Source organism: Triturus cristatus, chromosome 6 (assembly GCF_964204655.1).
Source record: "Triturus cristatus chromosome 6, aTriCri1.1, whole genome shotgun sequence".
Lineage (NCBI taxonomy): Eukaryota > Metazoa > Chordata > Amphibia > Caudata > Salamandridae > Triturus > Triturus cristatus.
In genome coordinates this window covers 239,726,065-239,798,153 of record NC_140589.1, presented here as the reverse complement: position 1 = coordinate 239,798,153, position 72,089 = coordinate 239,726,065, and positions in this window count along the sequence as shown.

The following is a 72,089-nucleotide window of genomic DNA, read 5'->3' as shown; positions in this document are numbered from 1 at the left end:
CCGCCCCTATCGGCCAGGATGACGTCAAGGACAAGACGATTTTGAAGCACAACAATCTGCATAGCAGACTGCTCTTCTGTTAAATTGCCTAAGGCGGAAATAGTTTCGTTCACTACTGCTTCAAGGGTTCTGGTTAATCTACGTATCAGCTTACTATTAGTGACTGTACCTATATAGGGAAAGAAACCTTTATTGAAATCTGTGTATTTCTCCCATGCTGTTTCAGTGTAATCGACAATTGGGAGATCTCTCTGCTGTCTATTGTGTACTAAATGGGTATTTCTGTGATAATCAGGAGGAGCTAGGAAAACAGGTGGCAGAAGGAATGCTATGTAACAAGTACCATCCCAATCTAAAGGTAGACATATATATGCGGTCTGACCACATATGAAGTAGGAATGATGGGAAGCTCTAAATGTAGACTTGCCTTGATCACTGAATTTTATTACAGTGGTGCATTTACTATGACCCATGTGTATGGAACCATTCTTTCTTATACATAATTCCCCTTTTACTGGGAATACTGACATGGCGGGCAAGATTGGTGTAGCTTCAGATTCAACGTTCAGGATCATAAGGTTAAGTGTAAAGTTACCTAATCCATATACTTCATTTTCTAGATCAGTTCCTGTTCTTTTGGGAAGTCCCTCCTTGTTAGGGTAACAGACTTTAAGCAAAACTAGGTTCAGGTTTCCCCATACCCAGTTGTCTTGATAAACTGCGGAATTTGAATCTAGGGTATTAATCAAACTAAACCATGCTCCACAGGAGCCATTGTGTGTGAACGGATATGGAAAGAGGGGCAAAACTCCCTTATAGTTCTGATAGGGAGGGAGTCGGCCACATATCCAACAATTTGTGGCATTGCTGGTTTGATGGGAATGATGTAGCATACTAATGAATGTGTTGTTGCGCAGCGCAAATCTATAGGACAACTCATGCGGAGGAAATTCACTAAAAGAATGTTCTGCAGTTATATTATAAGCACGTTTAAGAATAGGGTAATACATGTGCAATAGTATGCTAAAAATAATGATCAGAAGACTTAGAAAAAACAAAATTAATAATGTTACTGTACAGTGACTACGAAGTGATTTACAATACGCATGCTTTTTCAGCTGCATTTGCTTATTTCTTTCTCTATTCCGGTCTAGAGGATACATGTCAGAGACAAATTCAACCGATTCACCTTGGAGAGGACTTAAACAATCAAATTGTCTGACTTACTAGACCTCAACTTTAGTTTATAACTTTCTGAGTTCGATTGCTCAACCAAGGGGAGCTTTGAGTCTGTCTTTGAGGGAATACAGGGTTGTGTATCTACACTGGGTGGTAGTCCATAAAATTTCTTGATATGACTCGAGTGCAACCACCCTTTTCTTCCCTCGATTTTCACGGCTGTCCTTGTGGTGAGTAGAACCAACTTCGGTGACTTCCACCTAGGATCCAGTTGGGTCTTCCGGTCAAAATTCCTGTCCAGCACCAGGTCACCAGGAACCACGTCATGGGGCTTCACCTCAGTATTGTCGGGAAAAGCTGCGGATACCTGTGAACGACAAGATTGTAGTGCAGACATCAAGGAAGCCAGGTAATCTGTCAGCATATTACAGTCAACGTCAGTGATTTTGCGAGGTATAGGCGTCCCCCACATATTTGGTGGTCTACCGAAGATCACCTCATACGGGGATAGCCCTGTTCGAGAATGTGCTACCATTCTCATGTAAAAGAGCACAACTGGTAAGGCTACTATCCAATCGACTCCTTTTTCTCTACATATTTTGGACAATCTAATTTTCAAAGTTTGATTATGGCGTTCTACGAGACCTGCTGCCTCGGGATGTCGGACACAGTGAAATTTCCATTGATAGCCTAATAGAAGGGAAACGTGTTTCATTAGTTCGGATGAGAACGGCTGGCCGTTATCTGAGTAGACAACACGTGGTAAACCGTACCGTGGGAAGAATTCTCGAACTAACTGTTTGGCAGTAGTCGGGGCAGTGTAATCTGAAACCGGGTATGCTTCTGTCCAACGGGAAAGAGCACAGACAACTACGAGAACATATTTGAATCCTCGACATCGTTCCATCTGGATATAATCCATCTGGAGGACTTCAAAAGCATGATCGGGAGTTTGAAATCCACCCTGCTCTATGGGGATGCTTTTACCTGGATTAAACTGACAACATATCATACAGGTACGAACTTTTTGTTTAGCTGCGGCTCGCAAGTGTTTGTTGAACCAAATGTGTTGAATGCTGTCTAGCATAGCTTTTTCTCCTAGGTGCGCTGGACTATGTATGGTGTTAATGATGACTTGGACCATTGAGTCGGGAAGAAACCATATAGATTTTTCCTTCGTCATCCATCCTTGATCTGTTTGGATCCCTCCTAATTCAGTCCATTTCTTTATTTCTTCTGGTGTAGCATGTGTCTGTATGTCAATTACATCAAGGGCGGGATCCTTAACTGTCATGCAATGTGTTGGTGTCGGAACTATTGTCTTTGTCACGTCAGTTGTGAGAGTCTGATTCTGAGCAGTCTGTTTAGCTGTTCTGTCAGCTAGGTCATTACCCTGAGAAATGATATCGGTAACTTTTGTATGGGCTTTGCATTTCATAATCGATATTGCAGTAGGTAGATGAATCGCGTCTAATAGGGTTTGAATGAGGGGTCCGTGCTGGATGTGGGCACCGTGAGAAGTTAAATAACCTCTCTCTCGCCACAGTACGCCGAAGTCATGGACGACTCCGAATGCATAACGTGAATCTGTGTATATATTGACTTTCTTATTTTTGGCTTGAATACAGGCTTGTGTCAGAGCGATGAGCTCTGCTGCTTGAGCTGACAAAGTGTTAATACGATTTGTTTCAATGACTTCAGTGTCTGTTGTGACTGCGTAAGCGGCCACTAGCTCTCCTGTACTTGCTCTCATGCATGACCCATCTACATACAATGTCAAGTCTGGATCTGACAAAGGGATATCTGTCAAGTCTTGTCTGGGTTTCGTCGTGATAGTAATGACTTCGACACAATCATGTGCCAATGGATCTGTTCCGCTCACTGGTAACAGTGTGGCAGGATTTAACGTATTGCAACGTCTGATTTCTATATGTGGCTGAAACAATGTTAATTCGTAACCGGTGAGTCTCGCTATAGTCAAGTGTTGTGTTTGTGTGCGATTCAAAAGAACCTCTACTGCGTGTGGTACTTGTACTGTCAATTGATGTCCTAACACTATGGCATCGCTTTGTCTGATTGCTAAAGCTGTTGCTGCCACCGATTTCAGGCACGCAGGAAGAGCCTGAGCTACTGGATCTAATGTACTAGAGAAATAAGCACATGGTTTGTGTGATCCTGCTTGTTCCTGAGTGAGTACTGACAAAGCAGTACCTTCGCGTTCTGTAACGAAGAGTGTAAACTGTTTACTGTAACATGGTGTTGCTAGGACAGGTGCTTGGCATAAAGCTTTCTTTAAACTTTCAAAGGCGTGTGTATGTTCTTGAGTCCAAGGGAGGACAGTCGATGTGGCTGCCTCCTGTGTTGTCAACTGGATGAGTGGTTTTGCTAGAAATGCATATTGAGGGATCCACTGCCTACAGTATGAAGTGAGGCCTATAAAAGCCCGCACTTCCTTTTGTGTCTTGGGTGGTGGCATATTAGCAATTAACTGGATGCGGTCGGGTGTAAGCTGCCTTCCCTCCTTGGACAGCGAGTGCCCAAGGTAAACAACTCGCTGGACACAGAATTGCAGCTTAGAAGGGGACACCTTGTGCCCCTTGTCGGCCAGAAATTTTAAAACCGTCAGTGACGCTGTTTCACATTCAGGTTCGCTTCGGGCGGTGATCAGCAGATCATCGACATATTGAAGCAAGGCAGTGTTAACTGGCATGTGGATACTGTCAAGTTCTCGTTTCAGTGCTTGGCTATAGATGCTGGGGCTTTCTGTAAATCCTTGAGGTGCGCGTGTGAATTTAAAACTTCGTCCATTTAAACTGAATCCGAACAAATATTGACCTTCCGGATCGATTGGGACACTAAAGAAAGCATTCTTGAGATCAATTACAGTGAAAAACGTTGCTTCTGAGTCAATAGCTGTTAGTAATGAAGAGATATCTGGGACCACAGGGTATTGTGGTACAATACATTTATTTAATTCGCGCAGATCAATAACTAATCGATACACTGGTGGAGCTTTTGGATCCGTTCTTTTAAGAATCGGAATTATCGGAGAATTACATATATTGGAGTCAGTTTCGACAACCACTCCTTGTGCAATGAGCTCGTCAATGATTTGCAGTAAAGCCACAACAGCATCGGGTGGTAACTTGTATTGTCGCATTCGTGGTAGTACTATTCCTGTTTTCAGTGTAACTCGATATGGTGTAATGTTCATGCAACCAACATCAGTGGGGCCTTGTGCCCATAAATGTGTAGGTAGATTCTGCGGTCGGTGATCCATGTCTCTGGACACGTAGTGACCTTTAAAGTCACGTAGAAATAGTCGTACTCCTTCCGGAGAACAACATATTATAGCTCCTAGAGCTTTCAATGTTTTTATGCCTAACAAGTTTTCTGGACATGATTTAGTAAGCAATAGATCTGTAGTACGTGTCAATGGACCGACTGTAAGTGGAAGAGGTTGTGTTACGTCATTAATTATAGGTTTTCCTGAGAATCCAAGGGAAATATTCTGTGAGCCTGAGAGGGGTGCCCCTGGAACTTCACTACGTCTTATAGTTGTTCTGCTTGCCCCTGTATCAAGTAAAAACTTTCTGTCTTCCCCTAATAGTTCACTATGTACATAAGGTCCCTCTTGGTCTACAGGAACCTCAATAAGGGGTAAGCCAACTTCCCTCTCTAGGCTATCTCATGAGTATCGCTGATAATCGGGATAATCTGCTTGTGCATACTGATACATCTGTTGTGTCGTCGCTTGTGTTGCAGCAATAGGCTGCGCTTGTGGTGGTGCTACGATCTGTTGTGGAGCTGCCTGTTGCGGAGCTAGCTGTTGCGGAGCTAACCTAGGTTGTGCATTTCTCCCGGATTTATCCCAGGCCGGTCTTGATTTCTGATTACACAATTTATGAGGAAACGTAACAGTTGTCCCTGTACCTCCGCTTTCTGGTACTCCATGGCTCTGCTAATACTTTCAGGACCTCGCCCTGACTGGACAAAGTGATATATATTTTCTAAATGTGTAGTCATTCCTGGTAGCTTCGTTAAATATATTGCAGCTCGTCGAATACGTAATGATGACAGCAGCATTTCGTCCCGTTTACCGGGCACAGGATCATATCTACAATCTACTAGAAGTTCCTTAAGCATGTCGGGGTTTGCTAGTTTGGGCGTACGTTGGTGTGCTAATTCTCTAAGGGAAAATTTATTTCCCCTGGGTGGCGTAGAAAAAATGTCTGTCGTACCTCCTGTAGCACCGTCTGGGGTGCTGGACGTGAAAGGATTTGTTGAAGGTGAGACAGAAATTGTAGATGCGGGAAAAACTGTAGAGACGGACGGGCCTGTTGGAACTTGTGTAGGAGTTTGTAGTTGCGGGGGTACAGACGTATGCTCTTGGTGTAGAACACCATCGGCAAGCGATGTGGGTGGTATGGCATTAGCATACTCGGGAGCTGCGTCATCTAAATAGGAGGAAAGAAAAACGTCCTTTGCTGTTTTGGGATGTGATTTGGGATGTGCTTTTATCGGAAACAATGGAGGTGGCAAGTCTTTTGGTATTTCCTGAGTAGCCTTAGGTAACCCTTCGGCCAGAAGTGGATACATACCATTCATAAGGGCGTTTCTTTGTCTATCTACTTGTTCTGAGTTTACTCGAGTACCTTCCTCAAGTAATAGATTTTCTCGAGTTTTATTTGAATTCTCTCTACCTTTCTCTTCCTGTCTGTGTGCTTTTTCTGTACGTCTGTATGATTCTTTACGCCATAATTCAATGGCATCTTTCTGTGACTGTCTGGCTTTCTTTTTCCATAATTCTTCTTCTACTCTCATGATGCAATTTGCATCCCAGGTCCCCGCTGCGGGCCATCTCTGACTCTCTGGTAATTCTTTGGTGTAGTCCACCCATAAATCAAGAAATAATACGGCATCTAGACCATGCTTATGATACATAAAGTATCCTGGAGTGTCCCTAGGTGGAATGGGAACAGCTTCTTCGAGTACACCTTTTCTAGTTTTAATCTGTCTTAGTTTCGAAAAGAGCGGCATTTTTAGATCTTGTTTCTAGAACACACTTTATACGAGAAAACACAATAATGAACAGTCATTCACACCACAATATATAGAACGTATTTAAAACATTTAACGCTTAACCGTTTTACGAACAATGATAACTAATAGAAAACTAGTTACTGACCTTATACTGACACTAGATAATACTTATTTATATGCGAAACATACTATATATACTGCTAAACAGTACAGATACACTGCTAAAACAGTGCAGACCGGATTTGTGTACCCAAACCCGTCTTGACCGGCACAGACTATGTGCACGTAAAATGCCTCCCCGGTAATGGTACTCACCGGGTAGCTCGGAACGGAAGGCCTCGGGACGGAACTGAAACTGGACCGGACTGGACTCGACTCGACTGGACTCGGAACTTCGGAACCTGGCGGGACTCTGTATACCTCGGATCTTGCTCTCTCAGCTAGGCTCTGGTCGGGATACTTCGCACTTCTCACCGCCTCGTCTGGGTGTTGATCGCAGCCTCAGTCGTCCCCGCTTGGCCGGAGGGAGATACAGGAAATCCTGCAGGTACGCGTTTTTTGTCCGTTCAGCTGTGGCAGGAGACCGGGCCTGCAACGCACCGCCAGCGCGTGAGATGAGAAAGTGTCCCTGTTCGGGCGCCAATTTATGTGGTAAATATTTCGTTACCGGTACTATTTTTTATGCGGTAAAATCTATCAAGAATAACTCAGTAAATATAAGAGGCAGAATCCGTGGTATTAGAGGTTTAAAAATGCTTTATTCCTATAAAAAGGAAGACAATTCGAATTGTGGGCCTTCTATTCCATCACCACGAAAGTTCAGGAAGGAAGGGAGCATATATTATTGACAGGTAATCATTTTTATAGAAAAGGCATTACAGTGAAACAGATGCAGTAGGCGTAACAGCTGATAACAGGTGCATACGTAGCTAATAGAGGGCGTAATTCAAGAAACGTCATTAAACATGATGTCACAAGTGGGTGGATCCATAAAAGAATCCTGCAATGTCAGCAGAAATGTTTGGCAGAGATGCGCACGCAGCCGCATGACGTGTGATTGACGTGCAACTAGAGGGTGAAGGGGACTTGACATTTAGCTCTACATGTGGAGACAGAAGTCTGGGGTTATGTCAACCTAATCCCATATCATATCTAATATCCTATGTTTAAAGAACTGTGTTATCCAAAAAAGAGAGGTCTCTTAGGATAGAATCTTATTCTATACTGACTATACTGACTGTTAGTGCGTGTACAAGCGTCTAAGTGTCTACACTAGATGCGAGGGGGTAGGAATATTCCATGGTAACGGGGCTATGAATTACTTGCATGAGGACAGCGAGGCCTGGCCCCTTTGCACGGTAGCTGGAGGAGTGTTTACCTAAACTACTAGACAGGAATGCATCGGATGAGGAGCGAAGGAGATAATCTCGAAGGTGAAATACAGTTTTTGGCAGGCGACAGGCTGGATCAGGCACCGTTAGCCGCGCAAGGAGTAAGACAAAGTTCATGGTCACAGATGCAGGCTCAGACTGGAGCTTTCAGAGGCAGAAGGCAGGAAAAGGCTTGATGACAGAATTCGGGCCTACTCGCCTGAATCTGTGAAATGTGGAAAGTGAACCACATAAAGTCGGTGGCCTTTCATACTTAGGAATGGAATATCTGACCCATTCATGGCGGATCTGAAAGAGGACATGTTGACGGTGGACGCACATATGTTTGCGTCTTCAGAACTGGAACAGGAGGGAACATACATGTACTTATAGCATGCACATGGAGCCGTTGGGGTCTACGATAGGGGACATAACTGATCACAAAATTCATATTTGCTCAGCACAGTACTGATCCTGAAAAGTAATTCTAACTGTACTTACCAGTAACTTGAATTTCCTTCCATAGGCTAACATTGATTTGTTTCACTTGGAAATTCTTCTTTTTTGGAACTTTAAAATATTCCTCTAAAATCAGCCGAACTACGAATTCCGATTTACTCACCTGTTATCAGGAGAGACATCAGTGCTGCATCTTTGAGACCAGTACTGATCCTGAAAAGTAATTCTAACCGTACTTACCAGTAACTTGAATTTCCTTCCATAGGATATCATTGCCTGCTTTTTGCTGAAAAAGTTTCTGTCGATTTTTGAAACTTATAAATATTCCTCTAAAATCAGTCGAACTACGAATTCCAATTTACTCACCTGTTATCAGGAGAGACCTCAGTGCTGCATCTTTGAGCCCAGTACTGATTGTGAAAAGTAATTCTAACCGTACTTACCAGTAATTTGAATTTCCTTCCATAGGCTAACATTGACTGGCTTCACTTGGAAATGTGGAGTTTTGGAAATTTAAAATATTCACCTAAAATCATCCGAACAACGAATTCCGATTTACTCACCTGTTATCAGGAGAGAACCCAGTGTTGCATCTTTTAGCCCAGCACTGACCCTGAAAAGTAATTGTACCCGTACTTACCAGTAACTTGTATTTCCTTCTATAGGAATCCATTGTCTGGTTTTCACCAGAAAAGTTTCTAAGTGTCGATTTTCACAAACTACAAATATTCCTTAAAAATCGCCTGTATGACTTAAACACATTCTTTCAACTGTTTACAGGAGATGCACCAGTGCTGGATACAGGATCCACCACTGAGTAAGAAAAAGTAACGATAACACTACTTACCTGCTAATTGAATTTCCTCCCATAGGATAACATTGGTGATTCTATGTGAAAAAGTTTCAAAGTGTCAACTTTTTAAAATACAATAATATTCCTTAAAAATCACTGCTGTAACCAAAACACTTTTACTCAACTGTTTACTGGAGATGTCCCAGGACTGAATCTAGGATCCAGTCCTGTGGTTAGAAAAGTAATCCATAAAGTAACTAATTGCATCTAACTAGAAATTCCCATTGAGCTCAATGTTGCATTGTTTTTGAAATTGTGTTGCCTATTGCAACAAACTGTAACTATTGCATTCAAAAAGTCTATTGCCTATTAGAAAAGTATTTAACTAAAGTAATTCATTCTGAGAAAGTATATTTTGTAATGTAATGTATAATGTAATTATAATGTCATTTAAAAAATAAAGTATCTAAAAATAAATAGTTTAAAAAATGGAGTAAATCAGTATCAAAAAAATAAGTATAACAATTAATACATTTAAAAATTGTCATTTACAAAACCTATGAAATTCACTGAAAAAACCATAGGTTTCAGTTACGTTAAAGTTAGAAATTAGCATTTAAAAACCATTGAAATTCACTAAAAAGATATAGGTTTCAGGCACGTTATTGTTAGGAATTAGCATTTAAAAAACCTTAGAAATTCACAGAAAAAACCATAGGTTTCAGGGGTGTTATAGTTAGCTGGACATTTCACTCTTACAAAACCATTGAAATTCCACCGTTATAGTTAGTTCAGCTAACTATAACTCGCGCACCCGCAATGCACTGATGATGACGAGACATATATTAATCACTCATGACATGGTCAGTGACATCACTCATGACATCACTGATGACCTCTTAAATGACATCACTGATGACATCACTGATGACATCATCCTTGTGATAGAGTGGTAGACCTCCTCTAACCCTAATATAACCTTTGATACACACATTCAAATATAGAAACTAAAATTTTCAAAAAAATGGACATACCAATACCAGTTACAACAACCTATTCAGTAATTCCAAGATATACATACACAACCACTCATTCACCAACAGTCCTATATAGTCACTCATACATGTACTAACTCTTCATATGTACTCATACACCTATACATCCTGTTACAAACCACCACTCATTCATAGAGTTACTCACACACATTGTCACTCATGCTAATAAAGAATCAAACATCCATTTACTTACATATACAGTTATACACACACCACTACCCTTCTACAGAAACGTACACATACTTACTCTCTTAAACAATCACTTATAGAAACACATAATTATTTATACAGGAACTCTTCCAAACTGTCACTCTCACTCTCACATATGCTCGCTTATATACACCAATACTCACATATACTAGTTTAAAACATATGTTGTTACTCATAAAGACACTATTGAGACAGTCATTCACTCACTAACACACCCATACACACACTCATCCACCCATACAGTCCTGCCCACATGCTGTCTTCAACACATACAAACAGTGAGCCACTCCTTCATGCATCTATGCGCTAAGTAATACCCCCACCGAACAATACAGACACTCAGACACTCATACTGATACTCAAAAAACCAACTAATAACCTATGTAGACACTCATGTAGCTACTCACCAACCCATGCTGCCACTTATACACAAAGTGAGAGACTGATACTGATATTTACATATTTAAACATTACTCGCTAACCCATGTATTCACTAAAATACACTTAATCAGTCAGTTATACAAACAATTTAACAAAAAAAAACATCCATTTAGACACTTATATACCCATTTATTCTTCCATCGACCTTCAGATATACATATATAAAAAATATTTAATTTTCAGAAAGACACATTCACTGGATGATGTCATCAGTGATGTCACCAGTGATGTAATTTGAGATGTCATCAGCGATGTCATGAGTTATGTCACTGACCATGTCATGAGTGATGTAATATGTGACGTCATCAGCAGTGCATTGCGGGCGTGTGAGTTATAGTTAGCTGAACTAACTATAACGGTGGAATTTCAATGGTTTTGTGCGAGTGAAATGTCCAGCTAACTATAACACCCCTGAAACCTATGGGTTTTTCTGTGAATATATATATATATATAATTGCTCCACTGCACCATAAAGAAAACGGATCACTCGCTGGCAGGTGCTGCTTGCACGGTGGTGCTCCGTGTGAAATATTCGGCTCGCAAAGTCCCTTACTCCCATCCGGAGAAAGAAGGCAGCAGCACTCGCGGTTTCGGTTTTTAGGGCCAGTTTATTCCTTTGCGCTTCACAGACGCGTTTCGGGGTTTCCCTTCGTCAGTGTGTAAACGATATGCAGAGCGCGGCGCCATTTTTTATATACAAATTTAAATATTTCCGGAAATTACGAGCAAGGAAGGACCAGCACACCACTATGTATTTCTTGGGCGCCATCTTTGAATGTGCAGGACGCAACGTTAAACATACGCTATTACATGCAATCGATACATGTCAATGTCATTCGTGTTGTTTAACAGATATTATGTCGCATAAATATACATCCTTATTATTGCCATCCTGGACATCATTATTAGAAAATCTCGCCGTAGATCGGCTTGTGTGCGGTTTCACTGAACCGCCCTTTGTCCCTCATCTTGCTCATTATTATAGCCGTATATCGGCACGGAAAAACCCATCTATATACATTTCATTTAAGAATTTTTTACAGATTTACAATACCACATTCCATGTTAGAATTCAATCTTGTTCTTATTTTTGGGCTAAGTTCCCAAATGCACTATTAACTCCTCTCCACTGTTCATGCCATTAGGATTTTTTGTTTGCAAATCAATGATGTACCTCGACTCCAGTCTTCTCAACCTAAGCACTCTATCCCCTCCTCTGATGTGGGGTGGTACATGGTCTAACCCAAAGAATTGGAGTAGGTTCCTATCACTGTTGTGTTTTATGGCAAAGTGCCTCGCCACTGGGTAACTCATGTCTCTGTTAGTAATTGCACGCATGTGCTCTAAGATCCTTATTTTTACATTATGTATGGTGCTGCCGATGTATCTTAACTTACAGGGACACGTCAAACAATAAACCACATGAGTGGTATGGCATGTTATGAATTTGTTAATTGTTTTGCGTGTTCTCATTCCCCTGACTTCATAGTTTAGTACCCTTCTGCTAAATGCACAGGCTTTGCATTTACCGCAAGGGTAAAATCCCTTCAACTCACTCAGTGTACCCTGTCTTGTTATGGGCTTATCTAGATGACTATGGACCAGTTTGTCTCTAAGTGACCTGGCTTTCTTAAAGGTCATCAGTGGCATCGGTGGAATGTCCTTACCAATAATGGTGTCTGTTTTCAGGACATGCCAGTTTTTTCGAAAGATATTTCTTATAGAATCAACATTTTCAAAGTAGGTTGTGATAAGGCGAAATTTGCCCTCCTCTTTCTTTGTTCCATTCTTGTTGTCCCTTAATAGTTTTTCCCTGGGTATCTGACTTACTCTCTTCAATATGTTCTCTAGTAGTGTTAGATCATAACCTCTGGCTACAAATCTCTTAAGGCTTTCCTTAGCTGTGACTAAAAAGTCACATTCCCTTGAACAATTACGTTTCAGATGTAAAAATTCCCCATATGGGATGCTGTTTTTTAATTTTATTGGATGGCTACTCGTAGCATGCAATGTACTATTGCCTGCTGTCGGCTTCCGATACAGGGCAGTTGTTATTTTCTCGTCTTGTATTTTCACTTCCAGATCGAGATAGTTCACTGCCACTGAACTTATCTCGCCTGTGAAGTGCAAATTGAGATCGTTCTGATTTAGATGGTTAATGTATTCTTTGGTACTATTAACCGACCCCCTCCAAACTAGGAAGAGGTCGTCAATGTATCTATGCCAGGTTATGATGTTCCTTGTCCATGCGGCATTTGGGGGTGACCAGGCCACCTGCTCCTCCCACCAGCCCACAAATAAATTTGCGTAGCTGGGGGCGAAGCAGGTGCCCATCGCAGTCCCCGAAACCTGCCTGTAGAGTTCCCCCTGAAATAGGAATATGTTGGTAGATAAACAAAATCTTAGACACTCAATCAGCATGTTATTATGTTCCACCATTTTTAGTGGCCTCTTATTCAAAAAATATTCCACCGCCCTTAATCCATGTTCATGGTCTATGCAAGTGTACAGACTTGTGATGTCCAAGACTATGAGAACAAAAGATGACTCCCACTGTAAGTTCTCAATACTTCATATCTTCATATCTTCATATCTCTTTCTTGTTGTTGCAAGAAGGAACTTATCGAAAGCCCAGGAAGAAGCTCTTAATAATTTACAGAAGGATCCAACCATAATCTACAAACCCTCCGACAAAGGAGGAAACATTGTCTTGATGCCAAGAGAGCAATACGTAGGAGAAGCCCTACGTCAATTAACAAATAAACATGATTACGAACTAACAACAAGAAAGGGATATGAAGATAGTGTTAATGAATATCATACACTAATTAAAAAATGGCAAGACAAGTCTATGTTGACAATGGAGGAATTTCTTTTCTTAAGAACTTTGAACCCCAATATCCCTACCTATTACCATCTACCTAAGATACATAAGGACACAACAAATCCACCGGGCAGACCGATAGTGTCATCATTGGGGAGCCTGATGGAAAATTTGTCAGTTTTTGTGGATCATTTTCTATTTCAAGCTGTAATACAGTTATCCTCGTACATTAGAGACACGAAGGACTTCATTTCTCGTATTGAGAACTTACAGTGGGAGTCATCTTTTGTTCTCATAGTCTTGGACATCACAAGTCTGTACACTTGCATAGACCATGAACACGGATTAAGGGCGGTGGAATATTTTTTGAATAAGATGCCACTAAAAATGGTGGAACATAATAACATGCTGATTGAGTGTCTAAGATTTTGTTTATCTACCAACATATTCCTATTTCAGGGGGAACTCTACAGGCAGGTTTCGGGGACTGCGATGGGCACCTGCTTCGCCCCCAGCTACGCAAATTTATTTGTGGGCTGGTGGGAGGAGCAGGTAGCCTGGTCACCCCCAAATGCCGCATGGACAAGGAACATCATAACCTGTCATAGATACATTGACGACCTCTTCCTAGTTTGGAGGGGGTCGGTTAATAGTGCCAAAGAATACATTAACCATCTAAATCAGAACGATCTCAATTTGCACTTCACAGGCGAGATAAGTTCAGTGGCAGTGAACTATCTCGATCTGGAAGTGAAAATACAAGACGAGAAAATAACAACTGCCCTGTATCGGAAGCCGACAGCAGGCAATAGTACATTGCATGCTACGAGTAGCCATCCAATAAAATTAAAAAACAGCATCCCATATGGGGAATTTTTACATCTGAAACGTAATTGTTCAAGGGAATGTGACTTTTTAGTCACAGCTAAGGAAAGCCTTAAGAGATTTGTAGCCAGAGGTTATGATCTAACACTACTAGAGAACACATTGAAGAGAGTAAGTAAGATACCCAGGGAATAACTATTAAGGGACAACAAGAATGGAACAAAGAAAGAGGAGGGCAAATTTCGCCTTATCACAACCTACTCTGAAGATGTTGATTCTATAAGAAATATCTTTCGAAAAAACTGGCATGTCCTGAAAACAGACACCATTATTGGTAAGGACATTCCACCGATGCCACTGATGTCCTTTAAGAAAGCCAGGTCACTTAGAGACAAACTGGTCCATAGTCATCTAGATAATCCCATAACAAGACAGGGTACACTGAGTGAGTTGAAGGGATTTTACCCTTGCGGTAAATGCAAAGCCTGTGCATTTAGCAGAAGGGTACTAAACTATGAAGTCAGGGGAATGAGAACACGCAAAACAATTAACAAATTCATAACATGCCATACCACTCATGTGGTTTATTGTTTGATGTGTCCCTGTAAGTTAAGATACATCGGCAGCACCATACATAATGTAAAAATAAGGATCTTAGAGCACATGCGTGCAATTACTAACAGAGACATGAGTTACCCAGTGGCGAGGCACTTTGCCATAAAACACAACAGTGATAGGAACCTACTCCAATTTTTTGGGTTAGACCATGTACCACCCCACATCAGAGGAGGGGATAGAGTGCTTAGGTTGAGAAGACTGGAGTCGAGGAACATCATTGATTTGCAAACAAAAAATCCTAATGGCATGAACAGTGCAGAGGAGTTAATAGTGCATTTGGGAACTTAGCCCAAAAATAAGAACAAGATTGAATTCTAACATGGAATGTGGTATTGTAAATCTGTAAAAAATTCTTAAATGAAATGTATATAGATGGGTTTTTCCGTGCCGATATACGGCTATAATAATGAGCAAGATGAGGGACAAAGGGCGGTTCAGTGAAACCGCAGACAAGCCGATCTACGGCGAGATTTTCTAATAATGATGTCCAGGATGGCAATAATAAGGATGTATATTTATGCGACATAATATCTGTTAAACAACACGAATGACATTGATATGTATCGATTGAATGTAATAGCGTATGTTTAACGTTGCGTCCTGCACATTCAAAGATGGCGCCCAAGAAATACATAGTGGTGTGCTGGTCCTTCCTTGCTCGTAATTTCCGGAAATATGTAAATTTGTATATAAAAAATGGCGCCGCGCTCTGCATATCGTTTACACACTGACGAAGGGAAACCCCGAAACGCGTCTGTGAAGCGCAAAGGAATAAACTGGCCCTAAAAACCGAAACCGCGAGTACTGCTGCCTTCTTTCTCCGGATGGGAGTAAGGGACTTTGCGAGCCGAATATATATATATATACGACCATAGAAAACCCCGCTGTGTCCTCTGATCTTTTCTCGAATGGAGGAGGTTTGGTGGCATATGAGGCACGCTGCCCGTGGTGTGCAACAGAGGACCCTTCTGCTTTGTGTCGTGACTACATGGGCAACTGACTTTGATAATTTTCCGAGGGATCGGATGTCCGCGACCCGCCACCCGGATGCTGAATCGAGTTGCTGCTGTCGGAATGAGGTCCAAGACTTCTTGGAGAGGCACAGGCATTGTCCTTATGTCTCCAGCATTGGCTCGACTTGATGGGTTGGTTGGAGGTAGGGGGCCTAAGGTCGTTTATTCCCTGCAAGTCTGCTGAGCCTACCCTGCTGCATCGTAATACCTACCAGTTTGCTGCATTCTGGGAATTGCGGTTTTGACTTTGGACTGTAACAACGCCCTGCAGGCAAACGTGATGCAGGTGTGCCCTTCACTATTTTGGTAGGGAGGAGTCTATGTAAATACACCTATCAGGAGTCTCAGCACGGAACTGTGGCATTTGAAGAAGGCGCACAGCCGAAACCGGTCATGCCGTCCAGTCTTTATTAAACGACCATAGAAAACCCCGCTGTGTCCTCTGATCTTTTCTCGAATGGAGGAGGTTTGGTGGCATATGAGGCACGCTGCCCGTGGTGTGCAACAGAGGACCCTTCCGCTTTGGGTCGTGACTACATGGGCAACTGACTTTGATAATTTTCCGAAGGATCGGATGTCCGCGACCCGCCACCCGGATGCTGAATCGAGTTGCTGATGTCGGAATGAGGTCCAAGACTTCTTGGAGAGGCACAGGCATTGTCCTTATGTCTCCAGCATTGGCTCGACTTGATGGGTTGGTTGGAGGTAGGGGGCCTAAGGTCGTTTATTCCCTGCAAGTCTGCTGAGCCTACCCTGCTGCATCGTAATACCTACCAGTTTGCTGCATTCTGGGAATTGCAGTTTTGACATTGGACTGTAACAACGCCCTGCAGGCAAACGTGATGCAGGTGTGCCCTTCACTATTTTGGTAGGGAGGAGTCTATGTAAATACACCTATCAGGAGTCGCAGCACAGAACTGTGGCATTTGAAGAAGGCGCACAGCCGAAACCGGTCATGCCGTCCAGTCTTTATTAAACGACCATAGAAAACCCCGCTGTGTCCTCTGATCTTTTCTCGAATGGAAGAGGTTTGGTGGCATATGAGGCACGCTGCCCGTGGTGTGCAACAGAGCACCCTTCCGCTTTGGGTCGTGACTACATGGGCAACTGACTTTGATAATTTTCCGAGGGATTGGATGTCTGCGACCCGCCACCCGGATGCTGAATCGAGTTGCTGCTGTCGGAATGAGGTCCAAGACTTCATGGAGAGGCACAGGCATTGTCCTTATGTCTCCAGCATTGGCTCGACTTGATGGGTTGGTTGGAGGTAGGGGGCCTAAGGTCGTTTATTCCCTGCAAGTCTGCTGAGCCTACCCTGCTGCATCGTAATACCTACCAGTTTGCTGCATTCTGGGAATTGCAGTTTTGACATTGGACTGTAACAACGCCCTGCAGGCAAACGTGATGCAGGTGTGCCCTTCACTATTTTGGTAGGGAGGAGTCTATGTAAATACACCTATCAGGAGTCTCAGCACGGAACTGTGGCATTTGAAGAAGGCGCACAGCCGAAACCGGTCATGCCGTCCAGTCTTTATTAAACGACCATAGAAAACCCCGCTGTGTCCTCTGATCTTTTCTCGAATGGAGGAGGTTTGGTGGCATATATATATATATTTATATATATATATATATATATATATATATATATATATATATATCCTCAGATTCCGTAGAACAGCTTCGAGCAGATACGGACACGGACCAGGTACTTCGTGCAAATATTTTATTCAGTGCAGTATGTCGCCATAACGTTTCGGCTCGTCCGAGCCTTGATCACATGACAATGTGACTAGGTTAGACCACAGTTTTTAAAGTGACAGTGCTAATTGGTAAGGGTTCAAAGTTCAAGCATTTTGGCGGTTTACGGGTAATGGACATAAAAGAAATACATAGTCAAGGTGACATAATGTAAACAGTGCACACATAAATATTACACAATATGGATTTAAAAACGGAAATAAATAGCATACAATGATTGCAAAGACAATTGTTTAAAAATTAAATAGTTATACATAAATAATTAAAAGACAATTGTACAAATCGGCAAATTGTGCAAATTATGTTACACGTGACCATAACAACGACTGTTTGTTTAATGTCACGTATAAATCCATTGATAGCTAAGATAGGTATTAATTGGTTAAATCCAAATATACATTATGTCTATTCCGTTCGCTTGTGAATTAAATTGACAGTTATTATCGTGTCAAAAATACACATCAATCACATATCAATCATCCTGTAATGTGTAAAACGATAGTAAGTTGCACTGAGCAATGTCGGCCATAGTATATTAATCGGTATGTCCTCTCCCAACCACTTTAGGTATTGTAGTACCGTAGTTATGCCGCCTTCCCACTTGGTTTTTGACTTGGTTTATAGCTAAACAGAGCCCTTATTTTATATTGAAAAAGTGTGTGAGGATATCTTGAGAACTAAGTCTCATGGGTGGAAAGGGGTACTAACTTATCCAGCAATACTGAGACAGTTAAAGATCAATCTTAAGTCTAAAGAGGAAGGTATTGGAAATCTAAAATCAAGGATGTACAGTGTATATATATGTATATACACAACAGCACAACGAAATCAGTAGTCTCACAGTAGGTATCTAGGCTTATAGTCATGCAGGATGTTGTGATAAGAGTGTTATAAACATGTAAGAATACATTCATAGATAAGCCAAGATCATTCAAATATCAGGTTCAAGCCATTCGTTATAGTTGGTGGCATGTAGCAGAAGTCAGAGGAAAGGACAGATGTGTAAATTTAAATATAAAATTAGAGAAACTACCTGTAAAAAATATATTGGGAAAGATTTCTGTTCTCCTTAAATATACTTAATTAAAATTTATTGTATAAAAATTAAAACAATAAATATTTAAGAAAGTTAAAAGATCCCCAAGGGAATCTACTATCAAAAATTGAAAAAACCATCTCTGAATTATAATAAACATGTATGTAAATCCTCTGTGATGTTAAGGCCTCCTGGGTGCTTAGTGTCAAGTTGTAAAATGTATTTGGTTTCCAATTTACGTAACTTAGACTCACGGTCACCCCCTCTCCTACTGGCATTGACCGCATCTATGACATAATACTTGAGACTCTGATTGTCGCTATTGTGGTATTCTTTAAAATGTCTGGCGACAGGGTATGTTTTGTCCTGATTGGCTATTGCCCGGAGGTGTTGCAAAATGCGTTTGTGTACTGCATGTTTCGTACTGCCCACATATTGTAGCCCACATGGACATAGTAAAACGTATATCGCAAATTCAGTCTTGCAAGTAAGTATCTTGGTAATTTGGTGCTTTTTGTCACTGAAAGCATCACTGTACTCCTTAGTATTAATACCATGGGTACAGGATTTGCACGTTTTACATTTGAAAAAACCATGATTGGTTTGTAACCATGTGGTTTTTTCGATGGTCTCCGGGTTGGTATCAACTAGTCTGTCTTTCATCGATGGGGCCTTACTGAAAGTAAGCGATGCTTTGCGTGGTAGACTAGGGCCAATTACCGGATCACTCAGGACAATAGGCCAGTTGCCATTGATGATTTTATAAAGCTCGCTGTGCTGTTTGCTGTATCCAGTAATTATTCTGAATGAATTGTCAGGGGGTTCAGTTGGTGCTAAAATAGCTAATTCAGTGGTTTCATTAGAGAGATCAGTTTGTTTGTATGCATTGAGTAATTCCTGTCTGTTTACTTTCATGGATCTACTTATTGATGAATCTATAATTCTTTCAGAGTAGCCCCGTTCTATGAATCTGTTCTTGCTGGCCTGTTGTGCAACTCTTAACTCATATTCATTGCTGCATACCCTTCTAATCCGCAGCATTTCCCCATAGGGGATACTAGCTATGAGGTGTGCTGGGTGAGCACTACCTGCGTGAAGGATTGTATTCCCTGCTGTACTTTTCCTGAATAATCTCGATTCAATCTTGTTATTGGCTATATAGATCTCTGTATCCAGAAAGGTGACAGATGATTGGCTCATGCTCGCTGTGAAATTTAAATTGAGTTCATTGTTGTTAATCTCAGTTACAAAGGCCTCCGCCTGATCTTTGGTACCTCGCCACACAACAAATAAATCATCAATAAAGCGTAACCAAGTAATCACATTGTCCTCAAAGGCTCTCTTGTGTTTCACCTTGAGGACCAGTTCCTCCCAAGCTCCCATGTGTAAACAGGCATAGCTTGGAGAGAAACTGGCCCCCATAGCTACACCTTGCAGTTGTCTGTATAGCAGGTTATTGTACATAAAGATGTTATTTTGTAGGCAGTGACTAAGCATTTGGATCAACATCTCACTGTGGTCTTTAAATTGTGCCGATCTCCTTGATAGATAATACTGGACTGCTGCTAAGCCATCAGTGTGCCTAATACTCGTATATAGAGAAACCACATCGAGTGCAATCATCCAATACCCCTCCACCCAGGTAATCTGCTGGATCTTCAATAGGAAGTCACCTGTGTCCTGTACAAATGAGGCCAATGATTTGACATAAACCTGCAAAAAATAGTCTATATATACCGATGATTTCTCCATTGGTCCACCTCTGGCGGAAATAATGGGTCTGCCAGGGGGCTTTTCCTTGTTCTTATGAATTTTAGGGATGAAATACAACATAGGAATTGTTGGAAGTATGTTGTATAAAAATTTGAATTCATCATCTGATAGTAAACGTTTGCTTTTCCATTTCACAAGCTTTTGATGGTATTCATTGAAAGTGATTTTCATAGTTGCTTGGTTGATACGTTCGTAACAAAGTCTATCATTAAGCTGCAGGTAAGCTTCTTTGTCATAATCACTTCTTGTCATTAGGACAATATTACCTCCCTTGTCACTGTTTCTGATGATGATTCCTTTATCTTTGCTTAATTTAGATACCAGTGCCTCGTATTGTTGATTATGTCTATCATATTTGAATTTTTGATTACAAGTTCGTTTTTGTAATTTCTTCAGCTGTGCTGTCACATTTTCATGAAAGATATCAATTGTATCACGAGGCATCAACGGGTTAAAAGTTGACGGTGGTCTGAATGTAGTGAATGGACTTTGGTTGCTTGGTGTATTAGGATTGGCTTGGTCAGTAACTCGTAAAGGGGGACATCGGTCAGCTCCCTCTAAAGTCCATAGCTCAAGTAGATCGTTAGTAAGTGATGAACCACTTGGCTCCACTTCTTCCGTTATATTGAGATCAAGGGATGTAGGATTTTTGTTTGTTTTCATTTGATGGAACTTGCGTAGTTTGAGCTTTCTCACCGCTCTATATGCATCCAGTCTTGTGGCTGTGTAATCAAAGTTTCTATAGGGTGCATAGGATAGGCCAAGTTTGAGAATATTTTCCTCATTAGCTGAAAGTTGGAGATCGGTAAGGTTGACGATGGTAGAATTGCTGCTTATTGTTGGTTCTTTGATGCCCATTGGCCCCTTCCCCTCCTTTTGTTCAGATAGGGAGCGCCTCTTCCTCGCCCTGTACCTCTTGCGCCGTTTGTAGTTTGCATACTGTCGCTGTAATTTCTTTGGGTCCTGGGTCGAAGAGACTGCATTCGCTCGTGGCATAAAAAACCTATTTCATCCCCTGGTGAGGGTTTGGCAGCTTGATCTACTGATCCTGTATCACGGAGTTCAGATTCCGATCCGCTGCTTATTGCTGAACTAAGATCTGATGTCGTCGTGTCCAGCTGCTCTTTGTTTCTAATGGGTGCTCTGTTCTTACTATGAGCCTTTGTTGTTGGTCCTCTTAATGCATCGTATTTTTTAGAAAAAGTGAAAATTTGGCCCAATTCATAGTCATTACGATCTCGTTGGAACTTGAAAGCCTTACGTTCCATTATTTTAGTTTCCTCCTTCTTGAGCCTTGCCGTCATCTCATTAGTTAATTTAGCTTTCTCATCAGTTTCCTCATTCTTTTCCAATTCCTCATAGATTTCATCAATTTCTTTAAGGAGTTGTGCTCTGTCAATATCAGCATACTTGATTAAAATTAAAACAAGGCGTCTTGATGCTTCAAGATTGCTTTCTGCCCATTCCCGCATCAACTCAGGGTTGGGATTCTCATAGCTTGGGGCAGTAAGTATTCTCAATCCTCTCGGAATGCGATTGACATCAATATAGCCCTGGAGAGATTTGGATTCCCACCATTTGCTCTGTTCATTTTTAAGTTTTTTCTCAAGTATTTTAAATTTATCCTTCAAAGAATTGCTGGTGTTCGTCAGTACTCCCTGATTTCCACGCATACTGTTAGGTAGCGGGAGGCTGTCAGAAAACATATTAGTTGCAGCCGCCTCCCGGTCTTTCACATTGTCAGCAGACATACTTGAAATGCACTTGTTTACAATAGGGGGCTTTCCCAAACGATACTTTGATTTATATCAAGTTTGTTTTAAGCCCGCACTCAAAAATCTCTCATCCCCTGAGTACCTGACTCGTATGCTCGCCTTGCCGTCAGGAATCTCCTTGGCTCGTATCGTGTCCTCCGACACAGGTACCGCCGGGGCAAAATCCTCTCGTAGCTTCAATGGCGTCTAGCGTGCAGGTTCAGGGGGGTCAAACGCTGTATTCCTTCCGGAATGTAGGATCTCCTGGAAAACCGGAAGAGTGTTTCGCCGTCAGCGTTGTCCAATACTCTGAGAGGGTCTCGTGTAATGGCCGCGCGAATCCTTCGGCCAAATATATCCCCAGATTCCGTAGAACAGCTTCGAGCAGATACGGACACGGACCAGGTACTTCGTGCAAATATTTTATTCAGTGCAGTATGTCGCCATAACGTTTCGGCTCGTCCGAGCCTTGATCACATGACAATGTGACTAGGTTAGACCACAGTTTTTAAAGTGACAGTGCTAAATGGTAAGGGTTCAAAGTTCAAGCATTTTGGCGGTTTACGGGTAATGGACATAAAAGAAATACATAGTCAAGGTGACATAATGTAAACAGTGCACACATAAATATTACACAATATGGATTTAAAAACGGAAATAAATAGCATACAATGATTGCAAAGACAATTGTTTAAAAATTAAATAGTTATACATAAATAATTAAAAGACAATTGTACAAATCGGCAAATTGTGCAAATTATGTTACACGTGACCATAACAACGACTGTTTGTTTAATGTCACGTATAAATCCATTGATAGCTAAGATAGGTATTAATATATATATATATATATATATATATATATATATATATATATATATATGTTTCCAAAAGTTTGTTGTGAGTTCACCGCTCTCCTCCCTCGCGACGCCGGTGCCAGCAACGGTCACAACTCCGCCTCAAATGTTTTACACCAGGATACAATCCGAGTATTCTCCGAAATAAATCCAGCGGCACACCAAGGACAACACAATACGCCTTTATTGTGTCACAAAAACAGAACTGTTTTTGTGACACAATAAAGGCGTATTGTGTTGTCCTTGGTGTGCCGCTGGATTTATTTCGGAGAATACTCGGATTGTATCCTGGTGTAAAACATATATATATATATTCACTGAAAAACCATAGGTTTCACACATGTTATAGTTAGCGGAAATTTTACTGATAAAAAACCAGTGAAATTCCCCCGTTATAGTTAGTGCAGGCAACTATAACTCACGCGACCGCAATCCTCTGCTGATGCTAATACTGTATTTAGACACTTATATGCCCATGTCTTCTTCCATACATTTTTAGCTATACATATATTACAAATATTTTTTTTTCATAAAGACACATATGTCATCAGCAGAAGATTGCGGTCGCGTGAGTTATAGTTGCCTGCACTAACTATAACGGGGGAATTTCACTGGTTTTTTATCAGTAAAATTTCCGCTAACTATAAGATGTGTGAAACCTATGGTTTTTTCAGTGAATTTGCAAGGTTTTTTAAATGCTAATTCCTAACTATAACGTGTGTGAAACCTATGGTTTTTTCAGTGAATTTGTACGGTTTTTTAAATGCTAAGTTACTTCGAGGCGTGCGCGCCCACTTAACGCAGTTCGTTCCATGCACGGTTTTTATCAACTTTAATAAGCCCTGTACATTTGGTGGCCTTCGGCCACCAAAAGCACAGGGGGTGGGGTAAGTGTGGATAGTGTTTTTTTTATTTTTATTTTTTGACCGTACGCTTACGGTAAGCGTACGGTAAGCGTACCCCGCGAAATTGCCGAAAAAAAAATAAAACCGTTTTTGCTCTTGGGGGATGTTTGTGGACTCCCTCAACATGACTATGTGGGAGGGAGTTGTCAAAACAGCCCCGTAACATGTTTTTGGCCATCATGTTTGATAAACAACACTCAGTGCGAGAGACAAAATGGCGGCCGCCGCTTCCTGGTTTCGGCCGATTCGAATGTTTACTAAGATCTAAGAGCCAATCAGAATCGCGCTCGCGCACGCCACCGTACGCTTACCGTAAGCGTACGGTAAGCGTACCGTAAGCGGGCTCAGATATATATATTGATTTAAAGGCTATTTTCTCAGAATCTACTGAACAGATTTACACCAAACCTACAAAAGGCACTTCCTTGACCTAGGGACTACCTCTCTGCCAAATTTTGAGTAATTCTGTTCAGCCGTTCGGGCTGTAGCTCGTTCTAAAGGTCCTATGGAAAAATGCATGGGAAAAACGCATTTTGGGACCCCCCTTTTATCTCAGCCCCCGCTTGACGGATCCCCCCGAGATTTTCAGGGTAGGAGCGGAGCGTAGCGCCCCACCTATTTTGAGAAATTCGCGAGGATTCGTCGACCGGCGCCAAAGTTATTCAAAATAGAATGTTGAGGTTTTCCTATGGAAACGTGGTCCTAACTATAACTACCTACTGGCGACCGCCAGTAGGTAATATATATATATATATATATACATATATACATATATATATATATATATATATATATATATATATATATATATATATATATATATATATTCACTGAAAAAACCATGGGTTTCACACACGTTATAGTTAGGAATTAGCATTTAAAAAACCTTAGAAATTCAATGAAAAAACCAAAGGTTTCACACATGTTATAAGTAGCTGGACATTTCACTCGTAAAAAACCAATGAAATTTCCCCGTTATAGTTAGTTCAGCTAACTATAACTCGCGCGCCCGCAATGCACTGCTGATGACGTCACATATTACATCACTCATGATATGGTCACTGACATCACTCATGACATCACTGATGACATCTCAAATGACATCACTGATGATATCACTGATGCCATAATCCTTGTGATATAGTGGCAGACCTCCTCTCACCCTAATATAACCTTTGATACACACATACAAAAATAGAAACTAAAATTTTCAAAAAAATGGACATACCAATATCAGTTACAACAACCTATTCAGTAATTCTTAGAACCACATACACATCCACTCATTCACCAACAGTCCTATACAGTCATTCATACATGCACTCACTCTTCATATGTACTCATATACCTATACATCCTGTGACACAATGCCACTCATCCATAGAGTTACTCACACATAGTCACTCATGCTAATAAAGAAACAAACATACATTTATTAGCTTATACAGTTATACACACACCACCACACTTACTTCTACGGAAACTTACACATAGTTAGTCTAAAAAACAAACACTTATAGAAACACATACTTATTCATACAGGAACTCTTTCAATCTCTCACTGTCACATATACTCACTTATATACACCAATATTCACATATACTAGTTTAATAGATATGTAGTTACTCATAAAGACACTATTGAGACAGTCATTCACTCACTAACACACCCATACACACACTCATCCACCCATACAGTCCTGCACACATGTTGTCTTCAACACATACAAAGAGTGAATCACTCATTCATGCACCAATGCACTACATAATACCCCCCACCGAACCATACAGACACTCAGACTGATACTTAAAAAAATAACTATTTACCTATATAGATACCCATGAAGCTACTCACCAACCCATGCAGCCACTTATACACAAAGTGAGAGACTGATACAGATATTTTCATATTTAAACATTACTCAGTAAGTCATGTATTCACTATAATACCCTTAATCAGTCAGTTACACAATTTTTTTTTCAAAAAAGCATCCATTTAAACAATTATATACCCATTTATTCTTCCAATAACCTTGAGATATACATAAATATAAAACATATCTAATTTTCAGAAAAACACACATTCACTGGATGATGGCATCACTGATGTCATCAGTGATGTCATGAGTGATGTCAGTGACCATGTCATGAGTGATGTAATATGTGACGTCATCAGCAGTGCATTGCGGGCGCGCGAGTTATAGTTAGCTGAACTAACTATAACGGGGAAATTTCATTGGTTTTTTACGAGTGAAATGTCCAGCTAACTATCACATGTGTGAAACCTTTGGTTTTTTCATTGAATTTCTAAGGTTTTTTAAATGCTAATTCCTAACTATAACGTGTGTGAAACCCATGGTTTTTTCAGTCAATTTGCAAGGTTTTTTAAATGCTAATTCTTATATTTACCTTTTTTTTTTTTTCAATTTTTTTTACATATTTTTATTTTAATTTTCTATCCTTTTTTAAAGACTATGGTTACATTTTAAAAATTCTACAATATATTTTTTATTTTTTCCATTTTTTTAAACTAAACAGGTAAGATTTATTAGTATAACATGGTGTTTTTTTTTTAACGTGCGCGTACGGTAAGCGCACGTCTTGCTTTCATAACGTTAGATTTCTACGCTGTTTGTGTTCATTTACGCAATTTGCGTAGACGTACGTCACGCGCGCGCAGCGCGTAACGCGTACGCTGCACGCGCATGTTACGCGGAAGTGAAGGGGCGTGCCTGTTTTGCGCATGCGCGCGTGCGCGTGTCTTTTTTACGCGCATGCGTACTTTTGCCGTAAGCGCTCCGTAAGCGCACCGTAAGCGTAACGTACGCGCACGTTGGGTCATGTGATCAAGAAACAAGACTTTTGATTGGTTTTTACTACTTTCAGTTCTAGAACTCTCCTACACCACACCCATTCCCCTCATTTCTGCTTGTGATCCCTTAGGAGAAGGAGCTGGGTTATCTTTGTGATACGATGGCAGAACAGCAGAGCTCTTCTGAGAGTGAGGCTAGCAGCACTACCTTGAGGCAGAGAAGGAGGAAACAAAAGAGCTCTTTCATATGGGAGTATTTTTCTTTTCCAGAGGACAAGAAAAAGGTAAATGCACCCTTAGTGACTTGTAAGCTTTGTGGCCGTGTACTTTCAAGAGGGAATCCCAACAAGAAGTATTCCTTCGGGAATCACACCATGTTGAGACACCTTCAAGATGTACACGGTAGGACATTTGCTCGACATACTGAAGGTAACCCTTCAGTAAGTCAACCAAGCACATCCACAGCAGCTCAGCCTGGTCCATCATCTGCAGTGCCGAGTCCATCTTCGGCAGGTCAGCTGAGCCCTTCATCTGTGGGGGGAGCATCTCCTTTTTCTCGTCCTCTGGAAATCAACCATCGGTTTTCGAGGGTTTTAGTTCGTTGCGCCACTTGTCATGATCTAATTGCTCATAGGGAGACCAGTGTTGCCCTAGTGAACAATTTAATAGATCAGCACATTTGTCGTAGAGACTAATATTCCCACTCTTTCTTTCCTCTGTCCCTGCATGAACACAACGGCTCTTTTAAGAGCCAACCTTACCTTTTAACTTTTTTTTATATATTTTTTAAAACTTTTTTTTATTTTTTTTTACCGTACGCGTACGGTACGCGTAATTTTTTTTTTTTTTTTTTAAAACACTAAAAATCAATTATCACATTACAAGGTCCTTGAGAGACTACAATGATAAACTGAAAATGTGATTGTGGAGAAGTGGAAAAAAGGGAACATGAAATTGTTGACTTACCATACCCACTCAAAAAATTATTTATTAATTAAAATTAAATTTTTATTGCTTTAAAAATGGTTCAAGTTTTCGAAAATTTTCTATCTCAATCTGAAAAAAAAGAAAAAAGTATTAATATTTAATAAAACATTTTATAATACAGTACACATATTTACATATTTTCCCCAAAAATGTTTTTGCCTTTTTTTTGCTGTTTTCAGAATATATTGCATTTCACTATAAATTGTGAAAGCAATTGCATTCATCATTTAACAGCGGGCAAAAAAAAAATAACAATCTCAAAGATTGTTTTAAAAAAGCCCAGAATCTCTTTTAACTTAAACATAACATTATATAAATGCATAATATTCTTAAAAAATATCATCTAATATCAATACTGATTTCTTTAAAATACCGTCTGACATTTTTGTTTCAGAAGTATAATCCCAAAAATATTATATCTCAAATAACTCCACAATACATCTGGTTCCATTTCCTTTAGGCCAAATAGTAATTTTAAAATTCTTTTTTGATTAAATTTCCAATGGTAATCCAATAAAATTCTAAAGTTTAAATTGTACAGATCTCACCGATTCTCTGTAACATTTTGGTTTCCGAAAGATTAAATAATAATTAAATAAGTCCACAATACAATTGTTTACTTTTCCTCATGGCCAAATAGTAATTTTAAAAATCTTTTTTGAATAAATTTCCAATGGCAATCCAATAACATTCCAAAATTTAAATTGTGCAGATGTTACCGATTTTGTCTAAATTTTTGGTTTTCCAATGTTTCATTAAAATTTTAAAAAGTCCACATTACAATTGGTTACCTTTCCATTAGGCCAAATGATAATTTGAAAAATCATTTTTTTTGAAAATTCCAATGGTAATCCAATAAAATGGTAAAATTGTTTTGTACATATCTTGCCAAGTCTCTCTAAAATTTAGGTTTCAGGAAGATTAGATAGTAATTTGCTAAATCAAAAGGCAAACGTTGCTTGAAAATCAATTGGGAATCATTACACAGTGTCCAGCCTTTTTCACATTTAAGATAAACTGTGTAATGTCCAGAAGTAACAGTAGGTCCTTCATGGAAAATTATTGCAACTGTTACAAAAGTTTTTCCTGAAATTGATAATTGCTGTCCTGTAAACTTCTTTATTAAAGTATCTAATTTTGAACCATCAGCTTTACATCGTTGCATCATTAAAATTACATATTGTCCGTATTCCTTTAAAATTAACGTTGAAAACATTTCAGATTTACACTCACTGCATTCCATGCTATGATTAGCATCTTTAACTAATTTAGCAAAAGTGACTGTTTTACTTTCTGGCAATGTTAAATAAATAAACCTTTCAGAATCAACATTAGAGCCACATATATTGTAACAGTTTTCACAACTATGTTCCCATTTATAAGAGAGACCAAACAAATTATCAATGGCAACCCCTTCTTCTTCCAGTACCTGAAGAAAAAACATCAAGAATTCCTGTGCGTCTTGCTGTACATTTTGAGAAAACTGTGTTCGTCCTGAACATACATCTAAAAGTTTTCTAATTTCAGTAGCACTTTCTATTTGAGTTTTATCATTACTCAGCTTTTGAAAAAGGAGACTCAACTCAGAACAGAATCTTTTTCCCTGATTTACTATTATCTGCTCTTGCACACTTTCCAGATAAAAAGCAACATTCAGCACTACATTAGCGTAGCAGTTGACACCAGAGCTATTTTCAAAATGACATCCTACAACCTGTTCTTCATTTTCCTTTTTCTTTTTGCTTGCAATTACATCACTCCTCTTTTTTTTCCTCCTCTCTACATCTTCATTACAGATATTCTCATTTCTCCTTTTACGAGAAACTACACGTTTCTCCAACACAGGATACTGACCTAAATGAGGAGCATAGCTTCTTCTTAATCTATTATACTCCTTTACACAATTTGTATCAGCACTAACTTTTGAGTCATCAAAGTCTATCATGAATAAACCAGATAATGTTTTCACTCGTGACAAAGCTACATAAGCCATACCTTCTTTGAACACAGTTGAACCAATGTTCACAAAAGCACAATCTACAGTCAATCCTTGAGACTTGTGAATAGTTACAGCATATGCTAGAGAAAACGGAAACTGCTTCCTACGTACATATAAGTCTTTCACAAGCATGAAACGAACTGAACAACGACAAATATCTTTAACTTCTTCTATCTGATCAAATTTTATTTTTAAACATTCAATTCCATCTTTTTTCTGATAATTAATAAAACCCACAACTCTTCCCATAGCTCCATTAACTAAACCCTTTTCAACATCCAAATTTCTCCTTAAAAATACTCTACAGTTCATGCAAACATATAGATTTTTTTCTAATCCAGCTGTTTTGGAAATGTTCTTCTCTAGTGAATCCAATTTATTTTTCAGTGTGCCTGTTAATGTGATAGTAATTCTTCCATCTTCAATTTTGTCCACTGCTTCCAATTTCCTGATATCTTCCTTTTCCAATTTTAAAAGCTCCTCATTGAATATTGAGCATTCACGTAGAGTTGGCATTAAGCAGATGACACTTTTCTTTTCTGCAATGTTCTTGTATTTATTTATTTATTTATTTTGAGATTTATAGAGCGCCTGGTGACCCGAGGGCATCCCCGCGCTATAAGAATGTAAAATCCAGGACAGGCGGAAACCAGGAACTATATTGTATATCTTCTCTGCAACTATTTCTTCTTTTGGAAATAAATAATGTAGCAGCCGACTCTGTAATGCTTTTTTGCCAACTTCTGTGAGTAGTCCAATCCTGATATCTTTCAGAATACTTCCATATTCTTCATCGTTTGCTTGCCTCATATTAGTAGTAAGTTCCTTGTACTCAAAGAAGGACCAAATATTTGCATTACCAATGCTTCCCAATGACTTCTTTGTGTCTTCATGTGTCACAGTATTAAACACTGGTTGTCCTTTAACTGGAGTAAGCTGTAGAAGATCCCCAAATACAATGACATGTTTTCCACCAAATAACACGTCATAGTCTGTCCTTAGAATTTGCTGCATTCTTAAATGCACAAAGGCAAGCATTAAGTTTGATACCATGCTCACCTCGTCAATAATGAGAACTTGCATCTTCTTCAATACTCTTGAAACTTCCAAGCATGCTTCTCCAGTTAGCTTGTTGTATTGTATTTTGTTCTCATGCTCCACTGGTAACATTAGCAAACGATGTAAGGTGATTCCTTTTATGTTATATGCTGCTAACCCAGTTGGAGCAGTAACCACACAAGACAAAGTAGAATCCGTTTTTTGCTGTAGGTAGCTTCTGATGACTTTTATTAGGAAACTTTTTCCAGTTCCAGCTTGTCCGCTTACATACATCCTGATTGGATGAAATGATGTGCATGAGCACTCTTTTTTTCATGTAGAAATCCGTGATCAATTTTGTTTCTGATCTCTTCATAAATTTGTTGCTGCTCTTCGTTCAGTTGTCTTTCCAAATTTTGTAAGTCTATAAATTCTTCTTGAGCTTGATTCATAGCCGTTTCCACTTCATTCATGGCTATTGATGCTTCATTTTCAACGATTGGTTGTCCTACGGGATCTTGACTGAGTGTTCCTGAACTTTGGCTGTCCTGAGAACTGTCTCTAGCTACTTCTGCTGCAATTGTAGTTTCCTGTTCAATTTCTTCATTTAACATTTGCAGATAAGTTGTGAATGTATTGCATTGTATGCTGTCTTTGCAAGCATTAAATGAATCTTCATAGCTTTGAAATTCTCCCAGTAGTTCATCCTCTGTACGCCATGGTTTAAACAGCTGTAAAAGAGCCAAGTAGTAAAATTCCTTTTTGTCAGTAGTGTCGCAACTCAGCTTCCGGTGATTTATCAAACTTCCTTTTGTTTGCTTCACCAAACATCCTTCCTCACCAATGACTTTATATTTTCCATTTTTGATGTCTTCTGCGGCTTTCCGTGAATAAATGTAGTTCTGCAGCACTTCATAGAGACACATGTTCTCCAGATGTTGACTTCTCTTGGGATAATATGTGTCCAACATGTTTGATTTCAAAATATCTGTACTTTCTGGGTCATTCTCGGCCAAATATTCAATTTCTCCAACAGATTTCAGTACCCGATTTCTCATTGCTGCAAGGCCTAAACTTGCCCAAATTATTCTTCTTGATTTCGAGTAGAGACTTGCAGAAGATAACCTATCTGAACATTCGTAGGATCCAATTTCTCGATGCGATAACATCTTTAAACTGAAACTGTACAGCTTCTTACTGACAGTCTTCTCGTGAGAAATCTCTTCACACATTTCCTTCAATTCCGTTTTCTCAGATTTAGTAATGTAAGACGTTACATATCGAGCAACAGCAATGGAATTGTCAGCTACATACTGTGTATCCATGTTAGCATTCCACATGGATAAAATGACTGGGTTGTAGTCATTTATATTTTTTGATTCTTCTTTTCTTTTTAGGTTGTAGGTATTCTTAGGTGATTTTCTTGTAATAGTATGTCTCACAGATGACATAAAACTGTTTACTCTTCCATTTGAAAGAACAGGTCTAGGAAATCCAAATCGACATTTAGTGTAGTATTTTTCTTTGCTCTTGTATTTCCGTCGACAGTATTTTCCACACCGATGACTTTGGAAACGTAAAACTTGCTCCTTTAACTTTTTCTCTTCGGTGCTTTTTGGTATAGCACATGTTGCATATTCTTCAATGTAAGATAACACTGCTTCATCAGTATCTGTTCCAAACTTTGGGGCATCCTTGATCCACAACAGCATATGAATATGAGGAGCACCTCTTGCCTGGTACTCTTTTCTCCAAAAGAAATCCACTACTTCTCCAAGAGGTGGATTTTTTTTATTGCAGATGAAGGACATCATAGCCTCAAATCTATGATTGAAATATCTGCAAACATTAACCGGATCCAATGAGCACAGTTCTCCTGCTGTCTTGTATTCGATGTTTTTAATGTTTGAATTTGCCTCTCGTAGAAAATCCAGTAAATCATCCCAAGCGTACTCGGCACAGCTTAGGGTAAGGAACCATGTTGGTGTTCCTAAATTCCGTAACATGCATTTTAATTCACCATGGCGTCGGTACCAATATTCATTTGTCCCACGCTGACAAGCCATCAGATTGATCAGTTGTGTTTCCAAATGATCATCTCGGTGCTGCACTTTCTCCATAAAATCCTTAGCAGACACATTTTGTAAATGTACTCCACTTTTTAAAATGTGATTTACTGCATATGATAATGCAGACAAGTCGCTTTCAAATAAAAGATGGAACAAATAAGGAATACTTTGTCGAAATCTGGGATCTTCTGCATATAGTCTTGTAGTCCGATACTCAGAAGCTGGAATCTGTTCTGGACGTTCATCGTATCGTCCTCCTTTTCCTTTAGGAAACAGCTGGGGAAAACATCGAGCTTCCAAGCTCTCCTCCCATACACTCACGGGAGTTCCTTTTGCTTTCTTCATCTGAAACAGATCAATATTGTCTCCCATAGCTTCTTTTGAATGTAGAGGATGTATGCTAAAATGTTCATAAATTTCTTCTTCCTTTGACTTGTCCACTTTTTCAATTTGTCCAGTTGGTGTTTCTGTGTCTTCTTGTAAATCTTCTTCTTCTTCTTCTATATAAATTGATTCATACCATTTGTTATTCCTTTTCAAATACAAATTTGCTCTTAGTACTTTCCGTACATCTACCAGCTCCTGCCAAATCTTCTTATTCTTTGTAGGTACACCATTAACCAGAATAACTAATGGTTCAGTTTCCAAAGTATCTGCATCAATAGTTTCCATATTTTTTTACAAATCCAAGGGCAAATACACCACTCTACCTTTTAAACCTCTCAGTAAATCTGAAGGAGGTAATTTACCAGTTTTGGGCTCCATACGTACTATGGTCTGGAACGGATGAACACATTGAATAAGTATAGACTCATATGTATTTAATTCAGAAAGTTCGGCAGGAATAACATCCAATTCTAAATTATTATGTACAGCTCTGGTCGGCATTCTATTTTCCTCTAACTTGTTGTAACAGTATTTACAAATACGCTGATCTTCATCCAATTCAAAACAATTTTCTAGAAATATATATGTGACAAAATCTTTCCACTTATAATTATCTTCATTTTCACTCTTTCTGTAGAGATCAACATTCCTAGTTTGTTTTCTATAATGAGTTCTGCGGCAACAAATGCAAGTAATATTTGGCCTTTCATTAAAGATTTTTTCAAATGTTGTTATGTGATCATTAAATGTCTTACTTACAGAGGGTTCTACATTCTCTTCCACTTCTTCCTCATTTACTGTGTCCTTTTCTGCACTGTTTTGTTCAGGACCAAAGTAACAAAACTGAATTTCATCAACAACCTTCTCTACATCTGATACCGATCCACGGAACAGAGCCCTATTCAATTCATCTAACTTTATTGCTGGACTTTTTGCAAAATACAACCGTCACACAAACTTTCTCATTTCAGTATGATGAACAGCCAGCATCCTAAAATGATGGAAAACACTATTACACACTTTTCTAGATAGACAAGCCAGAGAATGACCCTGCAAACCAGTATTCTCTCTCACTCTGCATGGATCTAGACTTTGAAGCACCTTAATCTTCTGTTTTACACTTTTTTTACTATATTCTCTTAGAAACTCACGAAATTTATCAATAGATTCCTGACGCACAGTGCAAATACTACTACAATTCCAAGTGTACACTGGGGCTTTAGGACGTCTCCCCATAGCCTCATCCGCCATCACTTGTACCTCATCTCTTGGAACCATTATCTCCTTCTCCATTATGCAACCATTTTTCACTTCATAAGCACGACCTCTGGTGTCAACTGCATGCAGCAAACTATTACTTTGAAAATAACTCTCTTCATTAAAAAAAGGTTCACTACTTGAACTATGCATCCATTTTCCTAAAAACACTTTACAAAAGTTTGTTCTGTTCACTACTCTTTTCCTTTTGCTTTGTGATTTCAGTACATTAACCATTTTATCTAATGTACGCATCCTATTCAAAATTAAAATGAATAGTTTCCTTTTTAATTCTAATGCCTTTGCTGCAATGGCTTCAATTTCTTTTTTTCTCTTGTAATATTTTGCCTTTTGCTTATATTTCTTCACATCCTTTATCAAATTGGACATAACTCTTCTCTGAAACATTTTTCTACGTATCTCTTTAAACGCTGTTTTTCTGTTTAAGTTAATCTTTGTTGTTGCAGAAGGTATATTTGCATTAACTAAATTCTCAATTTTTTCCTGTTTTTTTCTATTGAAAACATTCTTTCCAGTACAGACATTTTGTACATTTTTCCTTTTTTTGAAGATGTTCTTTAAAAAATCTTTTGTCTGCTTACCAGAAGACTTCTTCTTTTTCCCAACATGAGCATCTCCAACTAACTTAGGTCCTCCAGTTGTCTTCAAATATAGGTTTTTTTTGTGGTCTTTCTTTAGTCTGGATTTTGTAGGCATCTTAACTTTTGTTCACTGCTCTTCAGCAATACCTGAAAAAAACTAAAAAAAAATTCCTTTATTTTATTTAAATATATTACTACATTTTTTATGATCTTTTCAAATCTTAAACTATGTACCCCTTTCCTACAAGTGAAAATCACAATAACACCATCACAAATTAAATACCTAAAAACAATTCCTGTGTGCACACAGAGTCATGGTTTGAAATTAGGCAGAAAACGAAATTTCTTTGCCAATTGCAAAGCATACTTTCTACTACTTTTTTGGCAAGTGATAAGTACTTTTACAGTCTGACACATTTTAAATCCACTTTTCAGATTCTTAAAACATCACATGTCCAAACTGCTTTTTCAGACCAGCACCATGTGTAACCTGGGTGACTGACTACACTCCAGCAAGGGCAACCAGCCTTAGTGTTGCTGAATGTATTTGCATTACTGACTGAAACCTCAAACCCCACTCGGTTGTGAATACTGTGCATGATTCCACAGGATAAGCAGCTGGGTGTGTGCTAAGAGTCTGCTTCTGCATACTAAAAAATGGCTCCCCCTTTCCATCTAATGCAAATGTAAAATCACCAGAGCAATACGCAATAAATCTCTGCCTGTAATTCCTATTTGCACACAGAGTCATGTTTTCACATTAGTCACAAAATGAAATTTCTTTGCCAATTTGAAAGCACACTTACTACTCTTTTTTTTGGGAAGTGATAAACACTTTTACAGACTGACACATTATGAATCCACTTTTCAGATTCTGATAAAAGCACATGTCCAAACTGCTTTTTTCAGACCAGCACCATGTGTAACCTGGGTGACTGACTACACTCCAGCAAGGGCAACCAGCCTTAGTGTTGCTGAATGTATTTGCATTACTGACTGAAACCTCAAACCCCACTCGGTTGTGAATACTGTGCATGATTCCACAGGATAAGCAGCTGGGTGTGTGCTAAGAGTCTGCTTCTGCATACAAAAAAATGGCTCCCCCTTTCCATCTAATGCAAATGTAAAATCACCAGAGCAATACGCAATAAATCTCTGCCTGTAATTCCTATTTGCACACAGAGTCATGTTTTCACATTAGTCACAAAACGAAATTTCTTTGCCAATTTGAAAGCACACTTACTACTCTTTTTTTTGGCAAGTGATAAACACTTTTACAGACTGACACATTATGAATCCACTTTTCAGATTCTGATAAAAGCACATGTCCAAACTGCTTTTTTCAGACCAGCACCATGTGTAACCTGGGTGACTGACTACACTCCAGCAAGGGCAACCAGCCTTAGTGATACAGAATGTATTTGCATTACTGACTGAAACCTCAAACCCCACTCGGTTGTAAATACTATGCATGATTCCACAGGATAAGCAGCTGGCTGTGTGCTAAGAGTCTGCTTATGCATACAAAAAAATGGCTCCCCCTTTCCTACTAATGCAAATGTAAAATCACCAGAGCAATACGCAATAAATCTCTGCCTGTAATTCCTATTTGCACACAGAGTCATGTTTTCACAATAGTCACAAAACGAAATTTCTTTGCCAATTTGAAAGCACACTTACTACTCTTTTTTTTGGCAAGTGATAAACACTTTTACAGACTGACACATTATGAATCCACTTTTCAGATTCTGATAAAAGCACATGTCCAAACTGCTTTTTTCAGACCAGCACCATGTGTAACCTGGGTGACTGACTACACTCCAGCAAGGGCAACCAGCCTTAGTGTTGCTGAATATATTTGCATTACTGACTGAAACCTCAAACCCCACTCGGTTGTGAATACTGTGCATGATTCCACAGGATAAGCAGCTGGGTGTGTGCTAAGAGTCTGCTTCTGCATACAAAAAAATGGCTCCCCCTTTCCTACTAATGCAAATGTAAAATCACCAGAGCAATAAGCAATAAATCTCTGCCTGTAATTCCTATTTGCACACAGAGTCATGTTTTCACAATAGTCACAAAACGAAATTTCTTTGCCAATTTGAAAGCACACTTACTACTCTTTTTTTTGGCAAGTGATAAACACTTTTACAGACTGACACATTATGAATCCACTTTTCAGATTCTGATAAAAGCACATGTCCAAACTGCTTTTTTCAGACCAGCACCATGTGTAACCTGGGTGACTGACTACCCTCCAGCAAGGGCAACCAGCCTTAGTGATGCTGAATGTATTTGCATTACTGACTGAAACCTCAAACCCCACTCGGTTGTGAATACTGTGCATGATTCCACAGGATAAGCAGCTGGCTGTGTGCTAAGAGTCTGCTTCTGTATACAAAAAAATGGCTCCCCCTTTCCATCTAATGCAAATGTAAAATCACCAGAGCAATACGCAATAAATCTCTGCCTGTAATTCCTATTTGCACACAGAGTCATGTTTTCACATTAGTCACAAAACGAAATTTCTTTGCCAATTTGAAAGCACACTTACTACTCTTTTTTTTGGCAAGTGATAAACACTTTTACAAACTGACACATTATGAATCCACTTTTCAGATTCTGATAAAAGCACATGTCCAAACTGCTTTTTTCAGACCAGCACCATGTGTAACCTGGGTGACTGACTACACTCCAGCAAGGGCAACCAGCCTTAGTGATGCTGAATGTATTTGCATTACTGACTGAAACCTCAAACCCCACTCGGTTGTGAATACTGTGCATGATTCCACAGGATAAGCAGCTGGGTGTGTGCTAAGAGTCTGCTTCTGCATACAAAAAAATGGCTCCCCCTTTCCATCTAATGCAAATGTAAAATCACCAGAGCAATACGCAATAAATCTCTGCCTGTAATTCCTATTTGCACACAGAGTCATGTTTTCACATTAGTCACAAAACGAAATTTCTTTGCCAATTTGAAAGCACACTTACTACTCTTTTTTTTGGCAAGTGATAAACACTTTTACAGACTGACACATTATGAATCCACTTTTCAGATTCTGATAAAAGCACATGTCCAAACTGCTTTTTTCAGACCAGCACCATGTGTAACCTGGGTGACTGACTACACTCCAGCAAGGGCAACCAGCCTTAGTGATACAGAATGTATTTGCATTACTGACTGAAACCTCAAACCCCACTCGGTTGTAAATACTATGCATGATTCCACAGGATAAGCAGCTGGCTGTGTGCTAAGAGTCTGCTTCTGCATACAAAAAAATGGCTCCCCCTTTCCATCTAATGCAAATGTAAAATCACCAGAGCAATATGCAATAAATCTCTGCCTGTAATTCCTATTTGCACACAGAGTCATTTTTTCACATTAGTCACAAAACGAAATTTCTTTGCCAATTTGAAAGCACACTTACTACTCTTTTTTTTGGCAAGTGATAAACACTTTTACAGACTGACACATTATGAATCCACTTTTCAGATTCTGATAAAAGCACATGTCCAAACTGCTTTTTTCAGACCAGCACCATGTGTAACCTGGGTGACTGACTACACTCCAGCAAGGGCAACCAGCCTTAGTGATGCTGAATGTATTTGCATTACTGACTGAAACCTCAAACCCCACTCGGTTGTGAATACTGTGCATGATTCCACAGGATAAGCAGCTGGGTGTGTGCTAAGAGTCTGCTTCTGCATACAAAAAAATGGCTCCCCCTTTCCATCTAATGCAAATGTAAAATCACCAGAGCAATACGCAATAAATCTCTGCCTGTAATTCCTATTTGCACACAGAGTCATGTTTTCACATTAGTCACAAAACGAAATTTCTTTGCCAATTTGAAAGCACACTTACTACTCTTTTTTTTGGCAAGTGATAAACACTTTTACAGACTGACACATTATGAATCCACTTTTCAGATTCTGATAAAAGCACATGTCCAAACTGCTTTTTTCAGACCAGCACCATGTGTAACCTGGGTGACTGACTACACTCCAGCAAGGGCAACCAGCCTTAGTGTTGCTGAATGTATTTGCATTACTGACTGAAACCTCAAACCCCACTCGGTTGTGAATACTGTGCATGATTCCACAGGATAAGCAGCTGGGTGTGTGCTAAGAGTCTGCTTCTGCATACAAAAAAATGGCTCCCCCTTTCCTACTAATGCAAATGTAAAATCACCAGAGCAATAAGCAATAAATCTCTGCCTGTAATTCCTATTTGCACACAGAGTCATGTTTTCACAATAGTCACAAAACGAAATTTCTTTGCCAATTTGAAAGCACACTTACTACTCTTTTTTTTGGCAAGTGATAAACACTTTTACAGACTGACACATTATGAATCCACTTTTCAGATTCTGATAAAAGCACATGTCCAAACTGCTTTTTTCAGACCAGCACCATGTGTAACCTGGGTGACTGACTACACTCCAGCAAGGGCAACCAGCCTTAGTGATGCTGCATGTATTTGCATTACTGACTGAAACCTCAAACCCCACTCGGTTGTGAATACTGTGCATGATTCCACAGGATAAGCAGCTGGCTGTGTGCTAAGAGTCTGCTTCTGCATACAAAAAAATGGCTCCCCCTTTCCATCTAATGCAAATGTAAAATCACCAGAGCAATACACAATAAATCTCTGCCTGTAATTCCTATTTGCACACAGAGTCATGTTTTCACATTAGTCACAAAACGAAATTTCTTTGCCAATTTGAAAGCACACTTACTACTCTTTTTTTTGGCAAGTGATAAACACTTTTACAAACTGACACATTATGAATCCACTTTTCAGATTCTGATAAAAGCACATGTCCAAACTGCTTTTTTCAGACCAGCACCATGTGTAACCTGGGTGACTGACTACACTCCAGCAAGGGCAACCAGCCTTAGTGATACAGAATGTATTTGCATTACTGACTGAAACCTCAAACCCCACTCGGTTGTAAATACTATGCATGATTCCACAGGATAAGCAGCTGGCTGTGTGCTAAGAGTCTGCTTCTGCATACAAAAAAATGGCTCCCCCTTTCCATCTAATGCAAATGTAAAATCACCAGAGCAATACGCAATAAATCTCTGCCTGTAATTCCTATTTGCACACAGAGTCATTTTTTCACATTAGTCACAAAACGAAATTTCTTTGCCAATTTGAAAGCACACTTACTACTCTTTTTTTTGGCAAGTGATAAACACTTTTACAGACTGACACATTATGAATCCACTTTTCAGATTCTGATAAAAGCACATGTCCAAACTGCTTTTTTCAGACCAGCAACATGTGTAACCTGGGTGACTGACTACACTCCAGCAAGGGCAACCAGCCTTAGTGATGCTGAATGTATTTGCATTACTGACTGAAACCTCAAACCCCACTCGGTTGTGAATACTGTGCATGATTCCATAGGATAAGCAGCTGGGTGTGTGCTAAGAGTCTGCTTCTGCATACAAAAAAATGGCTCCCCCTTTCCATCTAATGCAAATGTAAAATCACCAGAGCAATACGCAATAAATCTCTGCCTGTAATTCCTATTTGCACACAGAGTCATGTTTTCACATTAGTCACAAAACGAAATTTCTTTGCCAATTTGAAAGCACACTTACTACTCTTTTTTTTGGCAAGTGATAAACACTTTTACAGACTGACACATTATGAATCCACTTTTCAGATTCTGATAAAAGCACATGTCCAAACTGCTTTTTTCAGACCAGCACCATGTGTAACCTGGGTGACTGACTACACTCCAGCAAGGGCAACCAGCCTTAGTGATACAGAATGTATTTGCATTACTGACTGAAACCTCAAACCCCACTCGGTTGTAAATACTATGCATGATTCCACAGGATAAGCAGCTGGCTGTGTGCTAAGAGTCTGCTTCTGCATACAAAAAAATGGCTCCCCCTTTCCATCTAATGCAAATGTAAAATCACCAGAGCAATACGCAATAAATCTCTGCCTGTAATTCCTATTTGCACACAGAGTCATTTTTTCACATTAGTCACAAAACGAAATTTCTTTGCCAATTTGAAAGCACACTTACTACTCTTTTTTTTGGCAAGTGATAAACACTTTTACAGACTGACACATTATGAATCCACTTTTCAGATTCTGATAAAAGCACATGTCCAAACTGCTTTTTTCAGACCAGCACCATGTGTAACCTGGGTGACTGACTACACTCCAGCAAGGGCAACCAGCCTTAGTGATGCTGAATGTATTTGCATTACTGACTGAAACCTCAAACCCCACTTGGTTGTGAATACTGTGCATGATTCCACAGGATAAGCAGCTGGCTGTGTGCGAAGAGTCTGCTTCTGCATACAAAAAAATGGCTCCCCCTTTCCATCTAATGCAAATGTAAAATCACCAGAGCAATACGCAATAAATCTCTGCCTGTAATTCCTATTTGCACACAGAGTCATGTTTTCACATTAGTCACAAAACGAAATTTCTTTGCCAATTTGAAAGCACACTTACTACTCTTTTTTTGGCAAGTGATAAACACTTTTACAGACTGACACATTATGAATCCACTTTTCAGATTCTGATAAAAGCACATGTCCAAACTGCTTTTTTCAGACCAGCAACATGTGTAACCTGGGTGACTGACTACACTCCAGCAAGGGCAACCAGCCTTAGTGATGCTGAATGTATTTGCATTACTGACTGAAACCTCAAACCCCACTCGGTTGTGAATACTGTGCATGATTCCACAGGATAAGCAGCTGGGTGTGTGCTAAGAGTCTGCTTCTGCATACAAAAAAATGGCTCCCCCTTTCCATCTAATGCAAATGTAAAATCACCAGAGCAATACGCAATAAATCTCTGCCTGTAATTCCTATTTGCACACAGAGTCATGTTTTCACATTAGTCACAAAACGAAATTTCTTTGCCAATTTGAAAGCACACTTACTACTCTTTTTTTTGGCAAGTGATAAACACTTTTACAGACTGACACATTATGAATCCACTTTTCAGATTCTGATAAAAGCACATGTCCAAACTGCTTTTTTCAGACCAGCACCATGTGTAACCTGGGTGACTGACTACACTCCAGCAAGGGCAACCAGCCTTAGTGATACAGAATGTATTTGCATTACTGACTGAAACCTCAAACCCCACTCGGTTGTAAATACTATGCATGATTCCACAGGATAAGCAGCTGGCTGTGTGCTAAGAGTCTGCTTCTGCATACAAAAAAATGGCTCCCCCTTTCCATCTAATGCAAATGTAAAATCACAAGAGCAATACGCAATAAATCTCTGCCTGTAATTCCTATTTGCACACAGAGTCATTTTTTCACATTAGTCACAAAACGAAATTTCTTTGCCAATTTGAAAGCACACTTACTACTCTTTTTTTTGGCAAGTGATAAACACTTTTACAGACTGACACATTATGAATCCACTTTTCAGATTCTGATAAAAGCACATGTCCAAACTGCTTTTTTCAGACCAGCACCATGTGTAACCTGGGTGACTGACTACACTCCAGCAAGGGCAACCAGCCTTAGTGATGCTGAATGTATTTGCATTACTGACTGAAACCTCAAACCCCACTCGGTTGTGAATACTGTGCATGATTCCACAGGATAAGCAGCTGGCTGTGTGCGAAGAGTCTGCTTCTGCATACAAAAAAATGGCTCCCCCTTTCCATCTAATGCAAATGTAAAATCACCAGAGCAATACGCAATAAATCTCTGCCTGTAATTCCTATTTGCACACAGAGTCATGTTTTCACATTAGTCACAAAACGAAATTTCTTTGCCAATTTTAAAGCACACTTACTACTCTTTTTTTTGGCAAGTGATAAACACTTTTACAGACTGACACATTATGAATCCACTTTTCAGATTCTGATAAAAGCACATGTCCAAACTGCTTTTTTCAGACCAGCACCATGTGTAACCTCACATTTAAATTTCTCCCAAAACAGAAAATAATAAACACAACTTCAACAAAAGGAATTCCAATTCTATTATTCATTTCTTAATTTACCATATACATCCCCTCTCAAACTCTAAACTCACCTTTAAAATTAGTTAGTTGTGAAAGAAATGTGGCACTCAAACAGCAGATTATCAGAGCCAGGATCTCTCTTCTGTACACCTCTCTCCTCTAAGCAGAACCAGATAATGGCAAACTTTCCCTCTCTTTTTCCACACATATACATGTTAATTTCAAATCTCAGTGCTTCCCCCTTTTTTTCAAATGTAATCACACATTTCTATTGGTTGAAAACCAACCCTTTTCTAAAAGTACCCTTCCCCCAACTTGACTTCTGCCTAGTACCCTTCCCCCAACTTGACTTCTGCCTGCTACCATAGCAACAGCTCTTGAAACACTGCTGTGCAAAGTTAGGTCAGAAGTTCACCAAACAATGTTTCAATTCCAAAGAGCAGGAGTGCTTGACTTTTCAAACCTAACAGCAAATCCATAGTACTGTTCTTTAGTAACACATTTTTCTGTACCAATACAAAACATGCTTCTATAAATTTACACATACAGCCTAGTTTTTATTCTAGAATGGTATGAAACAGCCAATCAGTTCTTTTTTTTATAAAAAAAAAAATATGTATGCCTCCATTTCCAAACTGCCTTTCATTCCCTTTTTACCATTCTACTGAATTACACCTCCTGAGTGCATCCAGTTCTCCTTTGAAGATGTTCACAGTGTGGATTGTAGGGCACAGCTATGTCTTCTGGAGTGAAAAGTATGCAGAGAAAACAGATATGGTGAGAGACCTTGCTTTGCCAAATGTAGACATTAAATGGATTGGTCAGAGAGGGTTAAAGTGGCACCAATTGATGCCATTGGTGAAATCCTTTATGCAAATCCAACACCCTGACCTCATAATAGTGCACTGTGGTGGCAATGACCTAGGCACTTTGACTGGGGTAGGTCTGGAAATGCTTATGAAGGACACCTTTGCACAAATATTTTCACTTTTCCCTAAAACTGCCTTTGTGTTTTCTAACATATGCCAAAGGCAAAAATGGAACTGGTCCAATCATTTTTGTCCGCAGATTGACAAAGCAAGAAAGCACGTCAACAAATCTGTTTCTGCTTTCCTCCGTGACTATGGTATGGGTTCCATTTACCACAACAACTTGCGTTACGACATGCAAGACATTTATAGAGGAGATGGTGTACACTTCACTGATGAAGGGAACAGAGTCTTCCTCTTGAACCTTAGACTCTGCATCGGTACTTACTTGTAGGTACCAATAAAAAATCACTTCATAAACACAACGGCTCTTTTTAGAGCCCCCTAATATCTAAACACTTAAATCTGCATTTCATTTCTTTTTTTTTCTTTTTTTTTACCGTACGCGTATGGTGAGCTTACCGTACGCGTACCCCGCGATTTTTTTTAAAATCAATAAATGTTTTCTTTGTACTTCTCTGTCCTTCTTTGACCCCCTTACAAATGTTAGGGGGTCTGTAACTCTCTTCCTTGCCCCCTTTTCAAGATATCACCCTTTTTTACCGGAGTGAAATACACAAAATGGCGGCCGCCGCTTCCTGGTTTCGACCGATTTGAATGTTTACTAAGATCTAAGAGCCAATCAGAATCGAGCTCGCGCATGTCACCGTACGCGTACGGTAAGCGCACCGTAAGCGCACCGTAAGCTGGCTCAGATATATATATTGATTTAAAGGCTATTTTCTCAGAATCTACTGAACAGATTTACACCTAACCTACAAAAGGCACTTCCTTGACCTGAGGACTACCTCTCTGCCAAATTTCATTAAATTCTGTTCAGCCGTTCGGGCTGTAGCTGTGTCTAAAAGTCCTATGGAAAAATGCATGGGAAAAACGCGTTTTGGGACCCCCCTTTTATCTCAGCCCCCGCTTGACGAATCCCCCCGAGACTTTCAGGGTAGGAGCGGAGCGTAGCGCCCCACCTATTTTGAAAAAGTCGCGAGGATTCGGCGACCGGCGCCAAAGTTATTCAAAATAGAATGTTGCGGATTTCCTATGGAAACGTGGTCCTAACTATAACTACCTACTGGCGACCGCCAGTAGGTAATATATATATATATATATAAAAATGTTCATGCAAAGTGATTCTTGCGTCATAGTGACTCACAATGAAGTGACTTTGAGGTCAAAATACACTTAGGATGGTCTGTCTCTGTTTGAGCCATGGTGCACCATTAATGAGTTGCAACACACACAAACAGGGGCACTGCACCCTTTAACATATCATGTACTGCCCTAAGGACAGTGGCTCACAGCGGCCCTGAGGGAAAGGGATTAGTGAAAGACCAAGTTGCTGTTTGAAGCAGCTGCTCTGTTTTTCACTGTATGAGTGGCACCCGGCCTGCAATTTAAAGGTGACACTATAATTATTGCGGCCTGTACTCCTCAAATTATTACTAGTAGTGTTTATTTTGTTTTTATATATGGGATAAAGTGCCCCCTACCGAACAAGATCAAATGGCAAGTTCCTTTATAAGTTCATGGAATTCTGTAGTGACTTTTAATCTCTTTATCATATACAGCAGTGAGTACTACTTTATTCCTTATAATACATGGTCACATCGTCACCTCTCCGACAAACCAGTTAAATCATTGGTGTGTAGCTCTTTCATGTGAAAGAGAGAGCATGTTTGAAAACATTAAGAATATAAATAGAATCTGTAGTGCAAAATAAAACACATCAAAGAAGCTGTTAGATATTTGTTGCAAAAATATATTAGAATGCTTTAATTGGAAAACTAATTTTAAAAAAAAGATACATTAGAAACATGCAGAAAGCGTCTAACTTTTTTATATTACCAAAGAAGTGCAAAAAAATAAACCATGCTGCCATAAATTACTCCTTTATTCTTGTCAAATTACAGCTAGAAAAACAGAACAGAGGAAAGAAAAGCAGCATTCTTTTTTTGTAAACCAGGTGATTTAATCACACTCCTTGACCTCCTTTTCCTCTGGCTGCTGTCTGTGTCACAGGCATTGTGCCATTAGAACTCAACTGTAATAAGTTAATACAGTTGAGTTTTGACATAATTTCTTTATAATCAGGAGGGGGTGCGTCACGAGTCGCGGATTATGGAGACGTTTGAGAGAGCTTTTCATACAGGGATTGGAGAGGCTCAATTATTTTATATTATTATTATTATTACTGGGTTCAATTTAGAATATTTAATGTTTTTCTGAATATCTCTTAAAATAACTATTACCAACTACTCGACAGTAGACTTCTTAATTGTGTCTTGATATTGATATTTAGGCTGTCGCAAGAGCTATTGATCAAGAAGGAATTATCGAGAAAAATAAAGTCTTCAAAAAACTGTGAGTGAATTTCTTTTTTGTTAAGATCTGTCCTCGCCCGTTCAGCCTCTTAGCATTCTGAGGTGAGTGTGAAGAATGCTATTGTTTGACTAGTGGTAACATCTGTTGCTTCACTGCTCAGGGGCTAAGGTGATGCAGTGTTTTACAAAACCTCTGTTATTTTCGTAATATTTTTTGCCTGGAAGAAAGGAAAAGCTTCAAACACTCTTAAAGCAATCATTAGTGAATAAACAGCATGCGGTTCTGCTCTAGGCTCACCTATTTTTCATTGCAATTTGAGCAGAATATTTCAGCAGATTTTGCAAACGCGTTTGACACTGATGCATGAAAAGATAATTAAATAATTACAATAATTATGATGCAGAATCTTCCATGGTGCCATAAATATTCCTCAAGGATATAACAGATTATATGCTGCCAGAATTTTAACAGGAAGCCGCTCTGAAAGGGGAACATTTGTGCAGAAAACACAGACAGTAGAATAATTCATTTTAGAATGTACAGGAAAGTATTAACTCAAATGATGGACTATTAACTGGGACTTTCTCACAGTAGACGTATGTGTGCTTGCAAGATTATTTTTTAATTTGTTTATTACTTTCTTGAAGCACCACCTAGTTGCATATTAGCAATAGAAGGCGATAAATATCGGAAAGCGCGATTAGCGTTTTTTTATTTATCGCAGTCTATCGCTGGAATGTTTCGCCCGGTTATCGCGTTATTAACAACGCGTATCACCGAGGCGATAAAAATTCCAGCGATAGAGGGGATATCGCCGCTTTCCATGGAACAACGCTGGTTTTCCAGCAATGTTCCATGGAAAACGGCGATAACCTTGCTGATACGACCATGTGGTCGTATCAGCATAATCCACCCCCAATGGTAAGTATAGTTAAGTCAGGATTTTAGCAGTCGTTAGTTTTGTTTTCGCCAAAAACTAATGTCTGCTAAAATCTTGAGGGCCATCTTGTAAATATCGCAATGTGTATGCAGCGATAATTTACAAGGTAGTCCGTCAGGGGTATGCCCAGTGATGCCCACTTTGCATCTCATTAGAGATGCAAAGCGAGGCGTCGAGTAAATGGGTGCTAACATGCGCTAATGCATGTTAGCACCCCCTTGTAGATAGGGCGATAATCTTATCTCCGCTTTTTTCGCTTTTAAAGCCAAAAAAAGCAGAGATAAGGCCCTTGATAATATGCCCCCTAGTCCTTTATCACAAATAGCCCTATTAATTGCGAAATGGTTGCTTACTTATCCCAATTGGGAGTTTTGTGATAAACATCGGCAGCTCAAACTTGCCCATAAAATCGTGAAAAAATGCCCCATGCTTTCTGGTACATACGCATTTTGATGTTTTAAGCACTAAAACAGCTTTGTATTCCCTACAAACTCACAATCAGATGATACTTATTGTACCTGATCAATTCTGACCAAGCAAAATTTCATTTTATCGGGTGCAAAAAGAAAAAACTTCCAGCCACAGGGCCACTCATAAACGAATGTGACATATGTTTGTATTTCTATGGCAACTTATTTATTCTTAGGAATTTCAACATGTTGATGATGCTGGGTACTTGTGGTCAAACGTACCCTCACTTAATAGTCCAAGCAAAATCCATCACTCAGGCTTCCCTTTTCACTTGAAGCAGTAAGTTCTGCAATTTCTCAATGTAATAGAATTTAGTATCCAACATATATATTATATTTGCGGCACCCGCAAAAGAAAACCACTACGGTGCCCAGTCACACTGAATGGGGGAAAAGAGTGAGGAAGAGGGACAGTCAAATTCCGAACACCATAGAAAAAAACTCATGGGAGTCATTCTCAATATATCCTTCTGTAATCTCTTTTAACGAGAGCTTCTACCACAAAATGATGCACACTCACAGATCAGAAATATCCTAACCCCCCAAAACAGGCTGTAGTTTGGAATAACGCAGAAAGAATGTTTTGTTCAATGTTGGTCAATTTTGTGACCCGGATATCGAAACCAAAAAAAAGTATACAAAGAGAGGTATAGATTTACTATTCTGAAATTTACATATACATACTTTGAGGATATGTATGTCATCAAGGTAAGTGTATATGGAGTGTGGTATGGAAAGCCTATACATATTTACCTGCCAATATTTTGGTCATCAATATTGTGAACTCAATATTCCTTCTGTGATATTACAGACCCAAACGCCTAGAGCAGAGACAACATAATTTTCAAGATCCATGCACCATCATACTTCAGGTCAATGAACACTTCCCATTTTCGAAAAAGTTCTCAATGGCCTCCCGTTGCATGACAACATTTGTTTTATTCAGATGTTCTCTGAAAGTCAAGCACAGCTTTAATGCCAAACGATTTCTATTAAATACAGCTATCATCATCAATATAGTCTCATATCTCAAGGCTGGGTACCAAAAAATGTGGCTCTCACTATATAAAACATTCTTCTGCTGAATTGACATCTTCAGGATTTGTTCTTTAATTTTCCACATTTCCTCCCTTGCTTACCATTATCTCCAAGTTTACCTGTAAGGATTTTCTTAGACAAAAAGGATCTGTTAATGATCTACCTTGCCATTTGAGACATTGCATTGCATTGTGATGAAGCCAAAGCAGTACTCTCAGAACCCTTGTGTATGTATATATGTATGTGGTATTAGTATAGCATGAACCAAGCCAAAAGGCTGGAAAGTGCTATACACACTTAATGGCAAGCATACAGTCAACACGTGAGAGGAGAGTTGGTTTCTGGGACCAGAAGTGTAAAGTTACTGCTTTGTGATGCAGTGTTCTTCAAATAGGTGCGTCTTCAGCTTTTGCCTAAATTGGAGCAGTGTTAGGGTGGGCATAATGGATACAAGAATGTTACTCCAGATCATTGGTGCACAGATGGAAAAGTCCTCCTGCCTAGTTTTTTTCTTTTTAACACTTCTTAGTCTACAATCTGGTGGTGTTTTGGTTGTTGGTGTGCTGAGATCCACTGGATATGCTGTTTTTGAGGATAATGAGAGTTGGCAAGGGAAGGCAATGAAGTTCCATCATACACATATGATGTGATAATACTTCGTTAGACCCAGACACAGGATGCAGCTTCTTTTAGGATGCCCTTAACGTGGGCCAATGTTGAGTCAGGAGGCCATGAAGCAGGGTGTTACTATTATCCAGATGAAAGAGTAGGAGGTCTAGAACAGTTGTTCGGAAGTTGCTGTCTGGAACAAACTGTTTCACTTTATTTAGAAGAAAGCACTGACACCAGACCGCTTTGCTTTTTTTGGGCAGTGTGTTCCTTGAGTGTGCGGTTGATGTCCATGGTGAATTAAAGAGACCTGGTGTGGCATTCTAGGCTTCTTCTTCTGTTGCCAAGAGCTTCAGAATGTAGTGATGTAAGATGCTCTTGGAGGCAGTTGAAGTTGAGCCTGCTCCCTGGATGCTGTGGTACTGTGGATGGGATCCTTTCTTGGAATACATACTATTTTATCATCAACCGAGTGATCCACTTCGTTACACCTGGCATTCGGTGAAAGTTAGGGTTCGAAGCAATCAAGGTTCATGTCTATTTCTTGTTTGTTGATCTTTGCAAATAAAATGCATTCTGTCATGGTAGGGTTGAGCTTCTCGTAGGCACTGAACATCCAGGTCTGGTTGAGGTGCAGGCAATATTTTATGCTTTGAATATCTACAGCATAAGATACTTCCAACGTATGAAGAACCTCTACTTTAGCATCCAGATTCATCATTGTTTCACTGACACAGCAACAGAATTTATCAACTGTCCCAGCTGAGGAATTTGTCTCCACCTCGAAGTGCTCCAGAGCCTACAGGAGGATTTCGGTCTTCCTATGGAGCTGCTCCATATGCAGCACTCTCTCCCATAAGTACTCCAACTTAGAGTAGTGGCCACCTTTGTAATAACCCCTCATTTCTTTGCCAAGTCTTTGTCATGTGTTAATTGATTTGAGCAAAGCTACCACTCTTACTGTAAACTATACCTTTTCTTCAGCCTGAGGCCCCTCAGAAATTAAGCTGTTATTACCTTTTTGGGCCACCGTACCACGTAATATAATTGCATCATCCTAGGCCCTTCTTTTTTCCACCAACATGATGCCACCCCAAGATGGCCACTACTTTAGTCAGGTTGACACAGAGTATCAATAAATGTTTTGTAGTCAGTTGTCTCATTTTACCATACTTACACCGGTTACTCCACTTAGAGGCTCATGGAGACTGTTGCTCTGTCCTCCACAGGCCCTGGCCTCATGAAATAGAGCAGCAATGTCCCTTAATCACTCCTAATGGCAGAGAGCAGCCCAGTGGTTCCATTTATACCGTAGGTCACATCAGCCAACTTGCTCTACCTTTACTCAATCTCAGAATGTCCCAGTGCTCTTCAGGCAGCTTCCAAACCAATATGGGAGGGTGCTGAAATTGAGGATGTCACTTTCAGAGTTGAAAGCAAGAAGGTGGTATGGGCTGACTAGGTGAAAGCTGTTTGTGACTGGCCACTTTGAAGTTGAGAACGACATCTTTGGGCATTGGAGAGAGAAGAAAGGGGGCAAGGGGACCACTTCATGCTCCTACCAATTTCCTCTCGGAGCATGGCATTTCTACTTCCTGCATTCTGTCACTAGCCCTTTCAGAAAGAGGATACACACTCAGAAAAATAATTTGTGGATTATGAATGCAGGGATGTTTATCTGCTTTCCCACAAAGATCTCCATCCTGGCATTCACAGGCAGTCAACAAGATTTGTAAAGCCTAATCTTGCTTCATTAATATCAATGAGGCAAGATTCTTTGAAACTGTCACAGCGTAAAATGAATGTGGGGTTGCAAAGCATTTGGAGTGCAAAAACTCTAAGTGATTTACAGTCCCACCTGAGGGCAACGGGCTAAAAGTTATTTCACAAAAGTGCTTTGCAGAGTTTAACAGTGGTGCAGAATAACAAAGGAGACAATTTGAAATTAAGCAGATTTTCGTAATTACAAATCATTCAATAGAAGGCACATAGCCAAAAAAAGAGGACAGAAACAAGATAAAATAAAAATGAAAATCTGAAACAACTGTCTCAGAACAAAGAGAAGGAGGAAAAACAACCCATAGTTTAAGAATGAAGAAGAATTAACGGGATCACAAGGGGAAATTGAAGGTCATGGATAAGCGAGCAGGGAGTGAGGCAAGTGGTAATGTAATGAACGAGCACGGATAAAATGAATATAAACCCTGGATACATTTACAGTCAGTAAAAAGGATGCAAATTAAAAACGAAAATGAAAGCCAAGCCATGAGAGATATTAGACGGGCAAAGATGTGAGCAGAAAGAGAAGGGAAATTAAAAAGAAGTGCATAGGGACTTGAAAGATAATGACATGCAGACAGTGCTTCATTTGTGAAAAAAGTGCCAGGGCCCTTCTCTGGAAGCCACTGCAGCCTGCATCACTCATTGCCCCTGCCAGCACTGCCAATGACAGAACTAACAACTGATAACCATCCCACGCCTACAAGTGTAACAATTCAGACTATTCCAGGACACGCAAAGCTATATTAATTGCATGAGTGGCAGGTAATATTCTTTTTTTTACTGGATATTGGTCTATTAAACACTGTTATTGTGCTCATCTAGAAGTCAAACAGAGAAACCTCTACCATGTAGTAGACTGTCACTAGAGCCGGTGCTGACAATTAAGTGCTGGTTCCGAGGCCTGAAAACCAAATTAAGCATTGTGTAGCAACAAGTAATGATGAACTGTAGGTACATCCAAAGGAAGGATTAATAGATAGAACATGGAAAGATTAAAGTGAGAGGTAGGGTTTTAGGGGGAAGGGAGTGTCCAATGGGCAGAATTTTCGGGTTCTCTAAGTTTGTGTATATTGAATGTGGAAATGCTGTCAAAATGTATGTTTCTGTCAGTGGCGGTCAATCCTTAAGGACAGAGTGGCCTACCACCCCACCTTTTCCCAGTGCGAAGAATGTCTGTAAGGTTGCGCACAGGTCTACCTGACAGACACTCTTCTTGGCCAGGTGAGGCAACCAGGTGCTATACATGCGCTAAATGCTCAGGCGTCTGGCTGCCTCACCTGCCTGGCTGAACTTTGCCGAGCTGCAGATGTGACCTCCTCACCCCGGCAAAGTTCTTGATGAGGGAAGCACCACTGATAGGCTTGGACATGGACCCTTCAGTTTTAAGCCCTGAAGTTGCCAGGGCTAAGAGCCTATCACTGATGCCTCATCACAGAGTGGGGTGGGGTCAGCAGGTTTCACTACCTTATCCCACTCTGTGACGAGTCATGGACTGTTGCCTCCTCTCAAGGCACCAGTCCTAGCCATCATGAACCCTCCTGCCATTCAAGGCACTGCAATCAGTCACTTTTTAATGTTTTTTTTATGTTTGGTACACACGTGCATGTATGTATGAATGTGTTAGAAATGGGGTTTCTGGTTGGCTAGGGCATGCGCCTAGGCCAGGCAGGAACCACCACTCTAGTCAGGGCAAGGGAGTTACACGCTGAAGATAACCCCTGCTCACCCCCTTGGTAGCTTGGCAGAGCAGTCAGGCTTATCCCAAAGGCAATGTGTAATGCATTTGCGCAACACACTCACACAGCAGCGACACTCTAGGCACACCACAAAAGAAATACAACACCAGGTTATCTAAAAATAGCATTTGTATTATCCATAAAAACACATAAGAACACAATCACATATTTTACTGTGCCACTAGGCACTTGTCATGACTTTACAGGGACTTACATAAACCTCTTGGCCAATCGGGCCACTGTCATCAACATTACAGTTAGTTAGGGTGACCAGTAACTACTGGTAAGATTGCACTTAACATAACACATCATGCATACACATTATAGTAACATCATGCCCCTATTAGGCATACCACCATCACATCACTGTACCCGTGGTGCACACAATGGCAATGTAACACAACATTTCACATCAGGGCATAGACTGCAAGATGTGGGCAATTAATCATCCCTGCTGACCATCATACGTAATCCGGAGTCAGTATGCTCTGTCCTGCTATGACACTGGCTATTTCCACACAGGACATACCACTATATACATTTATAATGACCCATAGCACCACCTCAGGGCGTAAGAACAATGTTGTAGTCACCAGGGACCTTCTTGGTCGTGTAGCTATTAACTGCGTATGGCGAGCTTGCGCTGCTCTTACCAGCACAGATGGTAAATGGCACTCGCCGTAGTAAATGCGATGATCCCCTTGTCCCCCCTGCACAAGGCCTCCAAATCTGCCCTAACGCAGCCTGGGGGGTATCAGGCCCCGGCCTGCCACACAAAGCATGTGGCAGAGGCCTGAGACAGGTTTGAAAGGCTACTTTAGTGGGTGGCAGAAGCAGCGGTGCAAGTCCACCAGTTGCATTTAATTTACTGGCCCCTGGTATATGAGATACCTCTGTACAAGGGACTGATAGGTAAATTAAATATGCCAAACATGTGTGTAGACCAATCTTACCAAGTTGACCATAGAGAGCAAATGCACTTTTGCACTGAACAGCAGTGATAAACTGCCAAGAGTCCTAAAACCACCAACAACAGGTCATAAAAAATACAGAAGGAAGGCAAAAGGTTCTGGGATGACCCTGCAAAAAGGGCCAAGTCCAACAGAATGTATGTGTATTTGTGAATGCATGCTGTGAATGTGTGTGTGCGTGTGTGTGTGTGTGTGTGCGTGCATGCATGTGAATGCATGGGTATGAGTGAGTGTATACATATGGACTGCCTGCCTGCCCATCTGCTAGAAATACTGTCTCCCAATGGTTTCTGCATCGATTGCCGCAGGGTATTCCCAAATTCTCAGCCATTTCCTGTGGATACGTTTAACCAGCTTATACCTCGAAAAATTACTGCTCCTACAAGAATGCAAGATTCACCTGGTGACAGAGTATGGTGTATCTCAGTTGAACAGAAGCCTAAATGACACCGTGGAAACATATAAAGCCATTGAAGCAAATGTGTAAAAGCCGTAGGAGTGGGGCCAGGAGGTAAAAATATGCAGAAGCAGAAAGGTACTTATTTTTAAGAGGGGAAGAATGTCAGCATTTTTAAAGTAAAGGGAAATTAATTAGGTAGAAAGGAAGGGTTGAACAATAAGGTCAGGAGGAAAATGAGGAGGTGGAGCTGAAGAAGAGCAAAGGTAGATATAACAATTCAGGTAGGAGCGTCATTGAGCAAGAAGATGAAGCTCAATGAGAATAGGTGATGCACAAGTCACCTTATCACTCTCTTTCAGGTCCCTTCATTGAAGAGGAGTTACAACATCACAGGCTCAGTCAAGAGAAAACATTATTGATACTATGTAGTCAGAAGTACATGTTTATGTTTACGTTTATAACGCATGTGGCTACTTAGGAAGGGGGCTTCACCAAAAAGGGCATTTTGTACAAAAACGATGCAGTTGTACAAAATTTGCATTGTGTATCCGTCATTGGTAGAGGGTTGCAAAATGTTCTTTGCGCTCCACAATCCCTTTCCCCTGGGCAAAAAACCACAAGCAGGTCAAACATGCATCATAGACAAAGGACTGATGCATTATCTTCCTGCAGTACAAGCACTTCTACTCCAACTGCACAGGGATCATTCTTACCCCTAAATAAGGTTCGGGGATGAATTCCTACGCGAAAGTCCTCTGCGGCGACCCATACATCATGTGGGTAGATGACCAGGTCCTTTCTCCACCTATCACATGGCTGGTGGGAACCAATACTGAAGCTGCAGGTGCTTACCTGCTGCTGTAATGTTCCTGGAGGACAAGTGTGCAAGATGCTCCACAGCACGTGCGCTGTCGCCAACCCTCCTCCCGCTACACCAATCCCATCTGTGAAATGTTTTTGTGCAGGAAGGGACACCTTCTTGTACAAAAACATTCTCACAAAGCATTTTACTCTTGCTAGCTGTGGTGCAGATTGCAGCACATGTAGAAAGAGGAAAAAACGAGGAGAACAAAATATTTTTTTCCTCATTACACCATCCTCTGGGAAGCATAGCAATTTCATGCAATCCCAGCTTTACAAACCTATGTAAATCTGGGATTGCATGAAATCAATGGGTGGAGGAGTGAGAATGCCCATGTTCCACCCATGGAACGCCTTCCAGAAGGAAATGTAATGCAGTGCAGCGTGGCTTTGTAAATATCTACTAGCATTTTGCGTCATGGATGAGCCATAAATGTGGTGAAAGCATGACGCAAAATGTTAGTAAATCTGGGCCGAGGTTTTCACTGAAAGTTCTCTTTTTTTAATTTTATTTTTTTGCAGCGTTTTATATAGCACGAACTTGACCTGAATCTAATCAGGTATCAGAGCGCTTTACATAGCACCAGTTACGTTACATGAGGACACACATTCATTTTTTGTTAGGCACGGGGAGATTAGTTATTTGCCCAGAATCACAGGATGTTCAGCGTCATTACCGAGACTCGAACCCAGTCCCCCAGGTCCAAGGTCGAGTGCCCTAGCCATTAGGCCAACTCCTCTCTTTCCCACAGGCAGCTCTTTCTGCAAAAATGCAATGACTCCTGGGTTGACATGTTGCGGCAGCCTGCTTGGCATTCATTTTGATTTTTTCTGTGTAAACACCTACAGCAGGCAGTAGAGTAGCAAGGATGACATGTCCAGTGGTGAAAACAGGGAAAATGCCCATTTTGACTGAGGTGGGGTACTGAAATACAGCAACTGAATGGGTTGAATGGGCCCCTCAGGACTCTTGACCCCGGTGCCACTGTCCCTTCTGCACCAATGGTAGCCAGGCCTGTAAAAGCGGGTGTTTACCTTAATTGGCAGTCATCTGCAGTGAGTTTTTCGCCCACTGTGTAGGGGACATTTCTGGATGCCTCCTGTTTGGATCTACTGAACTGCACCTAACCAGCGTGGGGCTTGCAACACTGCAAAGCAGGTAGCTCTGTGGCAGGTGGGCCACCGGTCAAGGGTTAGACAGCAGAACAATCTGAGACTCTGCTGTCAGAGACCAGACTGTCCCCAATTCTCTAAATTAGGTAGAGAGCTGCCTAAGTGAAGCAGATTTGTGGCAGAGCTCTTGTTTCCATCTCACGGTAAATAAATATCTTGAATGCTTCCCTTCTCCTTACAACCTTCATCAAAGACGAAATTACTAAAAATAATATATCAATTCAAAAATATCAATGTTACATAAAATAACTTTTGACAAGAAAGATAAAATATCGTTCAGCTCAAAAGAAATATAACATAATTCCAAATTCCTACTAAATTAATATCGCTCAAATCATTATCTAACATAATTCAAGGCTGCCATTATCTGAAGACCTTGATCTAGAAAGGGTTTTAATGACAGCATGGAGATATTTTGTGAATTTGGAAGTAATCCCCATTAAAAAAGATTATATTCTTGCGTGTATGTTTACAATAAAGAGCTAATTTAGAGCCAGGGATGTTTTAAGGTATGGGCAAAGTGAGCTCTGGTCCAGGGTCTCAGCCATTCATGGGCCCCCTGATAGAGCCAGCTCGGTTCTGCAGAAAGACTTCCCCTGATGACCTTGAATAATTCTTGCACAGATTGTTAAACAGATTGTTTCAAATAGTGTTTTCCTTTAATTCATTTTTATTATGAGTGATGTGTGAGTCTATTACAGACATTTTGGGTTAATCTTTCATGCACCATCCATTTAAAAGTTTATTTTAGATCAAAACCGGACCTCACATATTCATATGTCACAGAGACTATTTGCAGTAACATTAGTGAGCTACTGCTGTGTTAAAATATTGAAACACATTACTTTCCTAAATATGAGATGTGAACACGTTTAAATTGTGGATGAGTGCGCCTGTGCACTGTCAGTGACTTGGCCAAACAGGGCATGAAGGAGCTGAAACTAGATCATAAATTCAAAACTATTCCAAAAGGGGCCCCCAAAATAGTATGGCACAGGGCCCACAAAACCCTTAAAATGTCCCTGTTTAGAGTCCTGCAATAGCCTGGTTTAATGGAAGTCACATGTTCCCCAAGTTTCTAAGGTGGGCAGTGCTAGTTGTAATGGGAGTCAAAAGTCAACAAGGTCATTGAGTGCAAATACTAGTAACTGTATTAAGACATTGTGCCTATTTTACCACAAATCTCTGCATCTGAAGGAAAAGAGCCTGTCAGAGGGCACTCTGAATCTAGGTTATTTTGTTAGTACATTTCTCGTTTGACGAGACGTTGCCAGCTGCAGTTTTCAGGCACTTTGTTTTCTAGAAGCCGATGACAGGCAGTGAAAATGAATGTACTTGGCATATTGAGGTTAAACTGTTACACTGATGGGGGGAATCTAAAACGCTTACTGTAATTGTTACTGAATTTACTACAGCAGAGGACACGAGCAGATAATGCACTTCTGGGATTTAGTGCATGCAGCTGGCACAAGGCAAAGGTTAACTATTTATTTTATTAAAACGTAGAAAGTGATGGCTGATAAAGACAGACAGGCCAGTCATTCTGTCCACAGTGATGAGAATAAGTACTGGAAGTGCTTGTGAGGCGTTGAAAACATGTACAAGGTAGTTTGTATAAGTGTTTACAAATTGTTAATACATTTAAATGTAAATGTAAATGTTGTAGACTTGTAAAGCGCACAGCTACCCCAGCAACGGGGTGTCCCGGCGCTGTAGACCGCTGGGGAACCCGTCCTGGCTATCCCTGTGAGATGGTCCCTTTCTGGGTATCTCCAAGGTGAAACCAGGCATCCCCGGCGTCTGTGGGGGGCCGTTGTAGAGATGAGGCAAGCTTAATGCCCAGAGTTGCCGAGTGTGTTCCTGGTTAGAGTAGGTACCGAGGCGAGAATTATCGAGTCCATTTTGACCCTGGTCCACGACCCTGCCGCGTCGGGAATTGAACCCTGGTCCCTGGCCGATTCTCTGCTTACGGGTCTGCCGCCTCTAACTAGTTAATGTTACATTTCACCAAAATAATGAGGCTTCTGCTGGATTGCAAACTTCCAAAGGGTGCAAATAATCGCTATTGTGCTATTTAGCTCCATATTTCATAAATAAGCTGTGCTGTTTTTATTATTTTCCTTTTTGCAGCACTTAATATTTTTCTCTGGCAACAATAAGTATTCGGCAAACCGTTAAAAGATGTAATCAAAGTCAGCTTTTTCATAAGGCAAGATATGGTAGCAAATTCAGGCTTTAAAATGTAGGGCCTTATTTATGAGGAATTAGTGTAGGGCAGCGCCGCAAGTCTTCTTGCTGCACCGCCCTATGCCATTGTGAAAGGGCAGGAATGCACCGTATTAATGAGATATGGTGCATTTATTTCCTTTCCCCTTGTGCTGGCGCACAATTTGCTGCACACCAATGCAGCCACCCTTGCATCGTGCAAGGGTGTCTGCATTGCATGCATGATTGTTTTTGTGCAGGGAAGGGCACCTTCCTGCACAAAAACAATCCTGAGAGGTGTTTTCCTCTTTCTATGGGTGCTGCAAAATGCGGCACACAGGGAAGGAGGAAAAAAAGAGGAGAAATAAAAATATTCCTCCTCGTTATGCCTGCTCTGGGGAAGCATACGTTTTTGGCGCTGCCCCAGGTTTAGATGATTAGGTAAATCTGGATCAGTGTCAAAATGCATGGGTTTTGCGTGGAAAAACCCTTTGCAATGCCCATGAAATGCCAATCTGGTGCACAGCAAGTCAACGCAGAGATACCATATCTATGAGGCCATGCAAAGCCACACAGAGTGGCTTTGCGGATCCTCATAGATACGATTGAGAGGCATGTGCTGCTAGAGCATCAAAAAAATGTGACACTCCAGGGGGCGTAGCTAGCGCCCGAAGAAGATGGCGGCTGGTCCGTAGCTCTCCTGGGCTGACAGGGACGGAGACGGCTCGGATGCAGTAATTGCTGAATACACAGATGCGAGTATGGAGGATTAACCGTCGGAAGTCCTGAGGCATCGAGGGAACTGCTTCCTACATCAATTAAAGACCTGCAGGCAATTTTATTTCATTTGCGATTTACGGCGCGGCTCCGCTGAGCTCGCGACTGCCATTTTGTGTATCTCCGCTGACTGAACTTTTCCAGCGCGCTGGTTACACTGCCGAATTCTTTTGACTGCCGATACCCGGAGACGTTACGGGACCGTTTATTTCTTTTTTCAATGTGACACTTGGACTCGCAATTTTAATTTACTCACACGCTGTGGTGCAACCTGTGGATTTTAATAGCCGCCATCTTGTGTTACCCTGTAGACAAATTTACCTCAGCGCGCTGGCTATATTGTCACATGCGCCTTGTTTTGTTCCTTTTATGCGGTTTCCTTGCCTTGCTGACCTCTTTTCTCTTCTATATTAATTGTGGCTTGCTGCCCCACACAAAAGATGAATCTCTTATTCCTGCATGTGGTATCCTGCAACAAAATGAAGGATCTATTTATGTCACGTCATTGTTTGCCTCTCTTTATGGCATAAAGTTGGCCCTATAGAATTTATGTCAGCCCTCTTCGGTTACCTCGATGGTGCTTGTACCCTATGATTCCTTTTTTCTTTGTTCTCGCGGTACTAACTAAGGTATATTTATAACGTTGTGACCACTCTATCTAGATGCACCTAACTTTCTGCATTTTTTCCGCATATATATTTATATTATACTAAGGAGCTAAATATTGAGATATTGCAAGTTGATAATCCATTGTTACTGATCTTTCAATTCAAATTTCATTCTAATATATGGGAAGATTAACTAAGGACTTTTCTCAACCTAAGTCTTCAAGACGTACATTCTTAATTCGCACCAGCTCATGTTATAGTTGTATCTCCATGGATGACTCAAAAAACGCCTCACCCAACGGTGCGTTGACATCTACTACCACTTTATCCTCTGGTGCTACCAAAGCCCCGAGTAAGCGGTTGCAGAAAGATCCTCCTTCTCCTCCTAAACAACCTACTTCAGTCACAATGGACTTACTGCTAGAAGAAATTCGGGCCTTGCGTTCATTTGTTGAAGAAACTAACTCTAAGCTATAGCTTCTCTCCGATAAATGGTCAAATGTGGAAGAACGTGTTACCACATTGGAACAAAACGTTGACTCCCTAAATTCTTCTGCTTCCAAAGTGGATTCCTTATGCTCCCAGGTGTCAATGCTGCACAAGCAAATTGAAAATTTGGAAAATAGGAATATGAGGAATAATCTTCGCATTTATGGCCTGCCTGAAGGAACGGAGGGTACAGACCCAACTGCCTTCTTTAAATCCTTCATCCCAAAGATCCTCAAGCTACCGGAAGGTAGTCTTCTCAATATTCAGAGAGCCCATCGGTTGGGCCCGACACCACCTTTGATGTCTTCTTCCACAGTAAAAAAGCCGAGGGGAGTGATCTTATTTTTTCTGAAGTACACCGATTTGCTCAAAATTTTATCTGCGGCTAGGGCAATGAATCGCATTACCTGGCCAGGGATCTCCTTATTTTTCTCTCAAGACTATGCCAAACCAATTGCAGATCGACGCAAGGAGTTTCTAGCACTGAGACCGCAGCTCCGCTCCATAGGTGCACGATATGGCCTCTTTCATCCCTGCCTATTTAAAGTGACAATCAATAACAAAACCAATACTTATGAAGACCCAGTAAAACTGAAGAGCTTCCTCTACTCGTATCACCCTGATTCTATGGATACTTCCTCATCAAGCACCAAATAGACATTTTGGACCCTCAAATGCTTTTACTCATGTTACAAGTTTTAATTCTGTTAATGGTTTGCTTGTGTGTTAATAATCAGTAAACAAAGCAAGTTTTCATTAAAATTTTTGGATTATATAATTAACCTCCTTTTTCTCCTCACAGGTTATGTCTCCGTGTTATTCTTCCCCCTATGTTCCACCATCCGTTGGTTCTGTTCTCCTCCCTGCCTTCCCGCATGGGTTTTGGACACGTCAGTGTTCCGTGTGGCCTCACACCCCTCCACCTTTCTTATGTCCTGGATTATATGTATGTCTTTAATCTCACTAGGTTTCTTTCTTTCTTGCACTATGTTCTTTCTTTTATATCTCTCCTCTAGTCTGAAAGTTTTGTTTCAATATCCTTTCATCTTAACACTATTCTCTTTTTTGCGCTACTCTTTTACATTTCAAATGTTGTCTATTCGCTTTACTTTTCTTTCCTCTCTTTTCTCTTTTCCATCTCAGTTGATTCAATTTACATACAGTTGGTTTGATATTTGGTACAGTCTAACTTGCTTAGAGATTTGTTTCAGTTGGTGTTCACTACTTATTTACAGTTTTATTCTATGTCCTTAAAACGTGTTTCATGGAATGTCAGAGGTTTACATTCACCCATTAAACGACAGAGAGTTTTGACTCATTTAGCTAAATTGGGAACAGATATCGCATGCTTACAGGAATCTCATTTGACGGCTGAAGAATCTGTAAAATTAAAAAGAGGTTGGGTGAGGGAGGTCTTTTTTTCCCCGGGCGATGGTAAACGTAATGGAGTTCTCATTCTCTGTCACAAATCCTTTCCTATTAAAATTTTATCGCAGTGTTCAGATAAGAACGGTAGATGGCTATTTGTTAAATTGATGGTGGGTAATGCTCCAGTCTCTTTATTGAATATTTACGAGCCCACAGCTGGCGACTCCTCCTTCTGGACTTCCCTGGCCCAACAAATTACACAATGTTTCGATGATAATTTTATCCTTACAGGAGATTGTAATGAAATCCTTGACCCTTTTCTAGATCGAAATTCATCAACCGCCTTTATTCCTCATAAATCTCATAAACGTTTTACATAAACAATTAAGCATCACAAGCTTATAGATGCTTGGAGACTCTGTAACCCCACATTGAGGGAATACTCTTACTACTCCCCGGCACACCACACTCAATCACAATCAGATTATTTTTTTATATCCCATAACATATCTTAATCATTAGTGGCAGCAGATATTGGATCTATCCTAATATCTGATCACGCTCCCGTCACTTTTCACCTTGATGTTTTGCAGAAACCCAATTTATCTGAAAAGTGGCATTTTAATAATGCCCTACTTCTAGATCCGGCATTCACGTCCTCCTTTGTTTCTTTTTTTAATGAATCCTTCCTCTTCAACCAGTCAGATACTTTACCTTTTCATGTGATTTGGAATGCCTTCAAATCATCGGCCAGAGATTTTGTTATTAGATTTGTCTCTAAAAAACGAAAAAAAAAGCACAAGAAATTACCAACGCCCTCTTGGCCAAAATAAAGAGATTGGAGCACTCTTATTACACTTCCAAATCGAAAGTTTGTTTGTCTGAACTTATAAAGGCTAAATTTCAGTTTAACCAAGATACAACTAATAACGCTTCTAACTATTTACTGAAGTCTACTGCAAAATGTTATGGTGGTCAGAATAAAGCTAGTTAATTATTTAAAGGTTAAACGCAACAAACTTAATATACAATCTATTTTTGATAGAAACCATACATTGAAGTTCAAAGATGAGGATATCCTAAATGAATTTCTCCAGTTCTATAAAACACTGTACACATCTGAAATTCTCTCTTTTGACCATTCTATCTCTCAATTTTTATCTAATATCCAATACACTTCCGACACAAACCCAGATCTTTCACTTTTAGAATCTGACCTTACACAGAAGGAGCGGCTCACCACCTTACAAACACTCAAAAAAGATAAGGCCCCTGGCCCGGATGGTTTCACCGTTGAATTCTGTACTCACTTTACACATTTACTTATTCTTAAATGACATACCCTCATAAATGCTTTCTTACAATCAGGTGCATCTTCTGGCTCTTTCTCGGACGCCCATATTTGCCTTATACCTAAAGATGGCAAAGATCCACAACATTGCAAAAATTACCAACCCATTTCTCTGGTCAACATCTATTATAAATTTTTTTCTAAAACTCTAGCATTACGTTTGGAATCTCAGGTGCCTGACTTACTAGGTGTAGAACAATCCGGTTTCATTAAGGGACGACTCATTACAGATAATACTTGTTTATATTTTGATGTCATTTCCAAGGCTTCACATGTTCCACACTCTTTAGCAGCAATAGCTCTGGATGCAGAGAAAGCATTTGACAGAGTCGATTGGCCTTACCTTTTTCATACACTTAAGTGGTTTGGCTTTGGCCCAAGAATTATTGCCCTGATACCTATTTTGTATTCTAACCCGAGAGCTGCTGTATGCACAAATGGTGGCATATCTTCCTATTTTCAACTTGGAAGAGGTGTCCGACAGGGCTGTCCACTTTCTCAGTTTCTTTTTAATCTTGCCTTAGAACCTTTTTTGTTAAAAATTCGTCAAAATGATAATATTCATGTTTTTTTTTTTTAAAGAGATTAACATCAAAATGGTAGCTCATGCTGATGATGTTCTTCTGTTTCTCTCACAACCTCAACTCTCTCTCCCCACCTTTTTAGAAGAGGTTGATTCTTTTGCATCCGTCTCTGGATATAAATTGAACAAAGATAAATGCGAAATTCTACCTCTAACAAAATATACTTCTAAGGCTGACTTTGTCGCATCAGGTTTCGCATGGAGTCCCCAGTCCATTAAGTATTTAGGTTTACATTTTACTCCCTCCATTTCAGGAACAATAACACGATGTATGGAAAACTGCACACTGAGATTGTCCTCTTTAACAACGAAATGGCATCCTCTGTACTTGCCTTGGTGGGGTCGCCTGCATACCATAAAGATGATGCTTTCTCCTATAATTTTATATGCAATTTCTAATATTCCACTTTCTATGCCCTTAAACTATTTTAAGAAATTTAACTCCATCTAATCCTCCTTTGGAGTAATAAGAAATCACGTCTGTCTATATCAAAATTGATCCGCCCAAAATCGGAGGGTGGGGTGAATTTTTCGGATTTTCCCATTTACCATAAATCCTTTTTTACTACATCAGGCCTCGAGATGGCTCTCTGAATCACCTTCACACTGTCCTCTTTGGGCCATGCTTGAACAGTCCTTTATTTCCCCATTCTCATTTCAAGAATATTTGTCTTTCACACGCAAACCACAGTCTATGTCCACTCCTATAATTAAGCATACCTCTAAGATTTTATCATCTGTCTCCTCCTCGAACTCCAATGATTGGATCTCATTTCTCAACTCTACCATTTGGCATAACGTTTATATTTTAATAACTAATAGACCTCTATTTTGGAAATCTTGGAGACAACGAGGTCTGATTTGGGTACGTCAACTATACGTCCAGGATGAGATTGTGTCCTTTTCACATGCCAGCAGCTCTTTTGGCCTGCCTGCATCTTTCCACTCTAAATATTCCCTCTTAGCACAAGCTATCCAAATTGATTGCATATAATACACAACTTCTCATCATTCTACTCCTCCTGCACCTCTCCCTGTAGATAAACTATGGATTCTCCTACTTAATAACTCTAGGGCTTCTGCTACATATACATTTTTACATTGCTCACTTGTTCCAAGAGCAAACACTAAAGTAGAGTTATCTTGGGAAAAGGATTTAGAAGCCTCTTGGTCTGTGGAGTTTTGGGATAGGATTTGTCTCAAACTCAGGAAATCCTCTAGAGCTGCGAATACCACACAGACACTCTTTTTTATCTATAATAGGTTCCTACTTTCCCCACTCACTCTCAATGCAAGACACACTTAACTCTCAGATGTATGCTGGACCTGTTCCTCACCAAATGCTGATTTACTTCATTTGCTCTTTATATGCAATTCTGTTTATAGTTTTTGGGAAAAGGTATGGTTTCAAATCAATTTGATTTTTGGCTCCTGTTACCCTTTCTCTGTTTCACATATCTTTTTAGGAAGTTTATCCCCTATTTGGGAGAATTGTGATTCCATTGTAAAGATAATAGATATGTTATTAGCAGTTGCCTTTCAGCAAATAACCAAGAACTGGAAAGACTTTACCAAATTATCATATCAAGCATGGTGGTATGCTCTCTGGTACAATCATAGATTGGACACAACATTTGTATACCCGATGCATATGGCACCAACACGTTTAGATCTATGGTCGCCTGTTACGCTGTTTATTGATGCTAGTGCTCAACGTTCTCTGTCTCTCACTCCCCTCCAACAAGAAGTGACTAAACCTCCATGACTTCCTCCATGTTGATATTATACAGTTTAACTATGTTTCACTCTGTAGTGCGCATATTAACATAGATTGAAACCCCCTCTTCTTCACCGATTCTTTATACGACATAGTTATTTCTCTTGCATATGATATGTTTACTTGACTTACATTCATATCCTTTTTGTTTATCAAAACTGAATTGCTTTATTGTATGTCATTTTTTTTCTTTTTATTGTAATTTCTGCCCAAATATATTCCTTTACCTTAATAAACTTACTTTGAACTCAAAAAAATGTGATGCTCCAGTAGCGCAGGTCTCTCATAAATAAGCTCCCAAATATATAGGAAGCACTCCAAGTGGCAAAATTGCATTTTGCCTGGGGTGCTCAATATCCTTGCACTGTTCCTGTGTGTAATATGGAGCTAAAGAACATCCCCGTGAAAATTATCTCTCTCAGTCAATTTGTGTGGTCCAGGTCTTGTAATGCATAATAAGACAGTTCTAGATGTTGCTGACTTTCAGCCACTTGCAGCAGTGTATTCGCTACATACTACAAAGGTAGACATAGGGCTTATCAAACAAAGCCCCTAGAGGAGCTGGTGTGATGTCCTACATCTAGAGGCTGACACTGACAGCTTTATCTAGTAACTATCTTCCACCTTGCTAACGTCTAGAGGCCTGTTCTGGGTACCCTAAATCTCAATGGGATTCTTAAAAGGGATGCCTCCTCTCCACTTTGGTGGTCCTCCTTCCACTTTGTGGAAGCCTTTGTTGACAGCATGGTTGCTTGGACTTTGTGCCTGCCTGCACTTTTAGTTACAGGTTTGGGTGGTGAGGACAGAGCTTCAACCTTTTACTGGCCCTTTGTTGCTTGGATATCGGTGGATACTTGTGGCCATTGGGTTGGAGGTTCTACACCTCCCTCCTCTTTGTGCCTTCCTCCTGTCTACACATCTCTCATTCATAGCTCAACAGGGTCGATGCTGAGGATCCTGGCATCCTGTTCGCTGTTGACTATGTCAGCCCAGTAGATATGATCGGGAAGCTCCTTTGCAGGGGCGGCAGCTTTTCTATGGTTTCAGCTAGGTCGGCCTGGGGCAGAAAATAGGACTAGAAACAAAAATACAAGTGGTCTCCATTCATGCATTTGGGTATTAACAAAAGTGGCCCATGAGTAAATAGGGAATTCTGACCTTTTCAATTGTGTTTTCTCTTATATTTTGGGGATTTCAGGCATTTGGGCATTCTGCAGACAACATGTGTATCAATATAAGAAAATGCAGCAGTGAAAATCACTATGCTCATTCCTATCAACAGAAAAATACGGGTATTGGCATATCTCTGCTCTTCTACCCACAAGTTGCTATTGCTATCAATGCCTCCTTCAATGATGTAATAGCATGCACAATGCACCATCTTATGCTCATTGTTTAGGTGATGGTATGTTGGCGGCTTGCCCGCTGCGTGCTTCCGCTGCGTGGCCGTGTCGCGGCCTCCATAGGTGGTCCTGGTGAGTGGTGCTAGTGGTCGAGGGTACCGGGCAAAGACCTGGAATGGCCAGCGCAGGGACAGCAGGAAGTGCAGGGACAGCAGGTGGCACCAGGGCAGGGACAGTAGGTGGCGCAGGGACAGAAGACAGCTCAAGGACAGGAACGGCGGGCAGCATAGGTGCAAGGACAGCAGGTGGCGCAGGGGAAGGGGGGCGGGAACAATACCTGAAGCTGGAGGACAGGCGACAGAGGGGGGGCCTAGCGACCTTCGTGCTCTGACCGGCATGGACAGGCTGTCCCACGTGTGGTGGCAGGAGAGAGCTTCCAGCGGTCCTTCTCCCAGTGGCAGACACTGCTGGGAGATGAAATCTCCTGGCGAGGGTCAGACGTGGGCTGTAATTTGAAAGTCTACAGTGCAAACTACGCACTGTCATTTCTACTGTTTACTGTTATTGACATAAACACTGCTGTATTTCATCCATCTCTCAATAACATTTTTTTTTATAGCAAGATTATTAAAATCCTAATATTTATTTTGCCCCAGAACACTGTGCTGATTTCAAGCCTAAACTCTAAACTTTTGTTGCCACATAGCTGATGTTGTCTGATGTCACATAACTGCTTCTAGGCTCACTGCTCCCCATTTGAATGCATGTGAGGACATTCTAGTGCATCTGAAAAAAAATGCAGTTGTGAATTAGATAATCTTCCCCCCTTGTGCACTTGCAAGTCCAATCCCATGAAGACCAATCACTGATTCACAGATGACCAATTAAAACCTGAAGGCAAACCAGTGGAAATACATGAATAGAGCAAAACTGCTGTCTCATTTTGCCACTTTCAGATTCCACTCTAGGGGCAGCAAATCAGTTTACACCACTGCATTTAAAGCATACTTCAAAGCCCAGATTACAAAGGCAGATAATTCAACAGAAATGTTTCCTTTCCTATATGTATATACTTATCCATAGGCTAATGACAAGCCTCATAGTGCCATCAAATGAGTAATATTAACACCTCCTAGCATTATCCACCCTCAAAATCACTGCTTAAGAGGGTGCACCTCTTCCTCCTCCCTGTGGCCTGAGAACAGTCACCCAATAGTGCTTGCCTGAACTGCTCCTCATTCTGAGATCTAACCAGTCAATTGTAATATCAGAAAAAGCTGTCTCTTTTTCAAAAAACCTCACCACCATAGGATGTTTTCAATGCAAAAGTGATTAGTCTAGGTCGCACCTCAGTATTACTTTTCACCAATCAGTACCTCCCTATCTATGGGCTCAAGACCCTAAGCAAGGCAGCATCGACCCCATTTTGAAAATTTTGCAGCTGACCTAGAAATCTCAAACTACTGTCCTATCACAATTATCAGGTATTGCACCTGCACTTGAAACAGTACACCTCTGACAGCTTTCATCAATGACCTTCTTAGACACTATAAATCGAGTTTCAGACCCCTGAGGGGGCGGCACAAATTCAATTGCTAAACATCCAGGAAGAATTACTCAGTATCGCAGAACAAAGAATACTATTCGTCATTTCGACAACCTCAGCTCCTCAATAGTCTGTCTCATTTGGTTTGCATCAGCATTGCAGTGACATATTAGTTTACTCCCCTCCCATGTATTTTGTTGTTTTGCAAATGGCAGCAAAAAACGTTGGAGTGGCCTCAGAGTGCCAGAAATCAGTTACGATAAACAGAAGACTGAAAAAGGATTACATTCTGGGTAATAACTGAACATCCCTTTGAGTTGGATTATCAGCGGAAGAAATCCATTAACGATAGTTACAAGGTTCTGTGGACGAGGCAGATGAATTTGAAATGTCCTCTTTTTTTTATTAGGGAGCCAATAGGATGGTTTCTAGCACTGATGGTATGTGGGCATGTTGTTTCAGACCAAACAGGATGGTTCTGGACTCATTGGAATTGGGGATATTGATTTGTAAGGGAATCCAGTATACAGGTTATTGCAGGAAAGAAGGATGCTATAGTGCATGCGGAATGTTTCTCTTCCACTAAACATTTAAGAGTAAACTCTTTGGCTACAAAAGGAAGCAAAAGCATTACAAACAATATCTTGTTTGCCTGCTGCAGCAGCGTCTTCACCACTCTCTCAGTTTTCCCTATACATTAATGCATGGCAGTGAGTCCACACCTCTTCCTGCATGCCTCTGCTGAATTCAGGCTGCACAGATATGTGACCAGAGCCCTAATGTGCAGTATCCCATCCACATCCAGCGCATTAGCAGCAGCTGCTGGTGCTTCATGTGGGTTTTCTCAATGACCATTCATTGAGGGATTTAACACCTGCACAAAAGGCAGGATACAGTTGGAGAATAGGAAACTTGGAGAAGATGTCTGCAGCAGCTATGGTAGGTAAGGAGGCAGTTGATTTATTTTCATAAAAGAACTGCACCACATTCAGCAACACACCTGATATGCTCTGTGTGCCCAGGGCAGCTTAATGTCACCTGCACAGTGCGGTTGCGTAAGTTTTAGCTCAGGTAAGTGAAATCTGAGCCTAACTATACCATCCCTGTAACCTGTAGTTTTTTGGGTGAATATATATATATATATATATATCTCGCTCCACTCCTTCTTTTTGTCCAAAGGAAATTGTCGTACTTGCGGAGCGTTTTCAACACAATTTTAATCGGATAGCCAAATGACCAGCAACAGACGAGTTTCGGCGAGATGCCTTTCTCGATGTCACTAGCACATCAGAAACGCCATGTTTTTCAACATTGCCTTAATCAACAACATGAAGAAAGGACTAACATGATCACTCTAAAACCAGCGCCATTTTGTAATGGATACGTATACCGGTCTATCGCATCTTGCAATATATTTACAGATGATTATACGATGTTGTTACTCAAATGTGCATGGTCTATATAAACACTCTATTGCACCTTCGCTGTATATAACAGTTTTACGAGTACACAATATCATTCATTATGCCGTGGATCGGCTCATATCCTTTCTATACATGTGTTTCATACAAGCTGTCATTTTGCTCATACTTTTAAAACTTCTTATCATTTGTCGCGTTATTACAATTCATATCTCAGACATATTTCAAAAATTGCAACGTAATTTCAGCTTAGGACTAACATTCTGTCCTAGTAACCATTTGGAGTACACACAAAATGGCGCTGGTTTTAGAGTGATCATGTTAGTCCTTTCTTCATGTTGTTGATTAAGGCAATGTTGAAAAACATGGCATTTCTGATGTGCTAGTGACATCGAGAAAGGCATCTCGCCGAAACGCGTCTGTTGCTGGTCATTTGGCTATCCGATTAAAATTGTGTTGAAAACGCTCCGCGAGTGCGACAATTTCCTTTGGACAAAGAGAAGGAGTGGAGCGAGATATTGTTGCGGGGTCCACACCCGTTAAGTCCGCACCTGCCTACGAGTGCTTCGCTTTTCTGTGGAACTGGGAGCGGTTATATATAATCTACTGGTGGACGCCAGTAGATAGTTATAGTTAGGACCTATTTTCCATAGGAAATCCGCAACATTCTATTCCCAATAAGTCTGGCGCTGGTTGATGAATCCTCGCGAAATGTTCCAAACTTTTGGCCAGCTCTGCTCCGCTCCTACCCTGAAAGTTTCGTGGTGATTCATCAAGTGGGGGCCGAGAAAACAGGGGGGTCCCAAAACGTGTTTTCCCCATGCAATTTCCCATAGGATCTGTTGTCGCAGCTACAGCCCGAACCGCTGAACGGAATGACATCAAATTTGGCAAAGAGGTAGTCCTCAGTTCAGACTTGTGTCTTTTGCATAAATGGTGTGAATCTGTTCAGTAGTTCCTGAGAAAATTAGAGTAAAAAGTACATAAATATCTATGGCCGGAGAGGATCCGCGGACCCTACCCGCACCGTAAGCGCACCCTCCCCGAACCAAGCGCGCACCCTCCCGATCACGCGCTGAATGCTACTTGGCTGTCGAGTGTCTGTCTACATTCGAAACCAGGAACTGATGGCGGCCATTTTCTGCCTTGGTAGAAGCAAGACTGAAGAAGCAAGGGGAATAAGTGTGTAAAACATATAAAGGGGGCAGAGTGGAAATATTCTGACACTTTAGAGGTGCTTCGGGGGTCCCATAAGGACCCCCTGGGGCCCCCCTTTTTTAAAAAATAAAAAAACGCCGAAATGCGCGCATGGTGGGCGCATCCTATCGCGTTGGGTGCTCGGATTCTCTTGCGTTGGGTGCGCGGATCCACGGAAATTTTTGGGGAAAAAAGACAAGAAATCATTGGTTGTATGACTACTTTCTACACTGAAAGGTAGGATGTATATTTCTGTTTTTTAAAGGTATGATTCTTATTGGTTAACAAAAACAGATTGTAAGAAACATTATATATGATAAGCTGATATGTTGAAAAGTCAAGCACACTTGCTGTCTTGTTTAGTAACATTGTGTGCTGAACTTGTGACCTGTGTGCTCAGTGCAGTGTTCCATGACCTGTTTCTATGGTAACAGGCAGAAGGCAGATTGGGGGAAGGGTTGAAATGTATTTCAGTTGGACAGGGTTGAAATGTTTAACCAATAGAAATGTGTGTTTGCTTTTGAGTTTATGTGTGAAGGATTTTGATTTGCTGTTTACATGTATATGTGTGGAAAATGAAAGGGAAACTTTTCCATTCTTTGTTTTTGCTGAGAGGTGCACAGTGCAGAGATTCTGTAAAAGAAAATCTGGTGTTTGACTGATATACTTCTTAATCTACAAAACAACTTGAAAGGTGAGTTATTTAATTGTGAGCGGATGTATGTAGACTATTTTGATTTTAATCAGACTAATGTATTTCTCCTGCTAAAGTGTAGGGAGGGCTTTTTTTCTCTACAATCTTATTGATAGTGTGTGTGCATGTAGAAACCATTCTGTGATAAGCATTTTTGTTTTTCATGTGTTTGCAGACAGATAACTGTGCTGTTTTTATATTTTGGTAGAATTAGAAACCAGTCATTGTTTATGAATTTGTGAAATGAGTTATGTTTCTATATTAAAATGTAGAAGTCCTTCTAGATGAAGAAATGTGTTTTGGTATAGTGCAAGGGATAGTGTTGTTTGTCTAGAATCACACAGTGAGTATGTGTGCATTTGGGAACCACTGTGAGAGAAGCATTTGGTAACATTGTGTATTTGGTGACAGAT